We start from the raw sequence: 72089 nt of genomic DNA, 5'->3' as shown, positions 1-72089 counted from the left end.
GATGCACTACAAGACAAAGATGCAAATCTTTGGCAAAAAGGCAATGGAATATGAGATGGAATCGATGTATTCTAATCAGGTCTGGGAGCTCGTGGAACCACCCAAAGGTATAAAACCTATTGGATGTAAGTGGATCTACAAGAAAAAGAGGGGATCAGATAAAAAGGTGAAAGCCCGGAAAGAAAGACTTGTTGCGAAAAGGTATACTCAGAAAGAAGGTATCGATTATGAGAAAACCTTTTTTCCAATGGTCATGCTTAAGTCGATCCGTAATCTTTTATTTATAGAAGCTCATCTCGATTATGAAATTTGGGAAATGGATGTCAAGAAAGCTTTCCTTAATGGAAGTCTTGAAGAAACCATCTATATGCAGCAACCAAAAGGATTCATTAAGGAAGGCCAAGAGCATCTTGTATGTAAGCTTAAGAGGTCTATTTATGGACCTAAACTAGCTTCTATGTATTGGAACATTCTTTTTGATCAGGCAGCGCAGTCGTATGGTTTTGATCAAAGTCCAAGTGAAGCATGCGTGTATAAGAGATGTGAGGGAAATGCATTGGCTTTTCTAATGCTATGTGTTGATGACATTTTACTCATTGGAAACAATGTTAAGATGTTGTCTTCAATAAAGGCATGGTTGTTCAAATAATTTGAAATGAAGGACATATGTGAAGCAACATACATCCTTGGGATCAAAGTTATAAGGGATCACAAGAAAAGGATGTTGGATTCATCTCAGGAGCCCTACATAGATGACGTATTAGCTCGTTTTAATATGCAAGACTCCAAGAAGGGTAATTTACCTTTCAGACATGAATTTTCTCTATCAAAGAGTCAGTGCCCTTCAACACCTAAGGAGATAGAGAACATGAAGGCAGTTTCTTATGCTTCAGCATGTGGAAGCCTAATGTATTTTATGTTATGTACGAGACCTGATATTTATTTTATCGTGGGCATGGTTAGCCGATACCAGTCAAACCCAGGATAAGAACATTGGAGTGTAGTAAAAATAATACTCAAGTACTTGTGTAGAACTAAGGAGTATATGTTACTTTACAAGTCCTCAGATTTGTTGCCTCTAAGATATACCAATTTAGATTTCCAAACAGATAAGGATAAGAGAAAGTCCACCTCGGGATGCGTTTTTACTTTTGGAGGTGGAGTCGTAATATAGAGGAGTGTGAAGCAGAAATGCATTGAAGACTCAACCATGGAAGCCGAGTATATGGCAGCCTCTGAGGTAACCAAAGAGGCTATATGGTTTTGAAACTTCCTACAAGATTTGGATGTAGTTCCTAATTTGCCACGGCAAATCACGACTTATTGTGATAATACTGGTGCCTATACCAAGGAACCACGGGCCCATAAGGTAGAAAAACACATAGAGCGTAAGTATCACCTCATACGGCAGTTCGTTAAGCGAGGTGATATTATTGTGGCTAATATAGCGTCAAAGGATAATCGGACAGATCCTTTCACGAAGAGCTTACCAGCTAAGGATTTTTAGGAGCACGTGGAAGCGATAGGAGTTAGACACTTGGTCACATAATTATGTAGTTGTTAGTAGATTGCTTGTAATAAACACTGATATACTCAAAGAATAGCTTGAGTATAAGTGGGAGATTGCTAGGGTTTATACTGAACTATTACTTTGAAGTATATACTATTATAATAATCATTTGAGAATTTTGAATGCATGTTTTCATATTGTATGTATATTATATGTTGTATACAATCTAGTATCAAATGGAATAGCAGAAGATTATATTGTCAAGCTCCTTATATAATATAATAAAGGTTCACAGTCTAAGTGGTGTTGGATAAACCACTGGAAGGGTTGAAGTATTATTTAGAAATAATATAACTTTACTATTTAATAATGCTTGTATACTTTGTGTATACTTGTAACATCCCACATCAATAAGAATAAGAGTGTTGGTAAACTTTATAGATACAAGTAAAGAACCATTGTGTACCAAACCGCTAGCTTTTTCGGACTGACTTGTGGTGGGTTGTTGGGTCCTGGTATGCATTCGGTTGTGGGCTTGGATGTTATAAATGGTATCAGAGCTCTGCCCGGTCAGAAGTGCAGAGGTACTGCCCGGGTTCCGTATGTATTTTTGTGAGATCGACGAGGACATCGTTCCTAAAAAAGGGGGTGTTTGTCACATCCCACATCGATAAGAATAAGAGTGTTTGTAACCTTTATAGATGCAAGTAAACAACCAACGTGTACCAAATTTCTAGCTTTTTCGGACTGACCTGTGGTGGGTTGTTGGGTCCTGTTCTACATTCGGTTTTGGGCTTGGATGTTATAATACTGAACGGGATCAAAATAGTAGAATAATTCTTTCTTTTATTCTCACAATAAAGAAGAACTAAGATTATTCATTCGGTTTTGAGCTTGGATGTTATAATACTGAACGGGATCAAAATAGTAAAATAATTCTTTCTTTTATTCTGACAATAAAGAAGAACTAAGATTCTATGATATTATTATTGCTTAGGTTCTTAATCAGGATATAGTGATTGACACTTTTATTTAATTCACATGCCTTGATTCATACATTATGTAATTTATTTTAAATTGCGAATTTATGTATTGGGCATTGACATTATATACAGAGTGGGATATTGACTATAAAAGGAAACTGTGTCAGAAAAATATATTCGGGTGATGATGTCCTCTTTAAAGGTCATAAATATAATTGTGATTTAGTCCTGCAGGCAGATTTGTTCTTGCACATCTATAAGGTTGAGTGAATGATCAAGGATAAAAGATATTGATTAAATTAATTGTCAGAAATTAATTTAATTAATGGACATGCGATATCATAAACATGGGGAATTTAATAAGCAGATAACATGGGAGCCGAATTAAATAATTAATTTACGGAATTAGGAAAGGTAGTGCAAATATTAATTATTTACTGGATTGAATTAATATTTAATGACATTGAGCATGGCCCAAAATGTCATTGGGAGGCCCGACCTAATTGTCCATGATCCCTACTCTAGCCTATAAATATTCCAATTCTCCAGAAGCTTGAAGAGGTGAGAACACGAGAACACAAAAACGAAATAAGATCCTAGGGTTTGAAAGAGGCAGGCATTTTTCTCAAGGAGCCAGCTAGGGTTTTGGATTTTCGGAGCTTTAAGAAGAGGTACACCTTGGGAGATCGAAGCCCATAGTTCATCCAAGGAGAATCAAGGAATACAGTAGAAGACGTGGATTTGAATCGGTTGCGCCTTAGCGATTAAGGTTAATGTTCTGTTCGCACTCATTGTATTTATATCATAATACGCAGGGCCGAGATCATATTGTTCCAACATTATATCCTTAATTGAACTCTATTTCCAGCTGATTTTACTCATATTTATTAATTATGAAGATAATTAATGTGACGCCCTCCAAATCCGGGGTCTAGATTTGGGAGTTAGTAACTAATAAACAATACAGTAGTATGCCCAACGGAACAAATTAATAAATATAACAATAATATTTGAACAACAATAAAAACTAAACAAACTATAAACAGTAAGCAATAATTTTTACATTGGAATCTTTTACCGACGGACGTACTATCACAGGCTGATCTGCCCGTGTGATAGCACTGGATCATGATTTGTAGAAACATGTCCCATAACATGAGTACTCAAATAAAAAGCAATATATATGCGTGTGGCATAAGTTATATTATAAATATTTCATATAATACATGGCCCTCCGCTGAACTGTTCGTCTCGGTCACTTACGCATTTATCCAATCAAAATATTTTTCATAAAGGAATCGAATCAATCGATATCCTCAAGTAACTCCCTCCCCATTTCAAAGGGTCCGGAATAACCGCATCAACTGATGGGAAGATAACTAGAATGAATAGTTATTCGCTAATCTCATAACAATGTTCCATTGTATAGGACATATCTGAATAGTATATTTGTTCACTATCTATCAAATGGAAAATTCTTTCTAGAAGAACAATCAGTAGAATAAAAGAATTCCTATAATTCACTGACTATTTGTATGTAATGAATCATGAGAAAATTTATAAATAACTCTAATGTTTTGAATATGTAAAATGATAAACTATTCTAGCATTAGAATAGTGTAGGAATACTTGCCTTGCAAAGCTTTATCTACGGACTACTAGGCTATTCTTAGATCGACTTCGGGCTTAGGTCTTTCGACTGGAACCTACAGAATTGAAATACCCTAAATTAGATGATCATTTATGCTTGACATATGCTCACTATCAATTCTACCCTTATGATATCATAGCCTGACTCGTATTTATATGCACTATCTCAACATACAAAAAAATAGGGCTCACATACTTGAAATTCGGTTCGGTAGTAATTTTTAGAAAATACGTATAACCGTTATTACAGAAGATAGGGTCATCTGACTCTTTTTGAAAAATATTTCACCGAGTGACATCCCTTATTTATTACACGCAACAGATTTCAAAAATATTCCATCATAATAAGAAAATAGTTTTCGTAATTTTTTTTATAAATATAATATTATATATTCGATTGTTATTCCCGATAATTACAAGATACGTTCCCGTATTTTCGAAATAAATTTCTCGGCAATTGAGCAGCGTTTCCTCTATTTGTCGGACTACTAGTTGTTATCATATCTATACAAACCAATCCCAATCAGCGCAATTCATAATCCATATTACCTACGTACAATTTCCACATTTATTAAATGACCGCTCGAATTACAAAAATAATTTTACCAAATACTATTTTTATAATTGTAGGACTCAGAATAAATCATCACGGTCCACCGTCAGCTCACCGAGGATCATCGGTGAAGGCGACAAAATAATAATTCGGGTTTTCAACACGAACTCTACCGATAAAATAATAATTTCCCGCGCGAAATGAATTTATTTCACGAAATTAATCAAATATATTCCTGCAAAAATCTAAAAATCCAAAATTATGGCACGCACAACAAATTACAACCCAACAACAGAAGCAACACGCGCCGCATTCGCAGCACACCCAACATCCACACACAGTAAACACACATACACACAGACGGTAGAATACACACAGCAACACCTTCCGTTCAACTGATATATACACATAACACGTATATATATATATCAATCAATTAAGCAGACAACCTAAGCAAGCAACAACAACGGTCGGAAAACCAGAATGGCGACCGAAAACTTACCGGAAAATAGGGAACATGGGAGGGAAGATAGGGAGAGGAGAGAGAAGAGAGAAAATTGAGAGAGAAATACGAGATAGAGAGATTAACAGAGAACCAGATAGGCGATGGAGATGGAAGAGATCGAGAGATTGAGGAGAGAGCCGAGATATATAGTGAGAGCGAGGAACAGGGGTGTGAGTGTGTGTTTTGTGTTTATCTGTTTTTCTTTTTTTATATATATCCAACACGAGCAAATAGAAGGAGGGATAAATTGCCACGGTTCTGTTTTTTCACAGGAATTGGACGCGTATAATTTCCTCTCCAGGCAGCCTGTTTTTGTTCCACATTTTGATATTTAACGAACCAAAGTCTGGGTGAATAAAACTCGAAAAATTACCCAAATAAATTTTAAAATTCTTGAAATATTCAAATACTAATAAAATAAAAACTTCATAATTTTTGAAATATTTTTGAATTTAACAATGGACCCGAATTAAATAAAATTAGAAAATCATTTGAAGATAAATAATTCATGAAATATTATTTTCTAAATTTTATAAATTTCTATAAATATTTATTGAAATTATATAAATAATTTTAAGGATAATTTTAATTTTTATGAAAATAAATTTTCAATAAAACCCCTTTTAAAAGCAGAAACAAAATAGTACAAAGCAACAACCAAAAATAATAATAATTCTAGAACACAACTGGATCACTTATAATTAATATTGAGCACAACACATAGCTGGCAGAATCATGACATGTTTTTATTTTTATAAACAAATAATATTTATTTAGTCATCAAAAAATATTCACAGAATTTCCTCGAATATTACAATTAATATTTAGGGTTTTAAGGTTCATTAATTGAGCTTTATTATTGCACCGTATTAGTTCTAATTAATACAACATTTATTATGTCTCTAGGTTTATTATCGACCCATATCATATAATTAGTACAAATAATTCCTAAAAATTACTTTGTGCTTTTAAAAATACATAAAGGTATTTAAAAATCTATTATTATTATTATTATTAATTGATTTATTCTTATTTTATTCATAATAAATAGACCGTTCATCCGTTTAATACAAAATGAACGCGTCTACACTGAGCAAAATATTTCGCTTCCATTAAAATACCTTCGAGACCTAAATCCTTTTATATCGAAAGGTCGCTTAGTTTGCGCGTCGTTCTGAATCGAATAATCATCGAAAATTCATATATTTGACCCGATTTCAGTTTTAAAAACACCGAGACCAATGTTTTGACAACCCGATATACGTGTTATATGAATAACATGATTAATTGCTATGCGATAGACATGCAATCTGTTTAAAGCTTTTAACGACATGTTTAGATAAACGATCGGGTAGACGCTAAGACGTATAAACGTCATTCGAGTTATGTCTGGTTTATTAAATAAGTGTGTTTGATTTATAGAGTCAAGGCCAGGAAAGCGATCAGGTTGTTGACAGGGCTAATGTCAAATTTTGCTTACCACGAAAATACCCCTGTCCTATTACAATTTTGAATAGATGAATGTTTACATATTCAGATTTGATATTCCTGTTAGGCAAATTCTTGTAATACAGTATATTCGAATACTCGTGGAATTATTGAGTTTAGAATATTCTAGGTTATTGTTCTACTAGAATATTATTTCCTATTTTGATAGATAGTGAATAACTATTCTATCCAGATATAATCTATACAATGGAACTTGATTGTTATATTTAGAGAATAACTAATCCTGCTAGTTATCTCACCATCAGTTGTTGCGGTTACTCCGGACCATATGAAACGAGGAGTTGGTTATTTGAAGATATTGATTGATTCGATTCCTTTTTAAAAAGTATTTTGATTGGATGTGCGTAAGTGACCAGCACGGACGGTCCAGCGGAGGGCCAAGTATTATATGAAATATTTATAATATAAATTTTTCCACATGTAGGAATATTACCTTTTTATTTGAGTACTCATGTTGTGGGACATGTTTTTACGAATCATGATTCAGTACTATCACACGGGTTGATCAACATGTGATAGTACGTCCGTTGTTGAAAGATTCCAATCTAAAACTTATTGCTTACTGTTTATAGCTTATTTTAGCTTTGATTATTATTCAAATATTATTGTTTATCTCTTGTTCTTCATTTATCATCATAATACTGTTGTTATCATTTCAAGCACATATATTATATTACTTTCTGAGCATTTCATAGCTCATACTTGTTTTATTATTTTGATCTTTCAGTGAGAGCTAGCGATGCCTCGTATGCTTCACTGTCAGGAAGAGGGTGCCATCTGAGCATCCTCAAATTTTCAGGTTTCAGCTTCCACAATAGGTAGATTATAGAGGAAGGTGTAGTTTGTACATTAGTTTATAAGGTGTGATTAAAGGTATACTTGTATGTAAAACTTATCTAAATTTATGAAGATTAGTATAACTTCTTGTAGAGATAATCCTAATCAGGTTTGTAGTTGTAATAACTCATGGTTTATTATAGTATATGTTTCATATCATATCATGTGTTTGATCCTTATGCAGGTATGGGTCATATTTAGTATTTTATTCGTATATTATTTTTATGTTTAGAAGTTAGTGACTCCCAAATCTAGACCCCGTATTTGGAGGGCATCACACGAAACATGATTTAATTGTTGATACTTTGGTTCAACATCCGAATCACCCTATAATTGTAATTATTATATTATATTAATAATTATTACTAATGTTTTTTAATTACACGCAACAATACACATCAAAAATCAAAAAACAACTCTACTTCTCTCAAATATTTATTTTTAGCGCAATACACCTTTGACTGAAATTGTTCAGCACGTTGCTCAAAGAAGATTCAAGTACTTGTTTATTTTGTACTATCTATACATTTGTGCTTGCTTTTTGAAACCTTTGCATTTATAGTTCAGTTAAATTGATCCTTCTTTGTTCTATCTTCTTAAATTTGGTTTTGATTATTCAATCCGTTTGCATTGCTTTCGTATTATTTTATGAAATGCCCAAGTGAAAGTTTTGCTTTTGCTCCCAAACACCTCTATCATAAAAAAAGATTAAGTGTATGTAATTATTTTGATTATTTTCATTGTTTACTATCATCAATCAATTATTGCAAAGAAAAGTGACATATTTGATTGGATATTATGTGATCTGAGCGTCATTTTTCCTAAAATCTATTTTAGTTCTTGGTTTTATCATGCTAGCTGCCTTCAATACAGATTTAATATCCTCATTTGATAAACCTTTTTATACCACATTCTTACACTATTAAGAACAACGATAATTATGTTTTGTGTGTGTTTGTTCATATATATTGTGAGTTATATTTCTTCTAAATGCAGACTCTTTCGATGCAATTAAGTTGGCTATCTGGTCTGCTCTCCCTCTAATATTCAGGACATCCAAGAAGAGTTGATGTGAAAAAATATATTTTTACATAGTTCCTTTAAGTTAATTATTTTTAAATAGAAAAACAAAGTATATTCTTTCCCTTCTTTATTTTACTGCTAAGTCTCCTATAGGGACAGTAATGTTATAGAGATTTGTACAATACTAAAAAGATTTTTCACATTGATAACTCCAAATCTCCACGGGGTCCTCTTCAGGTTCTAACCGGACTCAACCTCCATTTGTGCAGAAGTAACAGTGTTTGTGGTATAGCTGTGAGACGGGTTCCTGCAAAACAAAATCGAAGGGGGTGGTGTCCTCGCAGCACATCCGACATGAGAGTAAGATAGGGTTTTGGAGAAGAAAGGGTAAAATAGGATTAGAAAGACAATAGTGGTGTGAGTATGGGTGTGTAGGTAGAAATATATTTAGTAACCCCCAATACTCCTTTTGATCAGCCTTTTATAGGCTTCCCATTAGGGTTTTAGGGGTTTGGACCTTGGATCTGGACCATTGGCGAGTTCTGGATTGAGGGACGCGTGGAGGGCTGTGATGAGACAATGTGTCCCCGGATCCGGACCGTTAGAAGGTTCTAGATCCGGGCCACCTAGACTGTCGAGATGTCGCCACATGTCCGGGTGTCCCTTATCCATTTGTTAATTGGGCCCTGGGCTCCTCTTATTGGGCCTAAACTAATATAGGCTAACATTTGCCTCCCACTCCCTTATGCGGGTTTCCCGGATGGGGGAGTAAATTTATTTTCTTTAACCACTTAGAAGAAAGTTTTGGGTTTTTCTTTGATTTATTATCCCCTAACTTCGGGGTCTTATGAATATGAGATTCCGGAGTTGACTTTGTTAATCATTTTGATTTGTGTCCCAAGGTGGGGTACCTTGAACTACTTGGAAGAATTTTTTTGGGGTTTTAGTGTAAGAAATGTTTTGTTTCACCCTCTTTTTCGCTGAAAAGGCGTGCCACGACATGATTACCCCGCAGTAATTATTGATATTTACAGCAGGGGTAATAACTGCTGTTAGTTACATTTTCCGAGAGCAATAAAAAGGCGCCATGTGTCGCTGACGTCAACCGTCTTTTCACTGTCTTCTTTTCCCTATAAATACTCTATTTTCTTCTTTCTTTTTTCTTTAACGGGAACATACAGTCGAGTGTTAACATAGAAAGTTTATTGGTGATTCTTGGAGCTTTTGACTTGAAACCTCAACATTTCTCCTGCCTCTTGTAAGTTTCTCATTCTTTATCACATCTTCTTATCTTTTTCGCACTGCATACCGTTGTTCTGTTCGAGTTTGTCTCGAAAACCTATAATTTTTTGTTTGAGTTTTGTAATGAGTTTGGTATTTTTCACTTGAGTTTGTATAGTAGTGAAGTAGTGTATAGTTTTTTCGTAGATTTCGTATTTATTTTGCACATCAAACAGTGATTTTGTTCGATTTGTACGAGGAAAAAATGGGTTTTTTGTTGTGTGAAGTTGCTTTAACTCCGGGTTCTGTTCTCGGTTTGTGTTTTTGATTATAAGCGTATGTATAGTTTGTAGATCCTATTTTTGATCTTTGATTTGTCAAAAAATACGTTTCTGAATTTGTTTTATTTTTGTGTTTTGGGTTCGGGTGTGGAATTAACTCCGGGGTATATGTATATAAATGTAGTATATACAACGTACGAGATTCAAAAAAACAGCAAACCACAAAGCACGTTACCCAGATAAACCAGGTTATCTAGGTTCCTTAGTGTCCAGTCCTTCCTCTTCTTCCTCCTCTAGCCAATCTATAGAAATGCCTCCGCGTGAAGAGAGGCCAGTGCAGGTGCTAGCAGAAACTTTAGTTCTTGGGCCCATGGGTACTTTAGCCATTGACGATGGGTCATGGGAGGACGTAGACCACTATTTCGGACAGTGTAGGAGATACCCTAGACCCTTGGGTTTTTACTAACGCGACTTATCTAAGGCCTATGGGGTGTTAGGAATATGTTGTGTACTTGATGATTAGATTAACAAAACACCTTAGTAGATTCAACTTAGTGTAATTTGTAGCACTCGACGGATGATCAAATTATAGTCCCGATGGATGAACCTCAAAATCCCGACGGATGACCAATTGACATCCATCGAGTGAGTAGCTTATGTAATAAATAAGAACTGTAGCATATTTCAGCAGACAATATGTATTAGTCAAGTAGATTACTTAGGGTTCTGCAAGTCATGTTGACTACTAGATTGATATGCAAAATATGTTAATTAATTATAAATATGAGATGTCTTGTAATTCTGCATAAATGAATAGAGTCAAGTGGCAAATAGACTCCCGACGGATAATCTACAAGACTCCCGACGCATGATCAACAAAGCTCCCGACGGATGATCTTCAAGACTTCCGATGGATGATCAAATTTAAATAGCTGTTAACAGTGACAACACAGTCACATGCGTTGGGTGTTTGCAAAAGGAATGTGGCAGCCTGTTAAGCAGGATTTTGAGAACAAAGAATCATTACCATTTCCATGCAATTGTGAAGACATTCAAAGATGCTGGAAAGAGTAATAAAGCAACATGATTTTAGACTAGATAAGTTTTGTTGTATTTGTCTTGTCTTATTAGTCATGTAACTTGGTGATATATAAACCAAGAGTAGCAAGCAGAATAATTAACTAAGCAAGCTTATTTTCAGAGAAACATATAAGGCTGTACCCTGTTAGAATTTCTCTGTAGTTTTGTTTGTTTAAACTTGTAAAGCAGTTGTGAGCTCTTCAAGGCTTCACGGATTTCTCATATATATATATATATATATATATATATATGGTAGATACTTTCAAATCCACCAGAAGGTTTTAAAAGCCTATATTTTTATTACTGCCATATTTTATCAAGTTAGAACTTCTTTAAATTTGAAAAAGTAGCCAGAATTACATTCAACCCCCTTCTGTAATTCTTATTGTATTGTTAGGGACTAATAATTGGTATCAGAGCAAGCTCTTGAAGTACATAGAGTGTAAAGATTACAACAAACAACAAGATGAACAAAAGGGATGTTGGAGTCAAAATTTCATTTCTGGACAAAGATAATTACCACCACTGGAAGGTAAAAATGTATCTACATCTTCTTTTCCAAGATGAGGCCTATGTGGATTGCATAGAGAGAGGTCCTCATGTACCAATGAGAGCTGCAACTAGCAATGAACCATCTGTTCCCAAACCAAGGCATGAATGGTCAGACCTTGATATTGAGCAAGTCAGGAAAGACAAGAAGGCCATGAACATATTATTCAATGGAGTTGATGGTGATATGTTTGATAACATCATTAACTGCAAAATAACAAAGGAGGTTTGGGACACAATTCAGATAATCTGTGATGGTACTAAACAAGTGAGGGAAAACAAGATGCATCTACTGATTCAGCAATATGAGCATTTCCACTGTGAAGAAAGTGAGTCTCTCTGAAATTTTTAGTAGATTTCAAAAGCTACTAAATGCTCTGAAGTTGCATGGAAGAGTCTATCAAACAAAAGACTCTAACCTTAAGTTCCTTAGATCTCTTCCAAAGGAGTGGAAGCCAATGACAGTCTCTTTGAGAAATTCATAAGAATACAAGGAGTTTACCTTAGAGAGACTGTATGGCATCCTGAAAACTTATGAGCTTGAAATAGAGTAAGATGAAAGGATGGAGAAAGGAAGGAAGAAATGAGGGTCCATGGTACTGGTTGCTGAGTTGGAGTAGGAGAAAGAGGTGAAGGTGGAAGATGTTGAATCTACATCAAAGAACTGTGAAAGCAAGGGCAAAGGGCTGGTATCTGAAACTGAAGAACATTTAAGTCAAGATGACATGGATGATATAGATGAGCATTTAGCATTCCTATCCAGAAGATTTTCCATGCTCAAATTCAAAAAGAACTTTGGAGCTGCTAAGCCAAATAGAAACATGGTGGATAAATCAAAATTCAAGTATTTCAAATGTGGCTTAGCTGGTCATTTTTCCAATGAGTGTAGAAAGTCGGATTCTAGCAAGAAGAAGTTTGAGCCTGTTGATTATAAACAGAAATATTTTGAGTTGCTCAAGCAAAAGGAAAAGGCTTTCATTACACAAGAAAATGACGGGCAACTAATGGATTGGATGAAGATGAAGAAACAAGTTATGTCAACCTAGCCCTAACCTAGCACATTTATCTAAAGCTGAGTGTAATGATGCAATCAATGACATGTCCACAAAATTATATCACTTGTGTGTTACACTTAAGTCCCTCACTAAGGAAAATGCTAAAATTAAAGAAAACAATTTGTTTTTAAGTGAGAGGAATAATGTGCTAGAGTCTCAGTTTATTGAATTTGAAAAATTGAGAATTTAATGTAAGATTGCTAAGGATGAATTAACTGAGTCCTTGAAGAAAGAAGAGATTTTAAAGAAGCAGCTTGAACGAGAACATGAAGTGATTAAGGCATGGAAATCATCCATAGATGTCCATGCTCAAATCACTAAAGTTCAAGGTATTGAGTCCTTTTGTGATGCAGCCTGGAAGAAGAGTAAGGAGAAGCTGGAATCCAACTTGGTTGAAGGATTGTTGACAGATGTGGACTCGAGGAATGATGAAAATCATCCGTCGGATAATCAAAAGGATTATCCATCGAGTGACAGAGAGCCACATCCGTCGGCTGTGAGTAAACCAGTGAGCAAAGCTAAGCTAGCCAAGCTGAATGAGAAATATGGATCTGTTTCTAAAAACTTTATTCCAGGAGAATCAAGTCAAGTCAGGAAGGAAAAGAAAGTTAATGTTGGTCATATGTCTATCAGGCAATTGAATGACAGACTTGAAAAGATTAAGGTTAAAACATAATCTAAAGAGAAAAACAATAGAAATTGAAAGGTAGGGATTAACAAACACAACAACTGCACATTTGATAAATATGCTCCTAGAAAAATCTATGTTAAGTGTGATAGTATTAATCATTTGTCTGTCAATTACAAGATTGCCATGCCTACTTCCATGACTGTACCTCCTTCTTTTCCCAGCATGAATGCCATGTCTGTTATGCCTATGAATGCAATGTCTGCTCAGAATATGAATGCACAATTTGTTGCTATGCTATTTACACCTAATCCTTATTATGCTGCATTTAGTATGCCTCAAATGCCATTTAGTATGCCTTACTGGAATAACATGTTTACAAATAGCATGCCTTTTCATGTTAATCAAAATGTGCATGATAATTTTATCCAAATGACTGGTCTCAAAGGTCCAACTCAAATGACTAAGGATGAATCAGAAATCCCCAAGTCAAATGAGACCAAACCTAAGAAACCAAAGAAGAAATCTAACAAGGCAGGACCCAAGGAAACTTGGGTACCAAAATCAACTTGATTTGATTTTGATGTGTGCAGGGAAACAGAAAGAGTCTTTGGTATCTGGATAGTGGTTGCTCAATGCACATGACTGGAGATTCTACCCTGCTCAATGAGTTCAAGGAAAGAGCTGGCCCAAGTATTACTTTTGGAGATGACAACAAGGGTTATACAGTGGGATATGGCTTAATTTCAAAAGACAATGTCATCATTGAAAAGGTTGCCTAGTGGATGGTCTTAAGTATAATTTGTTGAGTATCAGCCAGCTTTATGATAAGGGCAACTCAGTAACATTCAGTTCAGTAGCCTTTGTTGTTACAAACAAAAGAGCAACAAAATGGCTCTCGTTGGAGTGAGAAAAGGAAATGTGTATCTAGCTGACTTCAACTCATCCAATGCAGAATCTGTCACTTGTCTTCTCACTAAAGCAAGTCAAGATGAAAGTTGGCTATGGAACAAGAAGCTGTCCCATCTAAACTTCAAGACCATGAATGAGCTTGTCAAGAAAGAACTGGTTAGAGGTATTCTTCAAGTGGAGTTTACTAAGGATGGATTATGTTATGCCTACCAAAAGGGAAAGCATATCAAAGCATCATTCAGAAAGAAGTTTGATTCAACAATTGAAGAACCTTTGCAATTGTTACACATAGATTTGTTTGGACCAGTCAATGTGTTGTCCATCTCAAGAAAAAGATTTTTCCAAGTAATTGTGGATGATTTCTCAAAGTTCTCTTGGACATATTTCCTAAAGTCCAAAGATGAAGCTAGTGAAATCATCATCAATCATATAAAGCAAGTCAACAATCATCCTGATTTTAAAGTAAGAAGAATCAGGAGTGACAATGGAATTGAGTTCAAGAACTCTCTGATAAGATCATTTTGTGAAGAGAATGAGATTATGCATGAGTTTTCTGCATCAAGAACTTGACAACAAAATAGAGTAGTGGAAAGGAAGAACAGATCTCTCATTGAAGCTGCAAGGACAATGCTTGAAGAATCAAAGTTACCAACATATTTTTGGGCTAAAGCTGTGAATACTGCGTGCTACACTCAGAATATCTCTTTGATTAATCAAGCAAAGTGTATGACTCCCTACCAATTGTTCAAGAACAGGAAGCCAACTCTAAATTTTCTTTTTGTCTTTGGCTGCAAATGTTATATCTTAAGGAATTAAACTAATCAACATGGGAAGTTTGATGTTAAAGCAGATGAAGGAATTTTTGTTCGATATGCAGTGGGAATGGCATATAGAGTCTACAATCTAAGAACCAACATTGTTGTGGAATCAATACATATTGTGTTTAATGATAAAAAGATTGAAGGACTGCAAGATGGAGATTTCCATGAAAGCCTCAAGTTTGATATTATGGAGATCGTTAGTGATGACAGTGATGTTGAGAGTGATCAAGAAACAGTGACTAAGGATAATGCAGAAAAATCTACAACTAATGAAGCTCATAATTTAACATCTATCGAGTTACAAAATACTTCATCCGTCAGGAGACAATCTGTCTTATCCGTCGGGAGATAATCAGCTTCATCCGTCGGAACACAAAATGAATCATCCGTCGGAACATTAAGAGAAGCTGAAAGTCAGAATAGATCACCTACAGAAAGTTCCCCTTTCTCAAATCAAAGATTCACAAACTCCTGGGGAGTTTCTCATAATCAAAACTCAGTCACACATCAAGACAACAATGAGGCCTCTTTATCTAGAGCTAATCTACCTCAACAGAGAAAATGGACAAGAGATCACCCTTATGAGCTTATTATTGGTGATGCATCTTCTAGAGTTCAAACAAGGAAAGCAACTCAAGAAGAATGTTTGTATAGTAGCTTCTTATCTAAGGAGGAACCAAAGAAGGTAGAAGAAGCTCTGTTGGATCCTGATTGGGTTTTAGCTATGCAGGAAGAGCTAAACTAATTTGAAAGGAACAATGTATGGAAGCTGGTACCCAAGCCTAAAAGAAAGAACTCAATAGACACCAAGTGGGTATTCAGAAACAAGATGGATGAAAATGGCATAGTCATCAGGAAGAAAGCTAGATTGGTTGCTAAGGGCTACTGTCAACAAGAAGGAATATATTTTGATGAAACTTTTGCTCCTGTTGCAAGACTTGAAGCCATCAGAATTTTCCTAGCCTATGCAGCTCATGCCAATTTCAAATTCTATCAAATGGATGTCAAAAGTGTCTTTCTGAATGGAGATTTGGAAGAGGAGGTCTATGTCAGTCAGCCTCCCAATTTTGAGGATCCAAATTTTCCTGAACATGTATATTATCTTCTGAAAGCACTTTATGGATTGAAGCAAACACCTAGACCCTGGTATGACACTTTGTCAAAGTTTCTTTTAGAGAATCACTTCACTAGAGGTACTGTTGACAAAACTTTATTCTTTAGAAATGGTAATGGCTCTAGCATACTTGTTCAAATTTATGTAGATGATATTAAATTTGGCTCTACAGATGAAAAACTTTGCAAAAAGTTTGCCAAATTAATGCAAAGTAAGTATGAAATGAGCATGATGGGAGAACTAACATACTTTCTTGGTTTACAAGTTAAACAAGTTGGTGATGGAATATTCATTAGTCAAACCAAATACATTTATGATCTTTTAAAGAAGTTTGAACTAATGGATTGCACATCTGTAAAAACTCCCATGGCCACTGCAACTAAACTTGAATTAAACACTACTGAAATTGTTGGATTTTAAACGTAGCGTAGGCGTGGCACAATACTTTTACACATATAAAATCCAAATAAAAAGCATACAGATCATGAATAAAAATTCGAGGGATCGAATCTAACCTTTAAAATAATTCGGAGACAACGATCAGAGATCCTTAGCAGTTGCTCCTCAAGTGAAGCACTCCACCGGTATCCACCAAGAAAACGATGTTAAGGAGGAGGAAGGAGGTGGAGAGAATTGGGTTTTCCAAACTTTTTGGGTTTTGGGGTTAGAATGAAAATAGGGTCTATAATAGTATATTTATAGGCAAAATTTTCAGCTGAATTTTTTTCATAAATATTATTATTATTATCCCATTATTATTCTCATTAATAATTAAAACACCTTTTAATTATTAATCCTTTTTCTAAACACTTTAGAAATAATTCTCTCTCTTGATTTAATTTCCAAAAATTAAATCCTTAATTAATAATATTAAGAACTTTTTCTTAATTAATTTATAATCAATTAAATCTCATTTAATGAATTATTAAATTTGCTAATTAATTATTTATTTCATAAATAAATAATTATTAGCCATTATTAATTAATTCCTCCACCATTAAATCATTCTCTTTTTATGGTGTGACCCTGTGGGTTCAATATTAAGCCGGTAGTAGAAATAAATAATAATAAAACTATTATCATTATTTATATAAATTTTCTAATTTATTAAATATGATTAATTAATTAATCACATTTATTCAACATCGTGAGGGATACTTCTCAGCATATCGCGACTATCCGGATAATATGAATTCACTGCTTAGAATACCAAGAACCTATTCAGTGAATAGTTACCGTACAATAAACTCCTTCTACCCTACAATGTCCCGATTAAATACAAGGCATGGATCTCATGTCAAGCCTTTCTAATTTAATCACTTGCTTACCATTTACTATGCTTAGTTCTATGCAAATTAGAAACTCCTTTCTAATTTCATTTACTCTGGCCAGAGATTCCTGAACTAGCATAAGTGAATCAGCCTTGAACATTCGCTTCCTTCACTGGAAGAGGTAGATCCTTTATTGATCATACACTATCTTCGTGTACAAATTCCTATACCCAGTAGAGCCCTAATAATTGTCCCTGGAGACTAAGAACTAAACCAAAGCATAGTTCAGTGTACACAAGATGACTATGATGACCTCAAGTCTAAGGATACTTGTACAACTATCACTAAGTGAACAACTGCTGACACGTGAGTGAACTCCATCAGTTGTTCAGCTGTGCAAGTCATGTTCAGTGAACTTATTCTATAATAAGCACCTACATACTAGCTATAGTGTCACCACACAAATGTCTATGAGAACAGACATCCTTCATAATGAAGCAAGCATAGTATGTACCGATCTCTCCGGATTATTAATTACCAGTTAGTAATCCTACGACCAGGAACTATTTAAGTTTAGAGTTATCATCTTTTAGGTCTCACTATTATGATCTAATCATAATCCATAAAAAGCTTTACTCTAAACTATGGTATATCTTATTTAAACACTTAAATAGATAAAGCCCGTAATAAAAACAAAACAAGTCTTTTATTAATATCAATGAAATCAAAACAGATTACACAGGAAGTTATTCCTAAATCCTAATACATGATTGGACTTAGGACATATTCCTTTCAATCTCCCACTTGTACTAAAGCCAATAACTCTGGTATCTAATACCCATCTATTCTTTATGAGGATCAAAGTGACTTTCAGAAAGTAGCTTTGTGAGTGGGTCTGCTATGTTGTTATGTGTGTCAACTCTAATTCAATACAACACAAGAAATGTTATCGCGCTCCCACTAACCCTTTTGTAGGCGCATGGTTCATCTACGTTTTTGATAAAATCAAACTCTTTGATTGTCTCATCAAAACGAATGTTCCATCTTTCGAGAAGCTTGCTTTAAACCACATATGGTTCGCTGCAGCTTACACACTAGGTTTTCATTTCCCTCGAAAAGAAAACCATCTGGCTATATGCCAGATCTCATAGTCATAGTAAGCAGCAATCGCAAGCAAAATCCGAACTGATTTTAACAGGGCTACAGGTAAAAGGTTTCATCAAAGTCAATCCATTGCCTTTGTTTGAATCCTTTTGCCACAAGCCTGGCCTTATAGGTCTCCACCTGGCCATCTGCTCTAATCATTCTTTCGTATACCGTATACATAGATTCCATTCCGGATTTCATGGCACTATGCCATTTCTCTGAGTCAACACTACTCATAGCCTCATTATAGGTCACAGGGTCGTCATCATCAATGATCGACAACTCATTGTCATTCTCAATAACAAGGCCATATTACCTCTCAGGTTGGCGAGACACTCTCCCTGATCTATGAATGGGTTGTTCCACAAAAGGTTGTTCTGTTAGAACAGGTGTTTCCACTTGATCCGTAGTAGTTTGTGCTTCTTGAACTTCATCAAGTTCAATTTTGCTCCCACTGTTTCCTTCAAGGATAAACTCCTTTTCCAAGAAGGTAGCATGTCTGGAGACAAACACCCGATGATCGGTGTAAAAGTAATACCCTAAAGTCTCTTTAGGATATCCCACAAAACTACATTTTACGGATCGATATTCCAGCTTATCTGGGTCAACTTACTTGACATAAGCTGGACATCCCCAAATCTTAACGTGTTTAAGACTCGGTTTCCTTTCTCTCCATATCTCATACGGAGTTTGAGGAACAGATCTTGGAAGGCACCTTATTCAGTAAATATGCTGAGGTTTCCAATGCATAACCCCATAGGAATACTGGAAGATTTGCATAGCTCATCATGGACCGAACTATGTCTAACAAAGTTCGATTTCTCCTTTCATATACCAATCTGGAGGAGTCCACTAGGAGACTATACCATTTACTTTGAGATAATCTAGAAACACTCCATTAAAGTATTCACCACCTCGATCTGATCGAAGAGTTATAATACTATGTTTGGTTGTTTCTCCACTTCATACTTATACTCTTTGAACTTTTCAAAGGCTTCAGACTTGTGTTTCATCAAACACATATCCGAATCTAGATCTATCATCTATGAAAGTAATGAAGTATGAAAATCCACCCATGGCTTGCTTAGACATTGGTCCACATACATCTGTGTGTACCATTCCTAGCAAATTTGCAGTCCTCTCTCCATGTCTACTAAATGGAGACTACAGTGCCACTATAAAGTGAGATTTTCATCATCCCTTTTCTTTTATTAGTTTGTTCAATCTAAAGTAAATTATGTCACATATATACAGACCATTATTTAAAGCACCACGTCCATAAAGAATATTATCTCTAAGAATAGAACATTCATTATTATCAATAATAAATGAAAATCCAGCCAAGTCTAACATGGGAATAATATTCCTCACAATCGAGGGAACAAAATAACAATTATTTAAAATAATAGTCTTGCCCGTAGGCATATATAAATGAAATGATTCTACATCTTCAGCAGCAACTCTTGCTCCATTTCCCATCAGTAGAATCACCTCCTCTTCCTCAAGAGTCCTACTTCTCCTTGGTCCCTGCAACAAATTGCAGATTTGAGAACCACAGGCGGTATCTAATACCCAAGTAGAAATTTGATTTAATGACATATTCACTTATATCATGAACATACCTGAATCAGAATTCTTCTTCAATTCTGCAAGGTAAACCTTGCAGTTGCTCTTCCAGTGCCCCACCTTGTTACAGTGAAAGCAAACAACTTTGCTCTTGGGGTCTTCAGCTTTTGGTGGAACCGGTGTTTTTTCACCTACTTTCTTCTTCTTGGAAGAGTTCCTCTTCCTTTTCTTAGGATTGGAACCTTCACCAATTAGAAGAACATAACTCTTGTTTGGGGAAAAATTCGATTCCGCGGTCTTCAACATGTTGTGGAGTTCAGGCAGGCTGACATCCAACTTATTCATGTGAAAGTTCACAACAAACTGCGAGAACGAACTCGGAAGCGATTGCAAAACCAAGTCTTGGCTCAGCTCCCCATCCATGGCAAAACCAAGTTGTCCAAGACGTTCAATCAAATTGATCATCTTAAGTACATGGTCATTCACAGATGATCCCTCAGACATCCTACAACCGAACAGCTCCTTCGATATCTCATATCGAGCTGTCCTCCCCGCCACATCATACAACTCTTGTAGATGCATTAGGATAGTGTGAGCATCCATATGCTCATGTTGCTTCTGTAGCTCAATGTTCATGGAAGCTAGCATGATGCATTGAGCAACATTTGCATCATCTATCCACTTACGATACACAACATGTTCATCATTATGTGCATCAATAGCAGGTTCAGTAGGCTTAGGTGAGTCAATCACGTATTCCAGCTTCTCAATCCTGAGAACAATTCTCAAGTTTCGAAGCCAGTCAGCATAATTAGGACCAGTCAATTTGTGAGCATCCAGTATGCTCCTGAGTGATAGTGTAGAAGACATAATGTATATTGTAAATCTGTAAATGATAAACACATAACAACACTTAGCAAATATTCGATTTCATTGTAAAATACTATATGAATCGGGTCTTTATTCATAAGTGGCTCCCACTACTTTACCTAATTTATTCAACCCCCTACGTGAAAAATTAAGCATTCATAATGCTAGTGGGAATAGGGATCTTACATTCCATTACACAACCCCGGCTGTAGCACGAACCGCCATGTAATGTTCAATAGGCAGACAACTCTTGTCAATTACATATTATGTTATTCCCTAATCAAACTTTAGCCTCTTGAATAATTGAGTCTCGGCTGTGGCACGACAAACTCAATATTCTAAGTCAAGTCTAACCCAACATTCCGTACAGTTAAATCAGTCCCCAAAGGCCCACGGCTGTGGCACGTACCGACCTTTAGATTCTTATTCAATGTACACATCTCTATGTAATAGACAAGTATTTCTTATTTCGAAATCAAAGCCCTCGGCTGTAGCACGAACCGACAATGATTCAAAAATAAGAACTACTTTCTATCATGTTGGAAGGCTATGACCGACACAAGCCCGTTGTATCATTGGACAATTACTACTTGATATTATTTAATTTTAGAGGGATTATATTACGTTACAATCATAATCATATTATAAAGAGATTCTTCCTTTTAAATTAAATATTTCAAATCAATAATCAGACGATTCCCAGATCGGGTGGAGCAGTGTCAAGAGGCGTCACTTAATAACCCTTTCTTACAGATAGAAATCTGTTGTTGACAGAATCATCCTTTCTCTCATATCGAAAATTCATATTCAATTACGTGTTTCACAAACACAAGAATCTCATGATTGTATTCATAATATTGTTATTAAGGTTATGAAACAATTTCACTATACTAGGTTGTCTAACAAACGCCTTATGTTCATTTAAGTTCACCTAAATCTATCATTGCATGATAAACTAAGCATATATCACATATATAAACATGAATAAACATCAAGGTAGGCATGTTACATCATTTAGCACATTAGTCTAAGCATTATACATCTCTATGTATCACATTAAGCATTTAAAAGCACTTAAAACAGTTAAAAACAGCTTTAAAACACTTCCGGAAATATAAACAGTTCAAAACTTTTATATAAACTAAAATTGATCACACCATTAGATCCGTCTCGGAAAAACGAATCCAACGGTATATTGCACGCCCAAAACGAAGTTACGAAACTCCCAGAAAATCAATTTTAATGTTAACAGACGGGCTGTAACGCATTACAGGAACGCGTTACAAGCCCTGTAACGCATTCCGGTGATGCGTTACAACCCTTTTAATCAATTAAAAGGTGTAACGCATTCCGTGAATGCGCCACAGGGTGTAACGCATTCTCGGAATGCGCGACACCCTTATTTTTTTTTTCAGCAGCCGCCGGACAGATTCTCTCGAACGCCGTGCATGTCAGACCTGTACCTTGCTTTGCTTTTTCTCCGTGCAGCAGCATTCAACAGAAAAATATACAGCAACATATATACAAATATATAAACATACTTACAATTCATATATATATTTGATTTATTTAATTACGAATTTAATTGCAACAACTTCAAAAATTCATAATAAAAAATCTATACATCCTAAAATTATGAAAAAAATACCCAGACGATCTACAACACTTGTAGAACCCAGATCAACATTCAAAATTATTCTGAGAAACGATTTCTCATCATACAAAATTAATTCATGATATAACTTGTGAAAATCATAGTTAATTTATACAAGCACATAAAATTCTGAAATTTTTACCACAGATCTATATGCATACAACATATGCTCTGATACCATTGTTGGATTTTAAACGCAGCGGAGGCGTGACAACATACTTTTACACATATAAAATCCAAATAAAAAGCATACAGATCATGAATAAAAATTCGAGGGATCGAATCTAAGTTTTAAAATAATTCGGAGACAACGATCAGAGATCCTTAGCAGTTGCTCCTCAAGTGTGAAGCACTCCACCGGTATCCACCAAGAAAACGATGTTAAGGAGGAGGGGGAGAGAATTGGGTTTTCCAAACTTTTTGGGTTTTGGGGTTAGAATGAAATTAGGGTCTATAATAGTATATTTATAGGCAAAATTTTTAGCTGAAATTTTCCCATAAATATTATTATTACTATCCCATTATTATTCTCATTAATAATTAAAACACCTTTTAATTATTAATCCTTTTTCTAAACACTTTAGAAAAACTTCTCTCTCTTGATTTAATTTCCAAAAATTAAATCCTTAATTAATAATATTAAGAACTGTTTCTTAATTAATTTATAATCAATTAAATCTAATTTAATCAATTATTAAATTTGCCAATTAATTATTTATTTCACAAATAAATAATTATTAGCCATTATTAATTAATTCCTCCACCATTAAATCATTCTCTTTTTATGGTGTGACCCTGTAGGTTCAATATTAAGCCGGTAGTAGAAATAAATAATAATAAAACTATTTTATCATTATTTATATAAATCCTCTAATTTATTAAATATGATTAATTAATTAATCACATTTATTCTACATCGTGAGGGATAGTTCTCAGCATATCGCGACTATCCGGATAATATGAATTCACTGCTTAGAATACCAAGAACCTATTCAGTGAATAGTTACCGTACAATAAACTCCTTCTACCCTACAATGTCCCGATTAAATACAAGGCATGGATCTCGTGTCAAACCTATCTAATTTAATCACTTGCTTACCATTTACTATGCTTAGTTCTATGCAAATTAGAAACTCCTTTCTAATTTCATTTACTCTGGCCAGAGATTCCTGAACTAGCATAAGTGGATCAGCCTTGAACATTCGCTTCCTTCACTGGAAGGGGTAGATCCTTTATTGATCATACACTATCTTCGTGTACAAATTACTATACCCGGTAGAACCCTAATAATTATCCCTGGAGACTAAGAACTAAACCAAAGCATAGTCCAGTGTACACAAGATGACTATGATGACCTCAAGTCTAAGGATACTTGTACAACTATCACTAAGTGAACAACTGCTGACACGTGAGTGAACTCCATCAGTTGTTCAGCTGTGCGAGTCATGTTCAGTGAACTTATTCTATAATAAGCACCTACATACTAGCTATAGTGTCACCACACAAATGTCTATGAGAACAGACATCCTTCATAATGAAGCAAGCATAGTATGTACCGATCTCTACGGATTATTAATTACCAGTTAGTAATCCTACGACCAGGAACTATTTAAGTTTAGAGTTATCATCTTTTAGGTCTCACTATTATGATCTCATCATAATCCATAAAAAGCTTTACTCTTAACTATGGTATATCTTATTTAAACACTTAAATAGATAAAGCCCGTAATAAAAACAAAACAAGTCTTTTATTAATATCAATGAAATCAAAACAGATTACACAGGAAGTTATTCCTAAATCCTAATACATGATTGGACTTACGACATATTCCTTTCAGAAATGTCTGTGGATATTTCAAGTTATAGAGGCATGGTTGGCTCACTTCTGTACTTAACAGCTAGTAGGCCAGATATAATGTTTTCTATATGTCTCTGTGCTAGATTTCAGGCTCATCCTAGAGAATCTCACTTAATAGCTATTAAGAGAATTTTCCGATATCTCAAGGGTACACCAAAACTTGGCATTTGGTACCCTAGAGATTCTGGTTTTGATCTAACTAGTTATTCAGATGTAGACTATGCAGATTGTAGAATTGATAGAAATAGCACAACAGGAACCTGTCAATTCCTAGGAAAAAAGCTAGTATCCTGGTTCAGTAAAAAGAAAAATTCAGTCTCTACTACTACTACAGCTGAAGCTGAATATATTGCTGCTGGTAGTTGCTGTGCACAGATTTTGTGGATGAAAAACTAATTGTTGGACTATGGTCTGTAAGTGGATAGAATTCCCATTTTATGTGATAACACAAGTGCAATTGCCATCACTGAAAATACAATACAGCATTCAAGAACAAAGCACATAGACATCAAGTACCACTTCATTAGGGAACATATGATGAATGGTACTATGGAACTTCATTTTGTTCCAAGTGAAAAACAGCTTGCAGATATCTTTATCAAGCCCTTTGATGAATCCACCTTTTCAAGGTTGGTAAGTGAGTTAGGTATGCTTAATTATTCTTGAATTCTTTCTGATATTTTTGCAAGCTTGAATGCAGCCAGAAATTTAATTGATTTTTCTGTTTTGGATGAAATTTTGGCTAAGTCAAAATTTACATCCCGATGGATGATCATTATCCATCGAGTCTGATCATCCGTCGGAATAGAATATATTAATAAAAATTAATTACCTTTCGGGGATATTTTATTACCCGACAGATAAATTATTTTACTCTCATCCGTCGAATTGTCCAAATCATAGCCGTTAATTTTCTAAACATCATCCATCGAGTTTACTTACAGTATGTAAGTATATCACGACGGATGATTGATAGAATTTTGACAGTTTATTTTAATTTAAACGGCTATTTTGGGCTATTTTGATTGGTTCTTTATTACATTTGTCAGTTTATTTTTGGGAGAGTATAAAAGCAAAATTCATTTTCATCCTTTTCTTTTATCACTCTCAATTCAATTGCTCTAACTCCCTTTCTTCTCCAAAGCAAATATTCTCTCTGCAAATTTCTCATTCTCTAACAATGGCACCATAGTCAAAATCATGTCTCAATCCGGATATATCTATGAAAAGAACGACTTTGCAGCACTTGTGAATAAGGAGATTCCTCAGTCTGGAGAGTTTCACAAGATGATGGACTTTGTGAAGAACTGTAAACTCAGTTATGCTAAGCTAGAATCACCCATAATTTATTGTGAAGTTACGGAGGAAATATGGACAACTTCCATGTACAACTCTACTGACAAGACCATAACTTTCACTCTCAAAGGTAAACAGTTTTGCATTAATAGTGACATTGTCAAAGCATGCTTTGGAATTTCAGATAACACTGTTACTGTTCCACACACAGACACTTATATAGTTAACATGCTAAATTCTATGGGCTATGCACTTTCTACTTCTGAGTTAAGTGAAATTAGGAGGCTAGGTCTTAGAAAGGAATGGAGATATCTGTGTGATGTGGTAACTAAAATATTTTCTCGTAAAATAGCAATTTTGACTCTGTTAACATTTTCATACTTAACATGTTTTACATGATAGTTACTGATAAGTACTTTAATTTTAGTGACTTGGTCTTGTTTGAGTTAGGTTATAAGTTAGGAGAACTTAATAAGAGAGGTAAAAGTGTCTATTATGCTAGATTCTTTATGATGCTTGCTAACCATCTTATTGATAACATTGCTGTTGAGAACCCGTCCAACAAACTGAACTGTTGGGTTCAAGAAAGGAGAGTCATTGCAGACTTAAACAGGGAAAGTCATCACAAGGAGGTGCCCCTCTTCTACTTTCCAATAATGGAGGGTCCCTCAGGTAAGTGAGGTGAGCACAACTGTGTCCACAATTCCAACCTCACAAGTTTCTTTGCCTTCTAGTATAGCTATGGCATCTCTGTCAATGACCCAATAGATGCCTACCCAAGCTACCAAATCAAAAATTTCAAAAACCAAAACAAAGAAAGCCACCTCTGATGTTTCTCAAAAGACACCGGTTGCAAAAACTACCAAACACAAAAAAGGGAGTGTGAAGGAGCATGAATTTTTAAATGAATTGTTGTATGGTATTTGATCTTTAAGTTATCAAGGAACCTGTTTATGTAACATGATATTTTTTAATCTCCTAGGATAAGTTTTAGCTATTAAGATTCTATTTCTGGTATGCTTTGAATTACTTTTGAAAGTGGCTGATGCAAAATAAATTACAATCAAATTTAAACATTTAACTTAGAAAAGCACAACCATCCCAAAGGATGATATTCCGGGCTCTGTCCTATCTGATATTCCCATTCTAACAGCAATCTTTTGTGAATGTTTAATATATCTATCATTTTATATATTTTGGCATGCATAATATTTTACATTAAATAATTTTCGCAAAAACTTGGCATGTAACTTCTTTTTTTTATTTAGATCTCTGTTTTTGGCTTTGGTTACAAAGTAATGTTCAACTACGACAAGTAAAAATTTCTAACTTGATATTTAGGGTTGCTCGCCCGACCATTTGGATAACGATGGTAAAGTTATTGATGCACGAAATCATTAAAGATAGAATCTGTGAAACAGATCGATACTGTTAGTAATTGTTTTGTGTCATGCGTAAGTATAGATCAAGTATAATTAAGGTGGTTTCTATAGAAGATTAGCATCTTTTTTAGTATTAATTTTGTTGTGTGGATGATTAGATATTGATAAAATCAAAATTTTATATCAAAGCATGTGTTCTCAATAAATAAAATTTATATACTAAAATGGATAGCCGCGGTATCATATTTTTACAATAATATACTAATTAATGTCTACTGAGATTAGTAGTGGAGAAAGACATTCAATTTTTGAGTTGTGATATTAGTTAAAACTAGCTCTATAACCCGTGCAATGCACGGGTATGCTCTAAATTGGATGAATCGATATTATTTTAGTTATAGTTGTTGATATTTTTTATGTTGTCGCCCCTCAGAATGATGATGGATTTATTTGTGTATATGAGTAGATTTTTATTGTAATGACATTGGTGCAATATTGTTTATGTACAATTGACATAGAGACCTGTAGTGTCATTTATTATTTTCCACCGTTAAGGACGATCTATGGAAGATTTTTAGAAATTTTAGTAATTGGCTAAACTATTGTACGATATAGTTGTTTGTTTACATTAAATAAATTTTATTTTATAATTGTTATTTGAATTTTAGTATTCTTCAATTTTAATTTCCGATCTTAGTAACTTTTTCCCCTCTCTCGAAAATTATTAATAAATCCACATCTCTCGACATACTAGGCGTTTCCGGGTTATATTTCATATGTAAATTTTACCAAGATTATTTATTTTAGTTAATATTATTCGTTCATACCATGATGACGCCGTAAAATACCAATATAAACAAACATTATCATATATTTTATGAATTAGGAAGACCATAAGTTATAGGTTTTTTGTGTAAATATAAGAATATAATACTTAAATTATGACATGGTTAGATATAAATATTTATTCAGTTAGAAGTATAAAAATTGTGATGCACATAATAATATTTAATATATAATTTTCTCTAGTTGATTTGCTTTAAATATTTAATTCACAAATGTTTATAGTAGACCTAAATATTAGTGTTAATGTGATAAATATGGTATATGCCAGTCAACTGTGTGATTAAAGGTCAATGGTAGACTGTGATAATATCATTAATATTAATGACGAACAATAATATTTTGTAAAAATAAATTTTATTATAATTTAAAAGTACTACCACTTTTTATAAATAATATGATTTTGTACTCAAGTTTCTCATGTATTAATATTGTTTATTTTGTTATAATAATAACAATAATAATTATTATTATTACTATAATAATAATAATAATTATTATTATTATTAGAATTTTTAATATATATGTTTTATAGACCTGCTATTCAAATTAAATATTTTTTTTAATAAAATTTAAAATTATTAATATTAATATTAATATTTATTTTTACTTTATGTTTAAAATTCACTTATTTATATTATTAATTTGATAATAAATAATGTATGTATTCTCATTTTTAGAATTTAACTTACGTTAAAAATAAGTACAATTTTATTTTTTGTAGACAAAAAATTGAATCATTAACTTAAAGAAAAATTTCATTTGACGATCAGGTTTTTAATTTTCGGAGGCAGATAAAAAGGACAAGAAAATATTACCCCATGCCAAATAGAAAAACAAACTGACGATAATATAATATTTTTATTGTATTGCTCTGATAATTAAGAACCTGCTCTGAAAATATATCATCTCTAACTAAATTGTTATATATATACACATGTACGTACATACGTACATACGTACATATGTTTGGATGTATGGATATATGTATATAAGTATGTATGTATACATGCATGCATGTATTTCTATAATAATTAGTTATAAATAAATATATATATATATATATATATATTAAGTATGCAATAATTAATTGATATTAGTAAGTCAATTATGGGATAGCTTATGTATTATATGATGCATGCATGTATCTCTATAATAATTAGTTATAAATATATATATATATATATATATATTAAGTATGCAATAATTAATCGATATTAGTAAGTCAATTATGGGATATCTTATGTATTATATGATGCATGCATGTATCTCTATAATAATTAGTTATAAATAAATAAATATATATATATATATATATTAAATATGCAACAACTAATCGATATTAGTAAGTCAATGATGAGATAACTTATGTATTATATGAATTATTATGTAATGGTTATCATTTAAATTTTTTATACTATTTTTTTAATAGAGTATGTAAATTTATGAAGAAATTATTTTTAATGACTTGCATATTAATGATATTTTAATTGAGATAATAAAAATTACATGAATGAATCAGTATTAATTATATAATAATAAATGAGCATTAATGGTTAAAACAAATAATGTTTGGATATTAATTACTGTATTTATTATTAAATTTGCTCAGCGAACCCCTGTTGATGTATTAAATATATAATAGATTTGATAAGTAATAACATCACGAAGTTGCCAAAACTTTTGGACTAAAATCAAATTCAAGTTTGAGAATACGATTTATATTTAGGGAAAAAATATGAGAAGATAGTTAACTAATATCATTATGATTTGTTTTAAGTTACTTACTATTGGCATGCAAGGGATGTACTATTTTGTTTGCCAGTTAAAAGTTCGCATACTGCATAATTTTCTTATTTCCGGATGCCAAAACAACCCCAGTAAACTAGTTTTTTTAAAGAGATGAGAGTTCATAAATTTGTAGAAAGACTATAGTATGTTTTGGAGGATGATGAATCTAAAATGGATCTCAGTCACTTCCACTTTTTGAAGGACATCAAAACTGGGTGCAAAGAAGGGTTAAACTAAAGATCACAATGAAGGTGAATAGGAATTCTACTTGGGTAATATTTGTTTCAAGTTTAGTTTTATATGTTGTTTGATATTAGTTTCGTGGGGGGTCATTATGTTTAAGTTGGTGAATAATGTTGAGTGCATAAGTTTCATTAGAATGACATCTCAAACTGCTTAAAATAAATTTGGTATATCACAGAGCAATTACTTTTTATTCGGAAAATCATATAATATAACAATTACATTAACTAATGAAAGTAGTACTTAAGAAATGAGCAAATTGTTTTTAAGATACATAAGGGGACTCTATCACAGTGCATTAATTAAAGCTATAATTAATGATTCGTAAACTTCGCATATCAATTAAGTTTGGCATCCTAATTAAGTAAATTAAATTGTTAATAAATATACGATGTAATTTTGTAAATTTTCACTCTTCGTTTGTTCGCAATATATTATAATTTTAAATAAAAAATAGAAAAGTGATAGTGAAAGCAGTTGAATCTATTACTGAGAACAATGTGTATATTCTGAAAATCTTACGACGTGTATCTTAGAGAGTAAGCTATAAAAACTAACTTATATACACGTCTAATTTCTTCTATCTATAACTATCTCTATGAGAAGTTTGTTTCAACTGCCACGTGCTATGGTGGCTGATTTGGCACGTATATATCAGAAGTGTATGATTGATATGACTGGACTTAACCAGGAGTATTTTACAATAATCGTATTTATAGCTGCTAAACCAATACCCCCCTCAACTTAGGAGGAAATCAAGAATCATGATCAATTAATCCTAACTTGGGAGAAAGAAAACATAGTTCAGGAGAAGGAACAATTTAGTCAGTATAACATATATTTTATTTTGTGTTGGAAGATAGGATAATTGAATCAGTCCTTCAAGTGCCCCGAGTGAAGTGACAATCAACCTCTATATATTTTCAATGCTTATGAAGTACAGGGTTTTTAACAATATAAATTGCTGACTAATTCTCATAGTCTAATGTGACAGGATAAAGATTATAAACTCCTAATTCTTGTAAAAGACTAACAGCCCATGTGATTTCTGAGGCTGAAGAAGCCATCTGGACTCTGCTTCAGAGCTTGACCTAGACACTATAGCCTATTTTTTTGATTTCCAGGCTATAGGAGAATTTTCGAACAAAAAATCATATTCAGTAACTGATCGTCTCAAATCAGGGTAAGAAGCCCAATCTGAATCTGAGTAAGCCTGAAGTGTGAGTTTTTCTGAATCTTGTAACAAAATACCCTGACTAGTAGTATTTTGTACATAACTTAGTATATGCATTAAAGCATTGTAATGAAAAGTAGTGAATTCATGAACTATCTCAAAAGCTATATAAAATAACTTAAATTAGGTCGAGTATTTGTGAGAAAATTCAGTTTTCCTACCAATGATCTATAAAGTCCAGGATTTGCAAATGCTTCCCCTTTATGAGCAGAAAATTTCAAATTTAAAGGTAAAAGAGTAACTGTTATAGACTTAAACTCATTAGGACAAGAAGCAAGTACATGCTTAGTGTATTTCTTTTCACTTAAAATGATTCCATCAGAAAAATAAGAGAACTGTATCCCCATAAAATAGTGAAGAATACCAAGGTCTTTAATGTTGAATACCTTATGCAAATGGTCTTTAATTTGTTGTATGTGACTAGAACTACTATCAGTGATGATAATACCATCTACATATACTCCCATAATAGTGATATCCGAACCATTTCTATGAATGAATAAATTGTAGTCATCCTTAGACTATGAGAACCCCTGATTAACTAGTTTAGTAGCTAATTTTACAGAAAACTGCCTTGATGCTTGTTGTTATCAATTTTACAGACACTAACACAAGTGCACGTATTGAAAAAGTAGTATAATAATTCGTTCCCACAAGGACTAATTTAAGTTAATAAATATTAAACACTATTTTTCTCTCAATTAAAATTAAATGATTATGATTTAAATAATATATTAATCTACTTTTAAATATAAAATTTAGTAATCAACTTAAGAATTAAACAAGAGAGAAAATATCCAGGCCTTTAAATTCATCTTATGTTTTATAATTATTCATCATCATCTCTATTTTAAATATCTGATCTTTAGTCTAGGGCACATCAATAATCACTTGGACCTTCCAAATCTCAAGTGATTCTAACTCATAAGAGTAACTCTCATATTTATATGCAGAATTTAAATCCATGAGCAAGATTAACATTGCCCTAATTTGACTACTATGATGATTAGGTATATTCCTATCCTATACACGAATTAACATCATTGTTAATCACAAGTTATACTGATTGGGTCTGATCTAAGTTGCCTCTTTTAAGAATCACCTAGACTACCATTTCATTTACAAAGTTAATTACTCTTTGTATAACATTACACACAAATCAATATAATCAATCATAACGAACATAAAATAGAGAATAAAAAAGAATACTTATATAAAAACTCAAGAATTCATTAAATTCATGGAATAAAAATTAGTGCAACATCTTGAAGAATGCACAACAAAGTAATAAAGAAGATGAAAGAAAGATTAAACTTGTAAAATGGCTTTAAGCTTCAATCTCCATGTACATCTTCTCCAAGTATCTCTCGTTCTTCTTCTTCTTTAGTCTAAACTACTTTATGTGTCAATTTCTCCAAATACTATTTAATGTGTCTAACTAATAGATATATTATAATACAATTGAATTTCTTAGCTGTGGAAGTTGACACAGATTGTTGTTTCTTACTATAGCATGACGCAAGTCTTTGACCAAGGAATTGACAGCTTCCACTAATACTCAATCTGTCAACCCTGCATCTAGAAAAATCTGCATATGTGTATCCAACAGCTTCAAAACTAGTTCCCTTAGGATTCCAAAATCCAAAGTTTGGAGTATCCTTCAAATATCTATAAATCATCTTCACAGCCATTGTGTGCGATTTTTTAGGATTTTCTTGAAATCTTGCTATTGAGTGGCATTTATGTCATCTTATAATGCTTCGTAAAGCTTTGAATTGATGATTTTTACTCAAGTTATTACTGTTTTTAATGTGTTTTTGTAGTGTTTTGTATTTCAGGCATTTATCAGGAATCCAGGTGATTTGGCATTATTTTTTATGCTAATATGGTGTTAGGAATGTGTCGAGCAGATTGCACGTGAAAAGAACAACTCAAACCGACAAGAAAAGAAGAAGTCAGAAATTTCTACAGAGAGTCAGCATACCCGCGCTATAGTAACGCGCGGCCGTGCCAGGATAGCTGATAAGTGGCATTTTATACCACTTAGAACGTCTTAAAATGGCTTAAGTTGGTGCCTTGAAATCAAGTATTTTATGTATTTGATGCATTTTTCTAGTGTTTATGCATTTCAAGGTATTAGTTGCATTTCGGAGGAGTAATCATCAAGAATAAGCCTTGGCATGTGTTCACCATTGCGAGAGGAAAGAAAGGGGCAGATTACGGCGAAGAAACGGAGCAAACTCAGGAAAAATCCAGTAGGGTCCTGAGCGCCCGCTCAGTTATGCTGAGCGGCCGCGCAGAAAGCTGAGCGCCCAATCAGCTATGTTGAGCGGCCGCGCAGGGTCGGGAAATTAAATAATTATTTTAAGACTTCTACTTCTGTTTGGCTTCCAACTTCTATGTAATCTGAGTTTTATGGGACTATTATATAAGTAGATTTGGAGACGTTTTCACAAAGGGGGATCGTGGTATTAGGCAAGGAGCGAAGGAGATAAGGAAGAAGACCGTTTTAGCACACAGCAAAGAAGAGGAAGCATATTTTCTTGTGATTCTTTATTTCATTGTAATGTTGGATGCTAGTTTTCTTGCTTTGAACCTAATTACTCTTGTGACGTACTCTGGTTTAATATAATTAGTTTAGTTATTATTATTTTGTGTTTGTTTATCATGATTTCATATGAACCCATGATGACGATAAGTGCTATTATGGGCTAATCGTGATCATGGGGTCGTAACGGATTTACTATGAAATTATTTAGTTAATTGTTTAATACCTTAGTGTGTGATGATTGTATGATATCTAGTATTGGTTGTGCGTATTCGTCTTATGTGCGTCACGAACATATAAGATAGGGTGTTAATCTCTTGTGAAGCGACGGTGGATCTTGAGATTTAGAACTTGCCATGCTAGCATAGGTTCATGTATGATGTGCATGATTAGTGGGTAACTCTAACAGTTTTATTCGCCCTGTGTAATCAAAAGGAATAACTTGTGTTTAAATCGTTATGTTATCAATTTCTGTAGACATATAGGAACTCAACATAATTGATGCATATTCAACTTCTATCTTAATTGTGGATGCTTGGTAGAATGGTATTAGTACAATGAAAGTTGGCTTTTATCAGTTTCGTGTTATTCGATTAATATCATCATTGTTGCATGCTAAGGGTAATAACAATAACTATTGAAGGAGGTAGTAATGAAGTTATGATCTCATGAGTGTTTTAATATTGTTAATTGAAGTGTTATTTAAGTGATTAATTAAGTAGTTAATTGTAATTGATATTTAGTCAAAAATTCTAAGTGTTAGTGTCTTAACATTGAGAAGTAATCATACATTGGTGAGTGAGTTTAATTAAAGAATAATTAGTCTGAGTCTCTGTGGGAACGAACTAGAAAGTATTCTATATTACTTGCGAACGCGTATACTTGCGTGTATTATTAGTGCATGTTTTCGCCCTAACAAGTTTTTGGCGCCGTTGCCGGGGACTCGGCGTATTTGTTTAGTTTATGTACTGTAAGTCATATGTCATAGCCTATTTGTATATTCGAGGATTCAACTCAACTCAAATAAGAATATAATAAGTAAATAGTGGATCTACCGTCAAAAGAGATCTCACAGAGTAATATCTGTCAAAGGATTCAGAAACAAGGTTCATCTACAAACTTGAGGAATTAATTCACTGGAAGAAGTTCAAGAAATTGATCATGCCTCAGTGATATAAATCAAGAGTGTGGAATTAATCAAGTGACAGAGATCTCGTCAGAGTATCATTAATTACAAGGATTTAATCTGAAGAAAATCAAAGTATCAAAGTCAAGACATGAAGAAACGTCACAGAAGTTAGTCACTCATGAACCAGACAGTACATCGAGTGTCAACATTGAAGTGGTGGAATTGATTCATAATTGACTGTGATTATCAGAAGATTTTCAAAAGAATGGTTGCTGCTCAAGATTAGTATTAATTCTCTATTAATTAATTAAGTCATATAATTTAATTAAGAAAATAAATTATATCTGCAAAGATTAATTTATTTATTAATTGAATTAATTGATTAATTAATTCTGAATTAATATTAAGATTTTTCAGAATTGTTTTTGGATTAAAATCAGTTTAAATCAGTAAGACAATTGAAAATGAACTAGCATGACAATCTAGATTGTCATACCGATTGTCATGCCAAGTCATTTCAATTGTCATACCGAAAGTTACACTGGGAGGAGGATTGTCTTGCCAGTTCATTCTGATTGTCTTGCTAGTTCAATCAATAATCTCACCGAAAGTCTTGCTAGCTCAATGGATTGTCTTGCTAGCTCAATGGATTGTCTTGCTGAGCTAAAAGGATTGTCTTGCCAACAAATCAGGTGGTTGTTTTATTATTTAAACAACAGAAGCAACATAAGTCAATCATCCAACAAGCAAGTCAAGAACACAGCAGAAACAAAAGCAAAACACCTTTCAAGTTTAATAATATTTTTATTTAACTTGAATTTTGTTTCACATTTTTTATTCCGCATTTAATTCGATTATTCAGTACTGTTTGTATTCAACCCCCCTTCTACAAACACATTGGGACCTAACAATTGGTATCAGAGCCTTCTGATTAACGAACAAATCAAGATCCTAGACTTTTGTGATTTTTCAACTCCTTGAATTTTTATTCATTCAAAAATTCATAATGACTTCACAAAAAGTTGGAACCGTTAAAATTCCACAATTTGGTAAAGAGAATTATATTATGTGGAAGAAGAAGTTGCTCTTGTTTTTACAAGTGGCAAATCCCAAATATACTAACTTGTTAAAGAAGGGGGTAAAAACTCCGATGGTTATTGAACCGGAGGTGATAGTAGATGATGTTGTGATCACCAAAGCCAGAACCTATCCTAAAGATCCTGAAGATTTTACTCCTGATGAAAAGGAAGAAGCCTCCTTGGATGCCAGCCTTCAATTAATTTTAATTGATTCCCTTGATCCCTTGATGAACAGACATGTGATGAACTGTAAAAATTCCAAACACATGTGGGAAACTATTGAGGTGATCAATGAACGCACAGAGGAAGTTAGGGAGAACAAGTTGGAGATCCTAACCTCTGAGTATGAACATTTCAAATCAAATCCTGGAGAAGGAATTACTGAAGTGTTTGAGAGGTACAATGCGTTGATCAACAACCTGAACATCAATGGAAAATTTTATTCAATCAGGGAGGTCAACAAAAAGTTCCTTTTAACACTGCCAACTCATCTTGAACATAGAATCACTGCCATTAGAGAAGCTAGATATCTGAGTGAGATTTCTTTGGACAGGCTCTATGGAGTGTTAAAAACCTATGAGTTGGAGCAGATTCAACAGAAGGAAGTCTACGGGAATGATAGAATGGTCAGCACATCTACTGCACTTGTAGCTGAAGGTCAACAACAACAGTAATCTCAACAATTGGAGAGAATGGTACAGTGTTCCAAGGCTGAGGAAAATATGTTAGTAGCAGAATATGATCCTCCTACTATAAATCAATCAAGTGATGATTTTTATTCCTTGGAAGAGCTGGAGCAATTGGAAGACGAGTCAATGGCCCAAATTGTCAAGAGATTCTCCCATGTCAGATTCAAGAGGAATCCCAAGCTTAAGTACAAGTCCAACTACAACAAATTCCAGAAAGGTGGATATTCATCCTCTAACACCAGCAGTGGTGGATACAAAACAGGGATGGTTGATCGGAGCACCATTAGATGCTATAACTGCAATGAGTTGGGACACTTTGCCACAGAATGTAGGAAGCCAAAGCAAGTAAGAAAGAACTCTGAAAGGGCTTATCTGGCAAAGGGAAGAAGCTGGGATGATACTGACAGTGAAGATGAAGAAGAAGGAAATCTTGCTCTTATGGCTATTGATGGAAATGCTTCATCGTCAAGAATAGAGGTAAAACTTTCTGATGCTGAAATGGTTTATCATCTAAGAGGCAACTTAGATAATGTACGTCATGATAATGAACTGTTAAGTTTACAGATCAAAGACCTTGAGAAAGAGGTCAATGAATTAAGACTTGTGCATATTAATTAAGAAAAATTAAAAGAACAAGTATCTTTTCTAGAGAATAGAGTTGACTGTTACAGAAAACTCGAAACTATTCTCAAAGACAAGATCACCGGTCTTGAGACTAAGGTTAGAGCCTACTTCAATTCTTGTTCGAAGGCTAAAGAGTTCTACAGTAAGCAAGCTATTAATCAAACATCTGGAATAGGTTATGATTACAATGCTGCTATTGGAGAATTAGGCATAAACTCCCCTCCTCGTGTCTGTGCTAAAGGGAGGGAAGTACCACATGTGCTTAAGGGTGTTGATGAACCCCTCTATAAACCATCAATTGCTGAACCATTTGATGCGACCTCTTCTGTTATTCAGGAAGAAATACGTGCTGAAGATCATGCTAATGAGAAGGTTGTTTCCAAGTCAAGTGTGTCGAAAGTTCCAGTCAAAGTTGTGAAAGTAACTGAGACTAACTCAGACACACATGAGTTGGATAACAAAAATGCCATGTCTGCCATGCATAAATTGCCTGCTATTAATCACTCTCATAAAGCATGTGGTGTTTCTAATTGTATGTCTTGTGCTTTTAATATGATGTATGCTTATTTTAATGGTAAGCATGTTTCTAATGATAAGACTACTCCTCGTCAGCATGTGAATAACAAGAAGCATGATAGGTCTAAGACTGCTAGTCCTTCTAAGGCTAGAAAGGAGACATTTGTGCCTAAGCTTAAACAGAAATTTGTTAAGGCTGTTTACAAGGTCAAATGTTCAGTCATTGAGAAAGTTGAGACAATTAAAATTAAAAATGTTGTTTTTCCTGACAAAGGACAGTTCTACAAGTATGTCGGGCCCAACCAAGTTTGGGTTCCGAAGAAGGGTTAATCCATTTGCGTTGCAGGGCATTAAAACAGGTAAAACTGGAAGTGTGGATTCTTGACAGTGGATCATCAAGACATATGACCGGAGATAGAGCCCTGCTATCAAATGTGGATTGAGAAAGTTGCCCCCCTGGTTACCTTTGGAGATAACAGCAAAGGTTTATCTGACGGATATGGCTGTTTGCAAGCTGGTAATGTTATCATTGAACTTGTAAATAGTTTCTATATTTTTGCTATATTTATATAAGTTTTTATTTGTATTTTCTGTATTTGTAAATATTGTATGATATATGAAATTGAATGCTGATATCTTGTTGATAGATATTTGGTATTTGATTCATTGATATTTGTTTTTATTATTACTATTTGTATTGTATTATTATTTTTATTTATTTTATTTTTATTTTATTTTTTTTAAATTTAATGTAACATAACAATTAGTATCTAAAGTACTTGACAAGTATCGGTCAATGATATGTTGTTAACATCATGTTGCATATATTTGTAAGCTTTTGACATGAATGAGAACTACTTAGACTTTACACTAAGTAATCAATGTTTTATCAAAAACTCATTCATATTGAAAAACAAAATCAAACTTCTTTCTACATTAGTGATTTCTTATTTCATGTAAAATCTTTTAAAATCACTATTGTAAATCATTTTCTCTCTATTACCATATATTCTGTGTTACAGGTTCAGTCTCCAATGACTTTCTTTCATTGACAGTCATGAGGTTGAAAACCCACAACGTCTATCCCAGACTGTAAAGACAAACACAAAAACAGAACCAACCAACACTCTCTTACCACTAAATGTAGTATGAATAAGTGTGAGGGAGATAGTGCCTAGTGCACCACATAAGGAAGGTTATGTAGTCAACCCAGTAGCTCTGTCTCCTACATAGATGAGTAGTATTTAAAACGAGACAACTGCTAGCCCCCATACATCTTCTCAAAAAGATGTAATGGCTGAAAAGGCACAAAAACAGTTACTAGATTCATTCTCTCAACAGGGTGCGTCTATTGAAATTTGCCTGTCGGCCAAGGCATCCGATGTAGTGTCACCACTTCAAACATAAAAAATTCTTGATGCACAAGGGAAGGTTACACACACAAAGGATGAGTTGACGAAAACAAGAGTTTCGACCATTTTAAGGTCAGATTCGATTGTTTAAGGTTCGTTAATGGACCAATTGCCTTTACAGGTGTTAGGAGAGGATACTGATCCAAAAGCCATATGTCAGTGGTCAGTGTCTACCTCCCCAGGCTTAAATCCCCTGGATGCATCTGCGGATAGTGGATCTGACATAGGTGCAGATTGGCAACTTGTTGACAATGATTCAGATATTACCTGATGAGTCACAAGGAAATGTCTTCACAGGCATTAGAAGGGAACTTTGATCTTTATGCTAAATTCTTTGGATCATTGTTTACCTTCCCAGAATTCAAATCTGGAACCCTAAAAGAGAAACTAGCAACTTGTAGATTATGACTCAGATTCATCTGACGAGTTTCACAAGGATGGGGATTTGCGAACTCCTATTGCACCATCTGTGACCTCCTTAAGGATGACTCAGGTGATTTTCCTTGCAGGTACAGCTGGATTATGGAGCTATGAGAGAAGAGTGATACACTTGTGAGAATGAGTGTAAACACGAGTGGAGAGAAGAGCGAAACTCATGTGAGGTACACTAAACAGAATCACACACTCACATTGAGGAAGAAAGAGAAACTACTTGTTATTTCTTTTCCAACCAAGTGAATATGAGAACTCCTTCAGACGACGGCATGCATTCCTTCTTTAAGGGGGAGATAAAAGCTTAAGTAATAGTTTGGAGGATTCCTCAACTAAGGGGGAGAAATAGTAGGGAGGAGGAAAAAGATCCTACATGTACACTACACCACACCATTGTTGTTTGTAACTATGGATCCTATTGTACGGGAGAGGAGGTAAACACAAGGTGATTTTCTAGTAAGGGAAGAAGCTATTTTCAAAAGGGGAGTACCATTGGCTTTTATCTGCGGATCCTATTGTACGGGAGAGGTGGTAAATGAAGGTGATCTTTTTTAATCAGTTGATTCTCATAGGGGGAGAAGCAAGAGAGATATGGGCTTCTCAACAGGAAATGTGGTTGTACAAATGAAGATGGAACTACTTGAAGATATGTTCAGTCTAGAGGAACATCTACTTGGAATCTGGAAAATGTTAAATCTAGTCCAGAACTTTTCTGCTATTTACTTTGCATTTCTGTTTATATCTTTTTCTTATTTGTTAGTTGAGTTATCCTCTAGGTATTTGTGTGTTATTGTCTAACAAACAAATAGGGGGAGATTGTAAGTCATATGTCATAGCCTATTTGTATATTCGAGGATTCAACTCAACTCAAATAAGAATGTAATAAGTAAATAGTGGATCTACCGTCAAAAGAGATCTCACAGAGTAATATTTGTCAAAGGATTTAGAAACAAGGTTCATCTACAGACTTGAGGAATTAATTCACTGGAAGAAGTTCAAGAAATTGATCATGCCTCAGTGATATAAATCAAGAGTGTGGATTTAATCAAGTGACAGAGATCTCGTCAAAGTATCATTAATTACAAGGATTTAATCTGAAGAAAATCAGAGTATCAAAGTCAAGACATGAAGAAACGTCACAGAAGTTAGTCACTCATGAACCAGACAGTACATCGAGTGTCAATGTTGAAGTGGTGGAATTGATTCATAATTGACTGTGATTATCAGAAGATTTTCAGAAGAATGGTTGCTGCTCAAGATTAGTATTAATTCTCTATTAATTAATTAAGTCATATAATTTAATTAAGAAAATAAATTATATTTGCAAAGATTAATTTATTTATTAATTGAATTAATTAATTAATTAATTCTGAATTAATATTAAGATTTTTCAGAATTGTTTTTGGATTAAAATCAGTTTAAATCAGCAAGACAATTGAAAATGAACTAGCATGACAATCTGGATTGTCATACCGATTGGCATGCCAAGTCATTTCAATTGTCATACCGAAAGTTACACTGGGAGGAGGATTGTCTTGCCAGTTCATTCTGATTGTCTTGCTAGTTCAATCAATAGTCTCACCGAAAGTCTTGCTAGCTCAATGGATTGTCTTGCTAGCTCAATGGATTGTCTTGCTGAGCTAAAAGGATTGTCTTGCCAACAAATCAGGTGGTTGTTTTATTATTTAAACAATAGAAGCAACAGAAGTCAATCATCCAACAAACAAGTCAAGAACACAGCAGATGCAAAAGCAAAACATTTCATTTTTCATCTGCTTAATTCAAGATCAAAATTTTAGATTGTAAAGTTAAATCCAAACCACTAGAATTATTTATCTTGTTCTTGTGTAACAATCTAGCGGATCAAAATCCCTAGAACTTAATCTCAAATTGCGTTTAGCATTTGAATCTTTTTATTACAAAAATAGAAAAAGTTCATGTCGAATTTATTCTAGATTTGTGATAATTGATTTGAGATTAATTCCTTGTAATCGATACAGTTGTTGTAACACCTTTCAAGTTTAATAATATTTTTATTTAACTTGAATTTTGTTTCACATTTTTTATTCCGCATTTAATTCGATTATTCGGTACTGTTTGTATTCAACCCCCCTTCTACAAACACATTGGGACCTAACATGTACTTACCATCATTGGTCGTTAGGACTCAGTGATTAGGACGTAGTTGTTACTTATTATTTCTGGTTGTGTTTCAGGTACTTTAGCGAGCGTTTATGCAAACTCGTTCTCGTACTCGCAAGAGGACTTTAGATACAGTTGAGGAGATATGCGAAGTTCTTGATATTCCGGAGAAGATAGATTTTGAAGATTCGGATTCAGGAACTGAGCAGAAAGAACCAGTAATCGTGGGTGATCGTATTGTTCAGGCTGATCCAGCTCTTATGGACTTTTCTCGGCCTAAAATTGATGACATTCAGTCAAGCATTCTTCATCCGGCTATTCAAGCTAACACCTTTGAAATCAAGCCGGGCACTATTCAGATGGTGCAGAATTCTGTTTCTTTTGGAGGAGCTGGGACTAAAGATCCCAACATGCACATAAGGAATTTTGTCGAGATCTGCAGCACTTTCAAGTATAATGGCGTGACTGATGAGGCTATCAAGCTGAGGCTTTTCCCATTCTCACTGAGGGACAAAGCTAAGGACTGGTTACATTCTGAACCAGCTGGGTCCATCACTACTTGGCAAGATCTTGCGCAAAAGTTTCTGGTAAAGTTTTATCCGATGGCAAAAACTGCTGCTATGAGGAGTGCTCTTACTCAGTTTGCGCAACAACCTACAGAATCTATGTGCGAAGCTTGGGAATGCTACAAGGAAATATTGAGAAAGTGTCCACATTATGGAATGCCCGATTGGATGGTGATCACTGGTTTTTATAATGGTTTGGGGGCCCAATCTCGGCCCATGCTCGATGCAGCAGCTGGAGGCGCCTTATGGGCCAAAAGCTATACTGAGGGTTATAATCTAATCGAGACTATGGCTGCAAATGAGCATCAAAACCCAACTCAGAGCATGATGCCTGGGAAGGTAGCAGGTATTCTGGAAGTCGATGCAGCCACCGCTATTGCAGCGCAGCTCCAAGCGCTGTCGATGAAGGTTGATTCTCTAGCTACATATGGAGTTAATCAAATAGCTATGGTCTGTGAGCTTTGTGCAGGTTCTCATGCTACGGATCAGTGTTCTCTTATCAACGAATCTGTTCAGTATGTGAATAACTATCAGTGACAACAGCAGCCTGTACCAGCTACTTATCATCCTAACAACAGAAATCATCCAAATTTCAGCTGGGGTAATAATCAGAATGCTATTCAGCCACCATATCAGCAAGGTGTGAGTAAACAGTTTAATCCACCTGGATTCCTGCAACCACAACAGTATGCTCAAAGGCAATCATATCCTCAACAGGGAAGTGCAGCTGCACCTACTAGTGCTGATTTTGAGGAACTTAAGATGTTATGCAAGAGTCAGGAGGTTTCTATCAAGACCTTGGAAAATCAAATCGGTCAAATAGCCAATGCAGTGCTCAATCATCAACCTGGCACACTTCCCAGTGACACGGAAGTACCAGGCAGGAAGGAAGCTAAAGAGCAAGTCAAGGCTATTACCTTAAGGTCTGGGAAAGTTGCTGATGCTGAAAAGGCAAAAGAAGGAGAAGCCGAAGTTAGAGATGAAGAAGCTAAGCAAAAGGGGAAAGCGGCGGAACCAAGGAAGACTACTGTTGAACACACTCTTCCTGAGAGTAATACAAGGGAGAAACAGCTCTATCCTCCACCACCTTTCCCTAAGAGATTGCAGCAACAAAAGCTGGATAAACAGTTCGGTAAGTTTCTGGAGGTGTTCAAGAAACTTCACATCAATATACCTTTCGCTGAGGCTCTGGAGCAAATGCCTAGTTATGTGAAGTTTATGAAGAGTATTATTTCAAGGAAGGTGAAACTGGATGACCTTGAGACTGTTGCTCTAACGGAAGAATGCAACGCTGTTCTGCAGCAAAAATTACCTCCAAAGCTTAAAGATCCAGGTAGCTTCACCATTCCTTGCACCATTGGCAAGTTGACTTTTGACAAGTGCCTTTGTGATTTGGGAGCAAGCATCAATCTGATGCCGTTGTCGATCTTTAAAAAGTTGGATTTGCCTGATCCAAAACCCACATACATGTCTCTACAATTGGCTGATCGTTCTATTACTTACCCAAAGGGCATAGTGGAGGAAGTGCTAGTCAAGGTGGATAAGCTCTTCTTTCCTGCAGATTTTGTTATTCTGGATTTTGAGGAAGATAAGAAGATTCCCATAATCTTGGGAAGACCTTTCTTGGCTACAGGCCGTACCTTGATAGATGTGCAGAAAGGTGAACTTACTATGCGGGTACAGGATCAGGATGTGACCTTCAATGTATTCAAGGCAATGAAATTCCCTATAGAAGATGAGGAGTGCTTAAAAGTGGATGTGATTGATTATGCGGTTACTTCAAAACTCGATCATATGCTAATGTCTGATGCATTGGAAAAGGCCTTAGTGGGGGATTTTGACAGTGATGATGAAGATGGAAACGAGCAATTACAATATCTGAATGCTTCTCCCTGGAAGCGAAAGATGGACAAGCCATTTGAATCTCTTGGTACTTCTGACCTCAAGAATGCTGAAGGAAAGCTCAAACCATCAATAGAGGAAGCACCTACCTTGGAGCTCAAGCCATTACCTGAACACTTGAGGTATGCTTTTTTAGGTAATGCATCTACTTTACCTGTTATTATTACATCTGACCTTTCAGGTAGTGAGGAAGATAAACTCTTAAGGATTTTGAGAGAATTCAAATCAGCTATTGGATGGACCATAGCAGATATCAAAGGGATCAGCCCTTCATATTGTATGCATAAGATTCTGCTAGAAGAGGGTAGTAAGCCAACTGTTGAGCAGCAGCGCAGACTTAATCCTATCATGAAAGAGGTGGTGAAGAAAGAAATCCTGAAATGTCTAGATGTAGGCATCATTTATCCTATTTCTGACAGTTCTTGGGTGAGCCCCGTACAATGTGTGCCTAAGAAAGGAGGTATTACTGTGATAGCAAATGAGAAGAACGATCTCATCCCCACTCGAACAGTTACAGGATGGAGAGTATGCATGGATTATCGAAAGTTGAACAAAGCCACGAGGAAGGATCACTTCCCTCTTCTATTCATTGATCAGATGCTTGACAGATTGGCTGGCCAAGAGTATTATTGTCTTCTGGATGGCTATTCAGGGTATAATCAGATTTGTATTGCACCAGAGGATCAGGAAAAGACTACCTTCACTTGTCCATTTGGAACATTTGCTTTTCGCAGAGTTTCATTTGGGTTATGTGGCGCACTGGCCACTTTTCAGAGATGTATGATGGCGATATTCTCTGACATGATTGGAAATAATGTCGAGGTGTTCATGGATGACTTCTCCGTCTGTGGACATTCGTATGATGAATGTTTGAATAATCTTCGTGTCGTGCTCAAAAGGTGCGTGGAAACTAATTTGGTGCTCAATTGGGAGAAATGTCATTTTATGGTGCGTGAAGGCATTATTCTCGGGCATAAGGTCTCCAGCAAGGGTCTGGAGGTGGACAAGGCCAAGGTGGGAGTCATTGAAAATCTTCCACCACCTATTTCTGTGAAAGGAATCCGTAGTTTTCTTGGTCATGCGGGTTTTTATCGGCGGTTCATCAAGGACTTTTCAAAGATATCTAAGCCATTGTGCAACTTGCTTGAGAAAGATGTGCCTTTCAAATTTGATGATGAATGTTTAATTGCATTCGAGACTCTCAAAAAGAGTTTGATCACTGCACCAGTTATTACAGCACCAGATTGGACAGAGCCGTTTGAGATGATGTGTGGTGCGAGTGATTATGCGGTAGGTGCAGTTCTTGGACAGCGCAAAAATAATCTCTTTCATGTGGTCTACTATACTAGTAAGACCTTAAATGAGGCCCAAATGAACTACACCACTACTAAGAAGGAGCTCTTGGCTATAGTCTTTGGTTTCGAGAAATTTTGATCTTATCTGCTTGGGACAAAAGTGAAAGTATTCACTGATCATGCGGCCATTCGCTATTTGGTTTCCAAGAAGGATTCGAAGCCGAGACTCATTCGTTGGGTGCTCTTACTTCAGGAATTTGAGTTAGAGATCAAGGATCGAAAATGTACTGAGAATCAAGTAGCTGACCATCTCTCTAGGTTGGAGAATCCTGAGTCTACTTCACAAGATAAGACATTGATCAACGAATCTTTTCCGGATGAGCAGTTGTTCGCAGTTCAGGAGGAAGAGCCATGGTTTGCAGATATTGTAAACTATCTTGTCAGCAATATAATGCCTCCTAATTTGACCTCAGCTCAAAAGAAGAAGTTTCTGTATGAGGTGAAGTGGTATATGTGGGATGAACCATATTTGTTTAGACAGGGAGCTGACCAGATCATCAGGAGATGTATCCCGTTCTGTGAGACGGAGGGGATATTACGAGACTGCCACTCCACAATTTATGGTGGACACTATGGTGGTGAGAAGACGGCAGCTCGTATTCTGCAAGCAGGTTTTTTCTGGCCTATTTTGTTTAAGGATGCTCATCAGTTTGTTTTAAGGTGTGATCGTTGCCAAAGAGTGGAAAATTTGACGAGAAAGGATGAGATGCCGTTAAATGTGATGCTTGAAGTCGAGGTCTTTGATGTTTGGGGAATCGATTTCATGGGGCCTTTTGTCTCGTTCTGCAATAATCAATACATCTTGCTGGCAGTCGATTATGTCTCAAAATGGGTAGAAGTCAAAGCTCTACCGACAAATGATGCAAAAGCAGTATTGAATTTTCTTCATAAGCAGATTTTCACAAGGTTTGGAACACCTCGGGTAATCATAAGTGATGAAGGGTCGCATTTCTGCAACCGTAAGTTCACTTCTATGATGCAGCGTTATAATGTGAATCATCGAGTTGCTACTGCCTATCATCCGTAAACAAATGGTCAAGCGGAAGTGTCTAACAGAGAGATCAAGCGCATTCTAGAGAAGGTTGTTTGTCTGTCAAGGAAGGATTGGTCTTTAAAGATCGATGAAGCTGTTTGGGCTTACAGAACAGCATACAAAACTCCACTTGGTATGTCCCCGTTTCAGCTGGTGTACGGTAAGGGATGTCATTTACCTGCGGAGCTTGAGCATAAGGCCTACTGGGCGTTGAAAAAGTTGAACCTGGATCTAGATGCAGCTGGTAAGAAGAGAATGCTTCAGCTTAATGAACTTGATGAATTCTGACTTCAAGCATACGAGAATAATAAAATGTACAAGGAAAAGGTGAAGAGGTGGCACGATAGGAAGCTACATCCTAAGTTGTTCGTGCCGGGGCAACAAGTTCTCTTATTCAACTCTCGTCTCCGACTTTTTCCTGAAAAGTTGAAATCAAGGTGGTCTGGACCTTTTATTGTCAAAACTGTGTTTCCACATGGAGCGGTGGAAATTTTTGAGAATGATCCGGACCAAGCATTCAAGGTTAATGGTCAGCGTTTGAAGCACTACTATGGGGACATGGCAAACCGAGAAGTGGTTAGTGCCATTTTATTGTCAACTTAAAGAAGGTACATAACGTCAAGCTAATGACGAAAAAGAAGCGCTGTATGGGAGGCAACCCATGATTTGTTGTTATAGGAACCCTTAGAAGTTAATAACCTATCGAAAACCATAAAAAAATCAGAAAAACGGGACTGAAATTTTTTTTCCAGTAACCCCCTGAGCGCCCGCTCAGCTCTGCTGAGCAAGCGCTCAAGGGTCGGCCGCCAGAATTTTTTTTACAGTTCATAAAAATACAAAAAAATCAGAAAATCAAAAAAAATAAAACACAGCCCATAAACCCACGATTTCTTTTCCCATTACCCCATAATTTTATCCCTCAACCCCACTCCTAATCTAATTTTAACATAATCCACACCCTATATATACATACACATATCCTACATATCTCCCACAAACCTTCTACACTCAAACTCTCTCCCAAACACAAAAACACAGTTCTTAACACTTTTATACAGATTCAATGGCACCCAAGAGAGCAAGAACTATTGATAGCAGTAGCACAGTCCCTACTGCTGATTCATCGAGGGGTACTGCTGCGAGGCCTCGGTTGGATGATAGAGCTGCGGAGGAGGTGTACACTAGGCTTTTGGGGAAGCCGATTCTGAAGGAGAGAGGATTTTTACCATCGGGGAGGGATGGTGAGTTGCTACCTATGATTACAGAGAAGGGGTGGATAGCTTTTTGTGAGTCGCCCGAAGCAGTGCCGATGAGCGTGGTTTGCAAGTTCTATGCGAACGCGAAGGCCGAGAAGAATGGGTTTTCTGTGGTCCGAGGGCTGACGGTTGATTATCACCCAGCGGTGATTCGCCGTGTGATTTGGCAGCGAGAGAGGAAGCCCGAGGAGGAGAACTGAAATGAGAAGACTGCTGAGGATTTCGACTTGGATTTGATTTGTGCTACTCTCTATAGGCCGGGCACAGTTTGGACCTTCAAGACCAGCACTAATGAGTATCATCACTTCCCGGAGATCGCTATAAACAGGTATGCCCGTGCATGGAATGCGTTTATTTATGCTAATATTCTGCCTTCTTCGCATGCACATGAGGTCATAGTTGAGAGAGCACAGTTGTTGTGGGGAATTCTTAATGAGGAGTACTATGTGGACCTTGGTGAGTTTATCTACCAAGGAATTCTGAAGTTTTTGAGGGGAGCTAAGCACATGAACATCCCTTATGCATCCACGGTCACGAAGCTTTGCCGAGTAGTGGGAGTGAACTGGCCGTCTCATGAGCAGTTGCAGATGTCGGCCGCTCCTATTGATTCTGGGACTCTGAATGGGATGCAGGAGTGGACCGGTGGTGAGCCTGAGGAGCATGGGCTGGGTTATCGTCTTCCAGAAGGGCGTCCAGCACGAGGTGCTACTATGGCTAGGCCTAGGCGTGATGAGGCTGGTTCTTCGAGTGCTCAGGAGGGTGCTGGGATGGCTGATGCCCAGTATAGGAGGCTTTCACGGCGGATGGATGTCATGTACGAGACACAGAGCAGGTTTGCTCAGGAGCTCACCCTTGCATTAGGGACTGCTTTTCGGGGCCTTGGAGCTGATATCCAGTGGCCAATTTTTGGTGAGGACTCTGCATACCCGCCGCCTGATTCTCCACCCACTGAGGGTGACAATGATGATGATGACTCCGAGTAGGTATACCCTGTGTTCCTTTCTACTACCTTCACTGGGGATAGTGAAGATTTTAAGTTTGGGGGTGGTAGTTAAGGAATATTTTGTGTGTGTCATATAGCTGTATATTCATGATAATTAGTTCATATAGTTGCATAATTTTTGCCATATAGTTTTTTTATATAGCTTTATTTGTTTGTCATTTGTTTGTCATATCATATAGCTCATGCATATGCCATGATCCCTTTTGCGATGATTTATCGACTAATTTGTGATATTGATGCAAGTGTAGTGATAGCATTAAAGTGATATTGAGTCGTGTAGGTTGATATGCATGCTAGAAGCACTTGTATTTTCACTAAGTCTTAGGGAATGCTTAAGGACTAGATTGTTATTATAATCTGATTATTTTCAAGGTTAATCTATTTATTATGCTTAGAATTTGATAATAGGTTCTTAGTGATAAAGGCGTGAAAAAGAAAAAATGGAGTAAAAATGGAATTTGTTGCTAGTTGTGGTTAGGCGTCAATTGGCTAGTAGCCGGCTCACATGTTATGCGAGTAGTCTAGGGTTGAGCAAGATGGAGCGAAACGCACTTGCTCAGAAATTTTAAAAAAAAAAGAGAAAAAAAAGAAGAAAAAAAGAGAAAAAAAAAGAGAAGTATGTGTTTATGCATAATTGATCAGGAGTGGGCTCTTTGGTATTCGAGTTATTAAGTTCTTAGGGGACTTTGTGCTAGTGACCTAAAGCGTTTAGAGTCTGGGATCCACTAACCTAACGCTCGCTACATGGATACCATTGTATAAGTCTTTTGTGGACCTCACTCATTGCACGGTCAAATAAGCATTATTTGTGTGAATAAAAAGCATGATTCCGTAATAAGCTCCAGAATTTTTGTAGTGTTATAAGTCACTTTGTGCCTAGAATTTTTATTCTATGTATAATCATATGATTTCCTTGAGGATAGTTGAGTCATAATAATTGATCTAGTTCCGAAGCATATCTGTTAAGCATCAGCACACACCACGTTTCTGGTTGTATGTTCGTTTGCATGATTTGATTGATCTTTGATCGCCTAACTGCATTTGTTGATATGTTGAAAATTGGTTGGTTAGTTTGTAGTAAGGGGGATCGCTGCATTTCATATAGATTGCATTCATGCATGTTTTTATTTATTTTTTAGTCTGTGACGCTTGAGGACAAACATCGATTTAAGTTTGGGGGTGTGATAAGTGGTATTTTATACCACTTAGAACGTCTTAAAATGGCTTAAGTTGGTGCCTTGAAATCAAGTATTTTGTGTATTTGATGCGTTTTTCTAGTGTTTATGCATTTTAGGGTATTAGTTGCATTTCGGAGGAGTAATCATCAAGAATAAGCCTTGGCATGTGTTCACCATTGTGAGAGGAAAGAAAAGGGCAGATTACGGTGAAGAAATGGAGCAAACTCAGGAAAAATCCAGTAGGGTCCTGAGCGCCCACTCAGCTATGCTGAGCGGCTGCGCAGAAAGCTGAGCGCCCGCTCAGCTATGCTGAGCGGCCGCGCAGGGTCGGGAAATTAAATAATTATTTTAAGACTTCTACTTCTGTTTGGCTTCCAACTTCTATGTAATCTGAGTTTTATGGGACTATTATATAAGTAGATTTGGAGACGTTTTCACAAAGGGGGATCGTGGTATTAAGCAAGGAGCGAAGGAGATAAGGAAGATGACCGTTTTAGCACACAGCAACGAAGAGGAAGCATATTTTCTTGTGATTCTTTATTTTGTTATAACGTTGGATGCTAGTTTTCTTGCTTTGAACCTAATTACTCTTGTGACGTACTCTGGTTTAATATAATTAGTTTAGTTATTATTCTTTTGTGTTTGTTTATCATGATTTCATATGAACCCATGATGACGATAAGAGCTATTATGGGCTAATCGTGATCATGGGGTCGTAACGGATTTACTATGGAATTCTTTAGTTAATTGTTTAATACCTTAGTGTGTGATGATTGTATGATATCTAGTATTGGTTGTGCGTATTCGTCTTATGTGCGTCGTGAACATATAAGATAGGGTGTTAATCTCTTGTGAAGCGACGGTGGATCTTGAGATTTAGAACTTGCCATGCTAGCATAGGTTCATGTATGATGTGCATGATTAGTGGGTAACTCTAATAGTTTTAATTGCCCTGTGTAATCAAAAGGAATAACTTGTGCTTAAATCGTTATGTTGTCAATTTCTGTAGACATATAGGAACTCAACATAATTGATGCATATTCAACTTCAATCTTAATTGTGGATGCTTGGTAGAATGGTATTAGTACAATAAAAGTTGGCTTTTATCAGTTTCGTGTTATTCGATTAATATCATCACTGTTGCATGCTAAGGGTAATAACAATAACTATTGAAGGAAGTAGTAATGAAGTTATGATCTCTTGAGTGTTTTAATATTGTTAATTGAAGTGTTATTTAAGTGATTAATTAAATAGTTAATTGTAGTTAATATTTAGTCAACAATTCTAAGTGTTAGTGTCTTAACATTGAGAAGTAATCATACATTGGTGAGTGAGTTTAATTAAACAATAATTAGTCTGAGTATCTATGGGAATGAACTAGAAAGTATTCTATATTACTTGCGAACGCGTATACTTGCGTGTATTATTAGTGCGTGTTTTCGCCCTAATAATGGCAGAAGTGCAGCGCCCGCGCCGGTCAAGCGCGCGACCGCGCCGGGTCGGAATTCCAGAATCCTGATTCTCTTGTGATTTTGATCTGTTGGATTTCTAATCTACATGGGCTGCTATATATACATAACTTCTGATCATTTTTAAAAACAAGAAGTACTAGAGCTTAAGGAGAAGGCATAAGAAGACCTTATAGCACAAATGAACGAAGGCGAAGAGGATCTAGTTTATTCTTGTGATTCTTTATTCTAAGTTGTAATCTTTGATGCTAGTTTTCTTATTCATCGAACCAATACTCTTGTTTCACGTACTTGGTTTATTTATTCAGTATAAATACTATGTTTATTATACCATTCTTTCATCGGAACCCACGTTGATGATGAATCCGATTATGGGCTAATCGTTATCGTGGGGTTCTAGCGGATTTATTTATGAATTTCAATAGTTAATCTTGTTTTGATATCTTAGTGTGTGGTGGTTGTATGATAACCTAGTATAGGTTGTGCTTATTCGTCTTATGTGCGTCGCGAACATATAAGATAGCTTGTTAATCTCTAATGAAGCGACAGTGAATTTAGAAGTTCAGAACTTGCAATGCTAGCATAGGTTCATGTATTTGTTATGCATGATTCGTAGGTAATTTTAATCATCTTACTTGCCCTATGTAATCAAAATAGATAACTTGCACATTAAACCTTTGTGTTGTCAAATTCTCTAGACATATAGGGTCTCAACATAATTGGTGTCTATTCAGCTTCTATCTCTTTTGTGGATGTGTGCTAGTATGTTATTCGTGCAACGAAAGTTGGTGTTTAGCAGTTTTGTGTTATCTGGTTAGTGTCATCACCATTGCATGCTAAGGTTAAGAAAAAGAAGGCTTTGAAAGAAGTATTTAATGAAGTTAGAATCCCATGTTTGTCTCATATATTAATCAAACCCTTTGTTCTCTTATTTAATTGCATGTTAATTAGTATATTAGTTCTCAACAAAACCAACTTGTTATTCGTCTTAGCATTGAATAATAACCATATCATTGTTGTATAAACGCATAAATCAAAAAGTTAACCTAAACCAGTCTATGTGGGAACAAACTAGAAAGAATTCTATATTACTTGTGAACGCATATACTTGCGTTAATAATTAGCGCGTGTTCTAGCCCTAACATGTTTTTGGCTCCGCTGCCGGGGACTCGGTGTTAATTTTTAGTTTATGTGTTTGTCATCAGTGATCGTTAGAGTTCATTGACTCGGATATTGTCACTTATTTGTTTCTTTTGCGTGTTTCAGGTACTCTAGCGAGCGTGTATGCATACGCGTTTGCGATCTCGTAAGAGAACTCTAGATCAAGCCGAGGAAGAACTTGTGGTTCATCGGCAAGTTTTTGAGGAAGAAGAGAAAGTTGAGGACGAAGAGAAACTAGAGGAAGAAGAGAAAGTTGAGGAACCAGCTTTATTAGTGATGGACTATTCTCAGCCTAAGATCAATGATATTTAGTCAAGCATTATCAGGCCTTCCATCTCGGCTAACACCATTGAGATTAAGTCGAGCACGATTCAGGTGATTTTATCGAGATCTACGACACTTTTAAGTTCAATGGGGTGACTGAAGATGCTATCAAGCTGAGACTTTTCCCATTCTCTCTGAGGGATAAGGCTAAGTGTTGGTTACATTCTCTACCAGCAGGTTCTATTACTATATGGGAGGATCTTGCTCAGAAGTTTCTCACTAAATTATTTCCTATGGCAAAGACGGCTGCAATAAGGAATGCTCTTACTCAGTTTGCACAGCAATCTGGAGAATCTTTATGTGAGGCTTGGGATCGCTACAAGGAGATTCTAAGGAAGTGCCCACACCATGGCATGCCTGATTGGATGATCATAAAATGTTTCTATAATGTTTTAGGCGCACAGTCTAGACCAATGCTCGATGCAGCGTCTGGTGGAGTCCAGAATTCTGGTATTCATTAGTTGCCATTAGCTCAATCAACTCATAAGCTTCATTATAGCTTTTGGCCCATAAGCTACTGCTATAGCTGCTCAATTTCAAGTTTTGACAATAAAAGTGGACTCTTTGGCTAATTATTGTGTTAATCAGATCACTAGTGTTTGTGAGCTTTGTGCGGGGCACATGAGACTGAGCAGTGTGCTATTTCTAGAGAATCAGCTTAGTTTGTGAGCAACTTTCAGAGGTCGCAACAGCAAGCTTCAGCCACTTATCATCCCAACAACTGCAATCATCCTGACTTTAGCTTGAGCAACAATCAAAATGCGGTACATGTTGAGTGGCATTTATGACACTTTATAACGCTCCATAAAGATTTGAATTGGTGTTTTTGTACTGAAGTTGTTGGTGTTTTTAATGTGTTCTGTAGTGTTTTCTGCATTTCAGGCATTTATCAAGAATACAGGTGAATTGGCATTGATTTGATGCTGATATGGTGTTAGGATGGTGTCTAGAATAAAGGCTCATGAAAAGACCAACTCAAATCAGCAAGAAAAGAAGAAATCAGAAGTTTCTCCAGAGAGTCGGCGCGCCCACGCTGTGATAGCGCGCGCCTGCGCCCAAAGAACAGAAACACAGCGCGCCCGCGCTGGTCAAGCGTGCGGCCGCGCTAGGTCGGAGAATTTAAATCCTGTTTCTCATGGAATTTTGATTTGTTAGACTTCTGCTTTGCATGGGCTGCTATATAAACATAACTTAAGGTCGTTTTCATATCAAGACGTACCAGAGCTCAAGGAGAAGCCGTAAGAAGACCACAGAGCACAACTGAACCAAGGCGAAGATGATATAGTTTATACTTGTGATTCTTTGTTTTAAGTTGTAACTTTGGATGCTAGTTTTCTTATTCGTGAACCTATACTCGTGTTTCGTACTTGGTTCATAATTTATTCAGTATAAAGACTATGTTTATTATACCATGATTTCATCGGAATCCACGTTGATTATGAGTCCAATTATGGGTTAATCATTATCGTTGGGTTCTAGCGGATTTATTTATGGATTTCTTTAGTTAAATTATTTCGATACCTTAGGTGTGGTGATTGTATGATAACCTAGTATTGGTTGTGCTTATTCGTATTTTGAGCATCACAAACTTATAATATAGTGTGTTAATATTTAATGAAGCGAAAGTAAATTTAAGGATTTAGAACTTTCCATGCTAGCATAGGTTCATGTATTTGTTATGCATGATTAGTAGGTAATTTTAACAATCTTACTTGCCCTATATAATCACGATAGATAACTTGCTCATTAAACCATTATGTTGTCAAATTCTATAGACATATAGGGTCTCAATATAATTGGTGTCTATTCAGCTTCTATCTCTTTTGTGGATGTCTAGTAGTATGTTATTCATGCAACGAAAGTTGGCGTTTATCAGTTTCGTGTTATCTGATTAGTGTCATCACCATTACATGCTAAGGTTAAGAACAAAAAGGCTATTGAATGAAGTATTTAATGAAGTTATAATCCCATGTTTGTGTCATATAGTATTCAACTCTCTTAATCTCTTAGTTATGTTCTTTAGTATAAGCTCATAGTTCATCTTAGTATAATCAACCCAATTTGTTATTTGTCTTAGCATTGAATAATAGCCATATCATTGTTGCATAAGTGCATAAGCCACAAAATTAACCTAAACCAGTCTCTGTGGGGATCGAACTAGAAAGAATTCTATATTACTTGCGACACGTATACTTGCGTGAATTATTAGCGCGTGTTTTAGCTCTAACAAGTTTTTGGCGCCGCTGCCGGCGACTCGGTGTTAACTTTTATTTTATGTGTTTTTCATCAGTGATCATTAAAGTTCATTGACTGGGACATTATTACTTACCTACACTTTTCCTTGTCATGTTTCAGGTACTCTAGCGAGCGTGTCTGCATACGCGTTCATGATCTCATAAGAGAACTCTAGATAAAGCCGAGGAGGAAGTTGTAGTGGTTCGAAGGGAAGTTTTTGAGGACGAAGAGAAAGAAGAGGAATAAGAGAAAGTTGAGGAACCAGCTTCAGTAGTGATGGGAGATCAAGCAGAAAATACGAAGGCTTTGATGGTCTATTCTCAGCCTAAGATCAATGATATTCAGTCAAGCATTATGAGATCAGCCATCTCGGCTAACATCTCGAAGATCAAGTCGAGCACGATTCAGATGATACAAAACTCAGTTCAGTTTGGGGGTTCTCCGAAAGAAGACCCCAACATGCACATCAGAGATTTAATCGAGATCTGCGACACTTTCAAGTTTAACGGGGTGACGGAAGATGCTATCAAGCTGCGACTTTTCCCATTCTCTCTGAGGGATAAAACAAAGTGCTGATTACAGTCTTTACCACCAGGGTCTATCACCAAATGGGAAGATCATACCCAAAAATTCTTAACCAAATTCTTTCCTATGGCGAAGACTGCTGCAATCAGGAATGCTCTTACTCAGTTGGCGCAACAATCTGGAGAATCTTTGTGTGAGGCTTGGCATCGCTATAAGGAGATGCTAAGGAAGTACCCACACTATGGCATGCCTTATTGGATGATCATAAACTGTTTCTACAATGGTTTAGGTGCACAGTCTAGACCTATGCTCGATGTAGCGTCTGGTGGGGCCTTATGGGCCAAAAGCTACAATGAAGCTTATGAGTTGATTGAGCTAATGGCAGCTAATGAATAACAGAATCCAACGCAAAGAATGTTGCAAGGCAAGGTAGTAGGAATTCTGGAAGTGGATACAGCTATTGCTATAGCTACTCAACTGCAAGCTTTAACGATGAAAGTGGACTCTTTGGCTAATTATGGAGTGAATCAGATCAGTAGTGTTTGTGAGCTTTGAGTGGGGGCACATGAGACTAAGCAGTGTGCTATTTCTAGTGAATCAGCTCAATTTGTGAGCAACTTTCAGAGATCACAGCTGTAAGCTCCAGCCACTTATCATCCCAACAATTGCAATTTTCCGAACTTCAGCTGGAACAACAATCAGAATGCGGTGCAACAACCTTATCAGCCATAGATAGCAAAGCAATATAACCCTACTGGTTTTCAACAACCACAATATGCCTGTAGGAAACAACTTCAACTTCAGCAGCTACCTCAAGCTAATGAAAAATCTGAATTCGAGGAGTTGAGGCTCATGTGCAAGAGCCAAGCTGTTTCTATCAAGACCTTGGAAAATAAGATTGGGCAGATTGTTAATGTATTACTGAATCGTCAACCTGGCATGCTTCCTAGAGACACTGAAGTGCCAGGCAAGAAGGAAGTTAAGGAGCATGTTAAGGCAATTACATTGAGGGCTAGAAAGGTTACAAATCCTGAAAAAGCTAAGACTCCAGAATCTGAAGTTGTGCTGAAGAAGAAGTGTAGAAGGAAACAGAAGTGGAACCAAGGAAGACTACTGTTGAACACACTCCTCCTGAGGGTAATACCGGGGATAAACAGATTTATCCTCCACCTCCCTTTCCTAAGAGGTTGCAGAAGAAAAAGTTGGATAAGAAGTTTGAGAAGTTTCTAGAGGTGTTCAAGAAACTTCACATCAACATACCTTTCGCTGAAGCTCTTGAACAAATGCCTAGTTACGTGAATTTCATGAAAGATATTCTCTCTAGGAAAGTGAAGCTTGATGACTTAGAGACAGTTGCTCTCACGGAGGAATGCATTACTGTGCTGCAACAGAAGTTGCCTACGAAGCTTAAAGATCCTGAAAGCTTCACTATTCCTTGCACCATTGGAAAAGTGTTGTTTGACAAATGTTTATGTAACTTGGGAGCTAGCATCAATCTGATGCCTTTGTCAATCTTCAAGAAGTTGGACTTTCCTGATCCAAAGCCTACTTATATGACTTTGCAGTTTTCCGACCATTCTATCACATATCCACGAGGTATTGTGGAGGATGTCTTGGTCAAGGTGGATAAAATCATCTTTCCTTCTGATTTTGTAATTCTTGATTTCGAGGAGGATAAGAAGATTCCCATAATCTTGGGAAGACCTTTATTGGCTACTAGCCGAACCTTGATAGATTTGCAGAAGGGTGAGCTCACCATGCGAGTGCTGGATCGGGATGTAACTTTTAATGTGTTCAATGCCATGAAATTCCCTACGGAAAATGAGGAGTGTTTAAAGGTGGAGTTGGTTGATTCTGTGGTTACTTCAAAAATTGATCAATTGTTAAGGTCTGATGCCTTAGAAAAGGCCTTGTTGGGGAATTTTGATAGTGAAGATGATGAAGGTAATGAGCATTTGCAATATTTGAATGCTTCTCCCTGGAAGTGAATGATGGATATGCCTTTTGAATCTCTTGGGTTGGAGGAGCTGAAAAGTTCTCCAAAATGCCTCAAACCATCTATTGAGGAAGCTCCTACTCTTGAACTTAAGCATTTACCTGAACATTTGAGGTATGCGTTTCTAGGTGATGCATCTACTTTTCCTGTTATTATTGCATCTGACCTTTCAGGTCGTGATGAGGAAAAGCTTTTGAGAATTCTTAGAGAATTCAAGTCGGCAATTGGTTGGACAATAGCAGATATTAAGGGAATCGGCCATTCTTATTGTATGCATAAAATTCTGCTAGAAGAAGGAAGCAAGCTTACTGTTGAGCAACATAGAAGGCTGAATCCGATCATGAAAGAGGTTGTGAAGAAGGAAATCCTCAAGTGGCTAGATACAGGGATCATTTATCCCATTTCTGACATTTCATGGGTGAGCCCAGTTCAGTGTGTGCCAAAGAAAGGTGGTATCACTGTGGTCGCGAATGAGAAAAATGAACTTATTCCTACACGAACAGTCACAGGGTGGAGAGTTTGCATGGATTATAGGAAGCTAAACAAGGCTATAAGGAAGGACCATTTCCCTCTTCCTTTCATTGATCAGATGCTTGATAGATTGGCTGGGCATGACTACTACTGTCTTCTGGATGGCTATTCTGGTTATAATCAGATTTGTATCGCTTCAGAAGATCAAGAGAAAACTACGTTCACATATCTTTCAGTACTTTTGCATTCAAGAGAGTTTCTTTTGGACTATGTGGAGCACGAGCCACTTTTCAGATATGCATGATGGCTATCTTCTCTGATATGATTGGAAATAATGTAGAATTATTCATGAACGATTTCTCTGTCTTTGGAACTTCTTATATTGAATGCTTGCACAATCTTGGGTTCGAACGAAAAAGGTGCGTTGAGACCAATTTGGTTCTCAATTGGGAGAAATGTCATTTTATGGTGCGTCAAGGCATCATTCTTGGTCACAAGGTTTCTAGTAAGGGTCTCGAGGTGGACAAAGCCAAGGTGGGGGTCATCGAAAATCTTCCTCCACCAATTTCTGTTAAGGGAATTCGTAGTTTTCTTGGTCATGCGGGATTCTATAGGCGTTTCATCAAGGACTTCTCTAAGATTTCGAAGTTGTTGTGCAATTTGCTAGAGAAAGATGTTACCTTCAAGTTTGATGTTATGGCACCTGTCATAACTGCACCTGATTGGTCTGAACCATTTGAAATGATGTGTGATGCAAGTGACTATATAGTTGGAGCAGTTGTTGGGCAAAGAAAGAACAACATATTTCATGTAGTCTAATATGCTAGTAAGACTCTTAATGGTGCTCAACTGAACTACACCACTACTGAGAAAGAACTTTTGGCTATTGTCTTTGGTTTTGAGAAATTTCGATCTTACTTAGTTGGGACGAAGGTGACAGTTTTCACTGATCATGCTGCAATTCGATATCTCGTCTCGAAGAAGAACTCGAAGCCTAGATTGATTCGATTGGTTCTTTTACTTCAAGAGTTTGAATTAGAGATCAAGGATAGAAAAGGGACTGAAAATCAAGTCACCGATCATCTCTCTCATTGAGTGGATCCAAATGCAACTTCACAAGATAAGTCTTTGATTAACGAATCTTTTCCCGATGAGCAATTATTTGGGGTGCAAACAGAAGAATCGTGGTTCGCCGACATTGTGAATTACCTTGTGAGTAACGTTATGCCTCCAGATTTGACTTTCGCTCAAAGGAAAAAGTTTCTACATGAAGTGAAGTGGTACATGTGGTATGAGCCATTTCTTTTTTGACAAGGAGCTGACCAAATCATCAGGAGTTGTATTCCTTACAGCGAAACAGGGGGAATATTGCGAGATTGCCACTCAACGGCATACGGAGGACACTATGGTGGAGAAAAGACAACAACTCGTATTCTTCAAGCAGGTTTCTTTTGGCCGACTTTGTTTAAAGATGCTTATCAGTTTGTTTTGAAATATGATCGATGTCAACGTGTGGGTAATATGTCCAAAAGGGATGAGATGCATTTTAATATGCTTTTCGAGGTTGAAGTCTTTGATGTTTGGGGAATTGACTTTATGGGGCCATTTGTCTCATCTTGTAACAATCAGTATATCTTGTTGGTGGTTGATTATGTCTCGAAATGGGTGGAAGTCAAGGCTTTGAGATGAACGATGCGAAAGTAGTGCTTAATTTTCTTCACAATCATATATTCACCAGATTTGGAACTCCAAGAGTCATAATCAGTGATAAGGGGTCGCATTTTTGCATTCGTAAGTTCACTACAATGATGCAAAGGTATAATGTGAATCATCACATTGCTACGGCTTATCATCCTCAGATGAATGGTCAAGATGAGGTATCTAACAGAGAGATCAAGCGCATTTTAGAGAAAGTTGTGTGTCCAGTGAGAAAAGATTTGTCTTTGAAGCTTGATAAAGCTGTTTGGGCATATCGAACAGCATACAAGACTCCTCTAGGGATGTCACCGTATCGGTTGGTTTATGGTAAGGGGTGTCATTTACCGGTGGAGCTAGAGCATAAAGCATATTGGGCTTTGAAGAAGTTGAATCTTGATTTGGATGCAGCTGGTAAGAAGAGGATGCTTCAATTGAATGAACTCGACGAGTTTCGACTTCAAGCATATGAGAACAATAAAATTTATAAGGAGAAACTCGAGAGGTGGCACGATAGGGGTCTAGTGCACAAATCATTTGTGCCAGGACAACAAGTTCTTTTGTTTAACTCTCGGCTCCGTCTTTTTCCTGGAAAGTTAAAGTCAAGATGGTCAGCGCCATTTGTTGTCAAAACTGTGTTTCCACATGGAGCTGTGGAAATTTTTGAGAATGTTCAGGGCCAAGCATTCAAGGTAAATGGTCAGAGGTTGAAGAATTATTATGGTGACACGGCAAACCGCGAGGTGGGCAGTGCCGTTTTATTGTCCGTTTGATCTCACATTTCTACGTCAAGCTAACGACGTAAAGCTAGCGCTTCTTGGGAGGCAACCGAAGTTTGTTGTACATTAGTAGGAAGAGAAAGCAGAAAGAAAAGAGAAAAGCACAAAAAAATCAAAAAAAATAAAAAACTTCAGGGCCAACTACAGTAGCACGGTGCGGCCGCGCTGTGAAGGTTGGGCAGTCGCGCTATTTTTCTAGAAATTGTGCGCACCCGCGCTGCCTTGCCGGGCGACCGCGCTAAAATGTCAGAAGCACGGCGCTGAGTCCCTCTATTCGAAAAAAATTATACATCAGAAATTAAAGAAAAATCGGGGACTTTATTCCAAAATCAATTCCCACCCGATTTTTACTCTTTCACATCCCAAATTTTCCTCTCCAAATCAAATCTATTATTCCCACTATTCCCATAATCAATTCCCACTTTTATTCCATATCTAATTCTCTCCCAATCTCCTATATATACACACACTTATACACAAACTTCTCCATCACTTCTGAAGTTCTCAAACTCAAATCTCTCTCAAAACACTTATCTCTTATTCTCTCTTATTCAATCCCAATGGCACCCAAAAGACAGCAAACTCAAGTAAGGAGCAGCACCACTGATTCTTCGAGTGTAGGTGGTATAAGGCCTAGATTTTCAACTCCTGAGGCTGCGGATGAGTATACGAGGCTTCTCTCGAAGCTTATAGCCAATGATCGTGGTTTTATGCCATCGTGGAAAGATGGTAAGTTGTTGGAGATGATCTTGGGGATGGGCTGTGTTGCTTTTTACGAGGCACCCGCTGCTGTGCCCATGAGTATGGTGTGTGAGTTTTATGCTAATGCTAAGGCGGAGAAAAATGGTTTCACTGTGGTGAGGGGGATGACTGTGGACTATAGTGCTGAGGAAATTCGGAGGGTGATTGAGCAACGCGAGAGGAGCCCCGATCAGGATAAATGGAATGAGAAGACTCTGGAGTTTAATTTGGATTTGATAGTTTCTACTCTGTTTGTGCTTGAGACTTACCGGAAGTTCAAGTGGGGCACGACTGATTATGCCACGTTCCCTGCTTCGTGTATGAACAGGTTTGCACGTGCATGGAATTCTTTTATTTGTACTAACATCATGCCATCTTCTCACGTGCATGAGATTATTGTGGAGCGTGCACGTTTGTTGTGGGTTATTCTTCACGGGGACTTTGTGGACCTTGGTATGGTTATTCACCAAGGGATTTTGAGATTCTTGCGAGGGAGTACTACGGATTCTATACCCTATGCGTCCATTGTGATAAAGTTGTGTGCGACAGTTGGTGTTTGTTGCACCGCATACGAGCAGCTTCAGCTTCCTAGTTCTGCTATCGATAGTTCGACGTTTTTTAGTATGGTGGAGTGGTATGGTGGTAAGGCCGATCATAAGGGGCTTGGTTATTCATATGCTCATCTTCCGGGCAGAAGGCCAGCTGACCAGACATATTCTGGTGGTTCTTCGCAGGCCCATAAGGCGGCATGGAGAGCTCAGTTGGGTGAAGAGACCGGGCCATCGTAGCAGCAGCAGGAGGAAGCAGAGGAGGATGAACATGGCGCAGTATAGGCGTTTAGCGAGGAGGATGGATGTGATGCATGATATCCATAGTCAGTTTGCACATCATCTCACCCAGGCGTTGGGGACTGCATTCAGAGCCACAAGAGTTGACATCCAGTGGCCAGTATTCGGTGAGGACTCTGTGTATTCACCTCTGGACACTTCTGACACTCCACCCGTTGAGGGTCAAGATCCATCTTCCATGTAGGTATGCCTGATTCCTTACTATTATCTTCACTGAGGACAGTGAAAATTTTAAGTTTGGGTGTAGTAGTTTAAGGAATGTGTTTTGTGTGAGTCGCATATAGTTTGCATGTGCATGATAGTTTAGAGCATATAGTTGCATTTTTGCCATGTAGTTTTTTTTATTTTTATGGTTTTTATGATAGTTTGTTCATATAGTTCATGCATTTGCATAATAACATGATCCCTTAGATGATTTTTCTGATTGATTTGTGATATTGAGTCTAGTGTAGTGATGTCGTATTTAGTGATGTTAAGTCGTATCGAGTTGATTTGCATGCTAGAGACAATTGTATTTCACTAAGTCTTATAGGTTGCTTGATTGCTAGATCATGGTCGTGGTTTATTTGTTTGTCGAAGTTGAATCGCTTGTTTATATTTAAAATTTAGGATATTCTCTTAATGATAAAATACATGGATATTTAAAAATTGGAGAAAATTGGATTTCATTGCTAGTTGTTGTGGTTAGGTGTCAAATGGCTAGTAGCCGACTCATATTTATATGAGTAGTCTAGGGTTGAACGAGATGGAGCGAAACGCACTCGTTCAGAGAAAAAAAAAGAAAAAGAAAGAAAAGAAAAAGAAAAAAATAGGCGTTATGCATAAATGATCACAAGTGGGCTCTTTAGTACTCGAGTTATTAAGTTCTCAGGGGACTTTGTGCCTAGTGACCTAAGGCTTTTATAGTCTGGAATCCGCTAACGGAACGCTCGCTACATGAATACTATTGTATAAGTCTTTTGTGGACCTCACTCATTGCACGGTCAAATAAGCATATTTATGTTATTTTGATGTTGTGAATAAAAGCATGAATCCATGTAAAACTCCGATATAAGAATTGAAGTGTTATAAGTTATTTTGAGTTTAGCTTTTATTTTATTTATAACCTTGTGATTGCTTTGATGAGTAGTGAGTCATGATTATTGATCTAGTTACGTTGGTATATCTTTAAGCATTTGCACACACGCACGTTTCTGGCTTGTAAGTTGATTTGTGGGGTTTGATTGATCTTTATGCGAATAACTGCATTTGTTGAGATGTTGCTTGTTGATTGGTTTAGTTATTCTATGGGGATCGTTGCAGTCATATAGTTGCATTCATGCATTTTTATTTTTTATTCTTTGAGTCTGTTTATGCTTGAGGACAAGCATCGATTCAAGTTTGGGGGTATGTTGAGTGGCATTTATGACACTTTATAATGCTCCATAAATCTGTGAATTGGTGTTTTTGTACTCAACTTGTTGGTGTTTTTAATGTGTTTTGTAGTGTTTTTGCATTTCAGGCATTTATCAGGAATACGGGTGAATTGGCATTGATTTGATGCTAATATGGTGTTAGGATGGTGTCTAGAATAAAGGCTCATGAAAAGACCAACTCAAATCAGGAAGAAAAGAAGAAATTAGAAGTTTCTCCAGAGAGTCAGCGTGCCCGTGCTGTGATAGCGCATGCCCGCGCCCAAAGAACAGAAACACAGCGCGCCTTTGCTGGTCAAGCGTGTGGCTGCACTAGGTCGGAGAATTTAAATCTTGTTTCACATGGAATTTCGATTCATTGGAATTCTACTCTGCATAGGCTGCTATATAAACATAACTTAAGGTCCTTTGTCATAACAAGATGTACCAGAGCTCAGGGAGAAGGCGTAAGAAGACCATAGAGCACAATTCAACCAAGGCAAAGAGGATCTAGTTTATACTTGTGATTCTTTGTTTTAAGTTATAACTTTGGATGCTAGTTTTCTTATTCATGAACCTATACTCTTGTTTCGTACTTGGTTTATTATTTATTCAGTATAAAGACTATGTTTATTATACCATGCTTTCATTGGAACCCACGTTGATGATGAGTCTGATTATGGGCTAATCATTATCGTGAGGTTCTAGCGGATTTATTTATGGATTTCTTTAGTTAAATTGTTTCGATGCCTTAGGTGTGGTGATTATATGATAACCTAGTATTGGTTGTGCTTATTCGTCTTATAAGCGTTGCGAACTTGTAAGATAGTGTGTTAATCTTTAATGAAGTGAAAGTGAATTTAAGGATTTAGAACTTGCGATGCTAGCATAGGTTCATGTATTTGTTATGCATGATTCGTAGGTAATTTTAACCATCTTACTTGCCCTATGTAATCACGATAGATAACTTGCTCATTAAACCATTATGTTGTTAAATTCTATAGACATATAGGGTCTTAATATAATTGGTGTATATTCAGCTTCTATCTCTTTTATGGATATTTGGTAGTTTGTTATTTGTGCAACGAAAGTTGGCGTTTATCAGTTTCGTGTTATCTGATTAGTGTCATCACCATTACATGCTAAGGTTAAGAACGAAAAGGCTATTGAATGAAGTATTTAATGAAGTTAGAATCCCATGTTTGTGTCATATAGTATTCGACTCTCTTAATCTCTTAGTTAATGTTCTTTAGTATAAGCTCTCAGTTCATCTTAGTATAATCAATCCAATTTGTTATTCGTCTTAGCATTTAATAATAGCCATATCATTGTTGCATAAGTGCATAAGCCACAAAGTTAACCTAAACCAGTCTCTGTAGGATCGAACTAGAAAGAATTCTATATTACTTGCAAACGCGTATACTTGCGTGAATTATTAGCGCGTGTTTTAGCTCTAACAGTACAACAACCTTATCAGCCAGACACAGCAAAGCAGTATAACCCTCCCAGTTTTCAACAACTGCAATATGTACCAAGGCAACAACTTCAACTTCAGCAGTTACCTCAAGCTAATGAAAAATCTGAATTGGAGGAGTTGAGGCTCATGTGCAAGTGCCAAGTTGTTTGATCAAGACCTTGGAGAATCAGATTGGGCAGATTGCTAATGCCTTACTGAATCGTCAACCTGGCACCCAAACTAGTGACACTGAAGTGCCAGGCAAGAAAGAAGCTAAGGAGCAGGTTAAGGCAATTACATTGAGGTCTGGAAAGTTACAAATACTGAAAAAGCTAAGGCTCCAGAATCTAAAGTTGTGGCTGATGAAGAAGAGCCGAAGGAAGCAAAAGTGGAATCAAGGAAGACAGTTGTTGTCAACAATCCTCCTAAGGGTAATACATGGGAAAACATGTCTATCATCCACCTCCTTTTCCTAAGAGGCTACAGAAGCAAAAGATGGACAAGCAATTTGCTAAGTTCTTGGAAGTTTTCAAGAAATTTCACATCAACATACCTTTCGCTGGAGCTCTTGAATAAATGCCTATTTATGCGAAGTTCATGAAAGGTATTCTCTTTCGGAAAGTGAAGCTCGATGACTTAGATATTGTTACTCTAACGGAGCAATACAATGCTATGCTATAACAGAAGTTGCCTCCGAAGCTTAAAGATCCTGAAAGCTTCACTATTTCGTGCACTACTGGAAAAGTGTCATTCGACAAATGCTTATGTGACTTGGGAGCTAGCATCAACATGATGTCTTTGTCTATCTTCAAGAAGTTGGGTCTACTTGATCCAAAGCCTACATATATGTTCTTGCAGTTGGCCAATTGCTCTATTACATATCCACGAGGCATTGTGGAAGATGTATTGGTCAAGGTGGACAAACTCATATTTCCTACTGACTTTATTATTCTCGATTTCGAGGAAGATAAGAAGATTCCCATAATCCTGGGAAGACCTTTCTTGGCTACTGGCTGAACCTTGATAGAAATGCAGAAGGGTGAGCTCATTATGCGAGTGCAGGATCAGGATGTTACCTTCAATGTTTTTAATGTCATGAAATTCCCTACTGATGAAGAGGAGTGCTTTAAGGTTGAGTTAGTCGAATCTGTGGTTACTTCAGAAATGGATCATGTGCTTAAATTAGATGCCTTAGAGAAAGCCTTATTGGGGGATTCCGATAGTGAAGATGCTAAAAGCGACCAGTAGTTACAATATTTGAATGCTTCTCCATGGAAGCGACGTTTGGAAATACCATTTGAATCTCTTGCGTTGGAGGAGCTGAAAAGTTCTCCAAAGCGCCTCAAGCCATCTATTGAGGAATCTCCTGCTCTTGAGCTTAAACCTTTACCTGGACATTTAAGGTATGCATTTTTAGGTGATGCATCTACTTTACCTGTTAATATTGCATCTGACCTTTCAGGTAGCGACCAGGAAAAGCTTTTGATAATTCTTAGAGAGTTCAAGTCTGCAATTGGTTGGACTATAGCAGATATCAAGGGAATCAACCCTTCTTATTGTATGCATAAACTTCTTCTAGAGGAACGAAACAAGCTTAATGTTGAGCAACAGAGAAGGTTAAATACGATCATGAAAGAGGTTGTGAAGAAGGAAATCCTCAAGTGGCTAGATGCATGGATCATCTATCCCATTTCTGACAGTTCTTGGGTGAGCCCAGTTCAGTGTGTGCCAAAGAAAGAAGGTATCATTGTGGTTGCAAATGAGAAGAATGAGCTTATTCTTACTCGAACAATCACGGGGTGGAGAGTTTTCATGGATTTAGAAAGCCGAACAAGGCTACAAGGAAAGATCACTTCCCTCTTCCTTTTATTTATCAGATGCTTGGTAGATTGGCTGGGCATGAATACTACTGTATTCTGGATGGCTATTCGGGTTATAGTCATATTTGTATCACTCCAGAAGATCAACAGAAGACTACATTCACATGTCTTTTGGTACTTTTGCATTCAGGAGAGTTTCTTTTGAGCTATGTGATGCACCAGCCACATTTCAGAGATGCATGATGGTTATCTTCTCTGACATGATTTAAAATAATGTAGAAGTGTTCGTGGACAATTTCTCGGTCTTTGGAACTTCTTATGATGAATGTTTGCACAATATTGGGTTAGTGCTAAAAAGGTGCGTTGAGACCAATTTGGTTCTCAATTGGGAGAAATGTCATTTTATGGTGCGCCAAGGCATCATTCTCGGTCACAAGGTTTCTAGTAAGGGTCTTGAGGTGGACAAAGCCAAGTGGGGGTTATTGAAAATCTTCCTCCACCAATTTCTGTCAAGGGAATTCGCAGTTTTCTTCGTTATGCGGGTTTCTACAGGCATTTCATCAAGGAATTCTCTAAGATTTCGAAGCCGATGTACAATTTTCTAGAGAAAGATGTTCCTTTCAATTTCGATGACGAGTGCATTACTACTTTTGAGAGCTTAAAGAAGAGTTTGATTATGGCACCTGTCATAACTGCACCTGATTGGTCTGAACTATTTGAAATGATGTGCGATGAAAGTGACTATGCAGTTGGAGCAGTTCTTAAAAAAAAGAATGAACAACATATTTCATGTGGTCTACTATGCTAGTAAGACTCTCAATGGTGCTCAACTGAACAACACTACTACTGAGAAAGAACTTTTGGCTATTGTCTATGGTTTTGAGAAGTTTCGATCTTATTTACTTGAGACGAAGGTGACCGTTTTCACTAATCACGCTGCCATTCGCTATCTTGTCTTGAAGAATGACTCGAAATCTAGACTGATTCGATGGGTTCTTTTACATCAGGAGTTAGAGATCAAGGATAGAAAAGGGACTGAAAATCAAGTCGCCGATCATCTCTCTCGTTTAGAGGATCCAAGTGTAACTTCACAAGATAAGTCTTTGATTAATGAATCTATTCCTGATGAGCAATTATTTAGAATTCAAGCAGAAGAACCGTGGTTCGCCGACATTGTGAACTACCTTGTGAGTAACGTTATGCCTCCAGACTTGACTTATGCTCAAAAGAAGAAGTTTCTGCATGAAGTAAAGTGGTACATGTGGGATGAGCCGTATCTATTTCGGCAAGGAGCTGACCAAATCATCAGGAGATGTATTTCTTATAGCGAAACTGGGGGGATATTGTGATATTTCCACCCAACGGCTTATGGAGGACACTATATGGAGAAAAGACAGCAGCTCGTATTCTTCAAGCAGGTTTCTTTTGGCCGACTTTGTTTAAAGATGCTCACCAGTTTGTTTTGAAATGTTAATGATGTCAACGTGTGGGTAATATGTCCAAGAAGGATGAGATGCCTCTTAATATGCTTCTTGAGATTGAAGTCTTCGATGTTTGGGAAATTGACTTAATGGGGCCATTTGTCTCATCTTGTAACAATTAGTATATCTTGTTGGCGGTTGATTATGTTTCGAAATGGGTAGAAGTCAAGGCTTTTCCGATGAAGGATGCAAAGGTAGTGCTTAATTTTCTTCACAAGCAGATATTCACAAGATTTGGGACTCCAAGAGTCATAATAAGTGACGAGGGATCGCATTTCTGTAATCCCAAGTTTACTGCTATGATGCAAAGGTATAATATGAATCATCGTATTGCTACTACCTACCATCCTCAAATGAATGGTCAAGCTGAGGTATCTAACAGAGAGATCAAGCATATTTTAGAGAAAGTTGTGTGTCCATCGAGGAAAGATTGGTCTTTGAAGCTTGATGAAGCTGTTTGGGCATATCGAATAGTGTACGAGACTCCGCTAGGCATGTCACCGTATCAGTTGGTTTATGGAAAGGGGTGTCATTTACCTGTGAAGCTAGAGCATAAAGCGTACTGGGCTTTGAAGAATTTATATCTTGATTTGGATGCAGCTAGTAAGAAGAGGATGCTTCAATTGAATGAACTCGACGAGTTTCAACTTCGAGCGTATGAGAACAACAAAATGTATAAGGAGAAAGTCAAGAGGTGGCACGATAGGGGTCTAGTGCTCAAATCATTTGTGCCGGGGCAACAAGTTCTTTTGTTTAACTCTCGTCTCCGTTTTTTTCCTGGAAAATTGAAGTCGAGGTGGTCAGGGCCGTTTGTTATCTAAACTGTGTTTCCACATGGAGCGGTGGAGATTTTTGAGAATGATCCGGGCCAAGCATTCAAGGTGAATGATCAGAGATTGAAGCATTCCTATTGTGACACGGCAAACCGCGAGGTGGTTAGTGTCATTTTGTTGTCTGTTTGATCTCGCAATTCTACATCAACCTAACGACGTAAAGCAAGCGCTTCTTGGAAAGAAACCCAAGTTTGTTGTACATTAGTAGATAGAGGAAGAAGAAAGAAAGGAGAAAAACATAAAAAATAAAAATATAAGAAAATTTCAGTGCCAACTACATTATCTTGGCGCACACGCGCTAAAATGCGGGGAGGCCGCACTGAAAAATCAGCAGCACGACACGCCCACGCTGGTATGCAGGGCGGCTGCGCTGGATTTCTAGAAGAATGGCACACCCGCACTGCTAGGGGGGAGGCCGCGCTGGGTCACTCTTTGCGAAAAAAATATAAGTCAAAATTAAATAGAAAATCGGGGACTTTATTACAAATTCAATTTGTACCCGAATTTCCCTCCTCCACTTCCATATTTCCCTGTCCAAATTAATTTCAATCAACCCCATTACTCCCATTATTTCCATAATCAATCCCACTTCTTTTCCATAAATAATTCTCTCCCAAAATTCCTATATATACACACATTTATACACAAACTTGTCCATCACTTCTCAAATTCTCAAACACAAATATCTCTCAACCACTTATCTATTATTCTCTCTTATTCAATCTCAATGGCACCCAAAAGACAAAGAACTCAAGTCAACAGCAGCACTACCGATTCATCGAGTGGTGGGGGAGTGAGGCCAAGGTTTGCAACTCCCGAGGCGGAGGGTGAGTATACGAGGCTGCTTTCGAAGCCCATAGCTAAGGATCGAGGTTTTCTTCCATCGAGGAAAGATGGTAAGTTGTTGGAGATGATCTTGGAGATGGGTTGGGTTGCTTTTTGCGAGGCACCCGCTGTTGTGCCCATGAGTGTGGTTTACGAGTTCTATGTGAAGGATAAGGCGGAGAAGACTGGCTTTTTATGGTGAGGGGTTGACTGTGGAGTACAGTGCTGAGGTGATTAGGAAGGTGATTGATTAGCCCGAGAAGAGGCCCGATCAGGATAATTAGAACGAGAAGACTCCGGAGGACTTTAACTTGGATTTGATCGTTGCTACGTTGTGTGTGCCCGAGACTCATTGGAAGTTCAAGAGGGGCACGAATGAGTATAAAGCTTCAATGGATAAAGCTTCAACGGATAAAGCTTCAACGGATAAGGCATCAACGGATAAAGCTTCAACGGATAAGGCATCAACGGATAAGGCATCAACGGATGAAAGCTTCAACGGATGCATAGTTCAATAGCAGTTGATAGTGACAATTCATAAGCTGACAGAGGCACATGGGTTGACAGAGACAAACTGGAATGTGGCAGCCTCTAGGAGGAATCAAGAAAATGCAGCATTTCTATTCTGGTGCAAACAAGGGAGTATTCAAAGATTAACAGCTAAACCTAAATTGCATTGGATAGAGAAATGAAGAAGAAACATGTGAAGAGCCTTTTTAATTGTATTTTACAGTTTTGTCTTCATTTGTAAACATGGTGATGTATAAACCAAGTAGCAGTTAGTAATTAGTGTGAATTTTCAAGAGCTGTTTAGAAAAATCCAGAGAGAAAATCATCTAGTTTGTACTAGGAAGCAGCTGTGATTTAATTCTTTGAATCACAGATTTTTTGAAATAACACATCTCTGGTGGAACAACAAATCCACCATAAAAGTTTTTAAGTTCTTTGTATTCTTTACATTTGTGTTTGAATATATATCTGTCTGTATTAGCCTCAAGCAATTCACACACATTTGCTCACTAAAACACTTAGTCTTAGAAACTGCTCAAAACTTGAAAAAGTTTTGAGATTTACATTCAACCCCCCTTCTGTAATTCTCATTGTTAGTCCACTAGGAATAACAATTGGTATCAGAGCAAGCTCTTAACATACAAAGAGTTTAAAGATCTATTCTGCTAACATCATGAGTGCACAGAAGAATCCTCATGCTAGGAAGGATATTGGTATAAAGATTCCAGTCCTGAAAAAAGATAACTATCATCACCGGAAAGTGAAGATGCATTTACATCTTCTTTCTCAAGATTAAAGCTACATCAACTGTATTGAAAATGGTCCTCACATCCCTCACAAAGTGGCCACAACTGCTACTGCAACAGTTGCTGTTGGACAGTCCATTCCCAAGCTAAAAGCAGAATGGACTATTGAAGACATGGAAGAAATCCGCAAGGACAAGAAAGCCATGAACATTTTGTTTAATGGCTTAGATCAAGATATTTTTGACAATGTCATCAATAGCCAAACTACAAAGGAAGTTTGGGATACTTTACAAATCATCTGTGAAGGTACTGAGCAGGTTAGAGAGAACAAGATGCAGCTTCTTATTCAACAGTATGAATATTTTTACTTTAAAGAAGGAGAATCATTAAATGATACCTTCAACATATTTCAGAAACTGTTAAATGGATTGAAGCTGTATGGTAGAGTGTACCAAGTCAAGGATTCCAACTTAAAATTTCTGAGGTCTCTACCAAACGAATGGAAGCCTATGACTGTCTCTCTAAGAAATTCTC

General features: G+C 36.5%; 2 non-coding genes across 2 annotated transcripts; both read right to left on the bottom strand.

The window, feature by feature from the left end:
• Positions 1 to 53451: 53451 nt before the first annotated feature.
• LOC141682840 (small nucleolar RNA R71) lies at positions 53452 to 53558 on the bottom strand. Its single transcript, XR_012559970.1, has one exon. It is a non-coding gene; the product is annotated as a small nucleolar RNA R71 (small nucleolar RNA).
• A 2546-nt stretch (positions 53559 to 56104) lies between these two features.
• On the bottom strand, positions 56105 to 56211 carry LOC141680638 (small nucleolar RNA R71). Its single transcript, XR_012558377.1, has one exon. It is a non-coding gene; the product is annotated as a small nucleolar RNA R71 (small nucleolar RNA).
• Positions 56212 to 72089: the final 15878 nt, after the last annotated feature.

This window comes from Apium graveolens, chromosome 1 (assembly GCF_009905375.1).
Source record: "Apium graveolens cultivar Ventura chromosome 1, ASM990537v1, whole genome shotgun sequence".
NCBI classification, from domain to species: domain Eukaryota; kingdom Viridiplantae; phylum Streptophyta; class Magnoliopsida; order Apiales; family Apiaceae; genus Apium; species Apium graveolens.
This window is presented reverse-complemented; position numbering and strand designations above follow the sequence as displayed.